Source organism: Xylocopa sonorina, unplaced genomic scaffold (assembly GCF_050948175.1).
Source record: "Xylocopa sonorina isolate GNS202 unplaced genomic scaffold, iyXylSono1_principal scaffold0035, whole genome shotgun sequence".
NCBI classification, from domain to species: domain Eukaryota; kingdom Metazoa; phylum Arthropoda; class Insecta; order Hymenoptera; family Apidae; genus Xylocopa; species Xylocopa sonorina.
In genome coordinates this window covers 1,954,468-2,026,556 of record NW_027490106.1, presented here as the reverse complement: position 1 = coordinate 2,026,556, position 72,089 = coordinate 1,954,468, and positions in this window count along the sequence as shown.

The following is a 72,089-nucleotide window of genomic DNA, read 5'->3' as shown; positions in this document are numbered from 1 at the left end:
CCGTCGTTTATATACGAATATTGGCTCTCGATGGGAATTTTTTGGTCGAACTACCGTCAATGTACGAATTTTATCTCTCGGTGGGCACTTTTTTCTTCAAACTACTGTCAATATTCAAATTTTAACTATTTGTTGAAATCTTTTTGTCAAACAATCGTCAATACACGAATTTTAACACTAGGTTGGAATTTTTCTCTCCAAACCATCGTCTATATACGAATGTTAACTCTCGATGGGAATTTTTTGATCAAACTACCGTCAATGTAGGAATTTTAACTCTCGGTGGGCACATTTTTCTTGAAACTACTGTGAATATTCAAATTTTAACTATATGTTGAAATCTTTTTGTCCAACAGTCGTCAATATACGAAGTTTAACTCTACGTTGGAGATCTTTTCTTCAAGCTATCGTCTATAAACGAAATTTATCTCTCGGTTGGAATTTTTTGGTCAAACTATCGCCAATGTACGAATTTTAACTCTCGGTGGGCACTTTTTTCTTCAAACTACTGTCAATATTCAAATTTTAACTATTTGTTGAAATCTTTTTGTCAAACAATCGTCAATACACGAATTTTAACACTAGGTTGGAATTTTTCTCTCCAAACCATCGTCTATATACGAATGTTAACTCTCGATGGGAATTTTTTGATCAAACTACCGTCAATGTAGGAATTCGTAACTCACGGTGGGCACTTTTTTCTTGAAACTACTGTGAATATTCAAATTTTAACTATATGTTGAAATCTTTTTGTCCAACAGTCGTCAATATACGAAGTTTAGCTCTACGTTGGAGATCTTTTCTTCAAGCTATCGTCTATAAACGAAATTTATCTCTCGGTTGGAATTTTTTGGTCAAACTATCGCCAATGTACGGACTTTAACTCTCGGTGGGCACTTTTTTCTTCAAACTACTGTCAATAGTCAAATTTTAACTATTTGTTGAAATCTTTTTGTCAAACAATCGTCAACACACGAATTTTTATACTAGGTTGGAATTTTTTTCTCCAAACCTTCGTCTGTATACGAATTTTAACTCTCGATGGGAATTTTTTGGTCAAACTACCGTCAATGTACGAATTTTAACTCTCGGTGGGCACTTTTTTCTTCAAACTACTGTCAATATTCAAATTTTAACTATTTGTTGAAATCTTTTTGTCAAACAATCGTCAACACACGAATTTTAATACTAGGTTGGAATTTTTATCTCCTAACCTTCGTCTGTATACGAATTTTAACTCTCGATGGGAATTTTTTGGTGAAACTACCGTCAATGTACGAATTTTAACTCTCGGTGGGCACTTTTTCCTTCAAACTACTGTCAATATTCAAATTTTAACTATTTGTTGAAATCTTTTTGTCGAACAGACGTCAATATACGAATTTTAACTCTAGGTTGGAAATTTTCTCCAAACCGTCGTCTATATACGAATTTTAACTCTCGATGGGAATTTTTTGATCAAACTACCGTCAATGTAGGAATTTTAACTCTCGGTGGGCACATTTTTCTTGATACTACTGTGAATATTCAAATTTTAACTATATGTTGAAATCTTTTTGTCAAACAATCGTCAATACACGAATTTTAACACTACGTTGGAATTTTTCTCTCCAAACCATCGTCTATATACGAATTTTAACTCTCGATGGGAATTTTTTGATCAAACTACCGTCAATGTAGGAATTTTAACTCTTCGTGGGCACTTTTTTCTTGAAACTACTGTGAATATGCAAATTTTAACTATATGTTGAAATCTTTTTGTCCAACAGTCGTTAATATACGAAGTTTAACTCTACGTTGGAGATCTTTATTCAAGCTATCGTCTATAGACGAAATTTATCTCTCGGTTGGAATTTATTGGTCAAACTATCGCCAATGTACGGATTCTAACTCTCGGTGGGCACTTTTTTCTTCAAACTACTGTCAATATTCAAATTTTAACTATTTGTTGAATTCTTTTTGTCAAACAATCGTCAATACACGAATTTTAATACTAGGTTGGAGTTTTTTTCTCCAAACCTTCGTCTGTATACGAATTTTAACTCTCGATGGGAATTTTTTGGCCAAACTACCGTTAATGTAGGAATTTTAACTCTCGGTGGGCACTTTTTTCTTCAAACTACTGTCAATAGTCAAATTTTAACTATTTGTTGAAATATTTTTGTCAAACAATCGTCAACACACGAATTTTTATACTAGGTTGGAATTTTTATCTCCAAACCTTCGTCTGTATACGAATTTTAACTCTCGATGGGAATTTTTTGGTGAAACTACCGTCAATGTACGAATTTTAAATCTCTGTGGGCACTTTTTTCTTCAAACTACTGTCAATATTCAAATTTTAACTATTTGTTGAAATCTTTTTGTCGAACAGTCGTCAATATACGAATTTTAACTCTAGGTAGAATTTTTTTCTCCAAACCGTCGTTTATATACGAATTTTAGCTCTCGATGGGAATTTTTTGGTCAAACTACAGTCAATGTACGAATTTTATCTCTCGGTGGGCACTTTTTTCTTCAAACTACTGTCAATATTCAAATTTTAACTATTTGTTGAAATCTTTTTGTCAAACAATCGTCAACACACGAATTTTAATACTAGGTTGGAATTTTTATCTCCAAACCTTCGTCTGTGTACGAATTTTAACTCTCGATGGGAATTTTTTGGTGAAACTACCGTTAATGTAGGAATTTTAACTCTCGGTGGGCACTTTTTTCTTCAAACTACTGTCAATATTCAAATTTTAACTATCTGTTGAAATCTTTTTGTCAAACAATCGTCAATACACGAATTTCAATACTAGGCTGGAGTTTTTTTCTCCAAACCTTCGTCTGTATACGAATTTTAACTCTCGATAGGAATTTTTTGGTCAAATTACCGTTAATGTAGGAATTTTAACTCTCGGTGGGCACATTTTTCTTCAAACTACTGTCAATATTCAAATTTTAACTATTTGTTGAAATCTTTTTGTCAAACAATCGTCAACACACGAATTTTAATACTAGGATGGAATTTCTTTCTCCAAACCTTCGTCTGTATACGAATTTTAACTCTCGGTGGGAATTTATTGGTGAAACTACCGTCAATGTACGAATTTTAACTCTCGGTGGGCACTTTTTTCTTCAAACTACTGTCAATATTCAAATTTTAACCATTTGTTGAAATCTTTTTGTCGAACAGTCGTCAATATACCAATTTTAACTCTAGGTAGAATTTTTTTCTCGAAACCGTCGTTTATATACGAATATTGGCTCTCGATGGGAATTTTTTGGTCAAACTACCGTTAATGTAGGAATTTTAACTCTCGGTGGGCACTTTTTTCTTCAAACTACAGTCAATATTCAAATTTTAACTATCTGTTGAAATCTTTCTGTCAAACAATCGTCAATACACGAATTTTAATACTAGGTTTTAGTTTTTTTCTCCAAACCTTCGTCTGTATACGAATTTTAACTCTCGATGGGAATTTTTTGGTCAAACTACCGTTAATGTAGGAATTTTAACTCTCGGTGGGCACTTTTTTCTTCAAACTACCGTGTATATTCAAATTTTAACTATTTGTTGAAATCTTTTTGTCAAACAATCGTCAACACACGAATTTTAGTACTAGGTTGGAATTTTTTTCTCCAAACCTTCGTCTGTATACGAATTTTAGCTCTCGATGGGAATTTTTTGGTCAAACTACCGTCAATGTACGAATTTTGTCTCTCGGTGGGCACTTTTTTCTTCAAACTACTGTCAATATTCAAATTTTAACTATTTGTTGAAATCTTTTTGTCAAACAATCGTCAATGCACGAATTTTAACTCTAGGTTGGAATTTTTCTCTCCAAACCATCGTCTATATACGAATTTTAACTCTCGATGGGAATTTTTTGGTCAAACTACCGTCAATGTAGGAATTTTAACTCTCGGTGGGCACTTTTTTCTTCAAACTACTGTCAATATTCAAATTTTAACTATTTGTTGAAATCTTTTTGTCAAACAATCGTCAAAACACGAATTTTAACACTAGGTTGGTATTTTTCTCTCCAAACCATCGTCTATATACGAATTTAACTCTCGATGGGAATTTTTTGATCAAACTACCGTCAATGTACGAATTTTAACTCCCGGTGGGCACTTTTTTCTTGATACTACTGTGAATATTCAAATTTTAACTATATGTTGAAATCTTTTTGTCCAACAGTCGTCAATATACGAAGTTTAACTCTACGTTGGAGATCTTTTCTTCAAGCTATCGTCTATAAACGAAATTTATCTCTCGGTTGGAATTTTTTGGTCAAACTATCGCCAATGTACGGATTTTAACTCTCGGTGTGCACTTTTTTCTTCAAACTACTGTCAATATTCAAATTTTAACTATCTGTTGAAATCTTTTTGTCAAACAATCGTCAATACACGAATTTTAATACTAGGTTTTAGTTTATTTCTCCAAACATTCGTCTGTATACGAATTTTAACTCTCGATGTAAATTTTTTGGTCAAACTACCGTCAATGTAGAAATTTTAACTCTCGGTGGGCACTTTTTTCATCAAACTACTGTCAATTTTCAAATTTTAACTATTTGTTGACATCTTTTTGTCAAACAATCGTCAACACACGAATTTTAGTACTAGGTTGGAATTTTTTTCTCGAAACCTTCGTCTGTATACGAATTTTAGCTCTCGATGGGAATTTTTTGGTCAAACTACCGTCAATGTACGAATCTTGTTTCTCGGTGGGCACTTTTTTCTTCAAACTACTGTCAATATTCAAATTTTAACTATTTGTTGAAATCTTTTTGTCAAACAATCGTCAATACACGAATTTTAACACTATCTTGGAATTTTTCTCTCCAAACCATCGTCTATATACGAATGTTAACTCTCGATGGGACTTTTTTGATCAAACTACCGTCAATGTACGAATTTTAACTCTCGGTGGGCACTTTTTTCTTGATACTACTGTGAATATTCAAATTTTAACTATATGTTGAAATCTTTTTGTCCAACAGTCGTCAATATACGAAGTTTAAATCTACGTTGGAGATCTTTTCTTCAAGCTATCGTCTATAAACGAAATTTATCTCTCGGTTGGAATTTTTTGTTCAAACTATCGCCAATGTACGGATTTTATCTCTCGGTGGGCACTTTTTTCTTCAAACTACTGTCAATATTCAAATTTTAACTATCTGTTGAAATCTTTTTGTCAAACAATCGTCAATACACGAATTTTAATACTAGGTTTTAGTTTTTTTCTCCAAACCTTCGTCTGTATACGAATTTTAACTCTCGATGGGAATTTTTTGGTCAAACTACCGTCAATGTAGAAATTTTAACTCTCGGTGGGCACTTTTTTCATCAAACTACTGTCAATTTTCAAATTTTAACTATTTGTTGAAATCTTTTTGTCAAACAATCGTCAACACACGAATTTTAGTACTAGGTTGGAATTTTTTTCTCCAAACCTTCGTCTGTATACGAATTTTAGCTCTCGATGGGAATTTTTTGGTCAAACTACCGTCAATGTACGAATTTTAACTCTCGGTGGGCACTTTTTTCTTGATACTACTGTGAATATTCAAATTTTAACTATATGTTGAAATCTTTTTGTCCAACAGTCGTCAATATACGAAGTTTAACTCTACGTTGGAGATCTTTTCTTCAAGCTATCGTCTATAAACGAAATTTATCTCTCGGTTGGAATTTTTTGGTCAAACTATCGCCAATGTACGGATTCTAACTCTCGGTGGGCACTTTTTTCTTCAAACTACTGTCAATATTCAAATTTTAACTATCTCTTGAAATCTTTTTGTCAAACAATCGTCAATACACGAATTTTAATACTAGGCTGGAGTTTTTTTCTCCAAACCTTCGTCTGTATACGAATTTTAACTCTCGATGGGAATTTTTTGGTCAAACTACCGTTAATGTAGGAATTTTAACTCTCGGTGGGCACTTTTTTCTTCAAACTACAGTCAATATTCAAATTTTAACTATCTGTTGAAATCTTTCTGTCAAACAATCGTCAATACACGAATTTTAATACTAGGTTTTAGTTTTTTTCTCCAAACCTTCGTCTGTATACGAATTTTAACTCTCGATGGGAATTTTTTGGTCAAACTACCGTTAATGTAGGAATTTTAACTCTCGGTGGGCACTTTTTTCTTCAAACTACCGTGTATATTCAAATTTTAACTATTTGTTGAAATCTTTTTGTCAAACAATCGTCAACACACGAATTTTAGTACTAGGTTGGAATTTTTTTCTCCAAACCGTCGTCTGTATACGAATTTTAGCTCTCGATGGGAATTTTTTGGTCAAACTACCGTCAATGTACGAATTTTGTCTCTCGGTGGGCACTTTTTTCTTCAAACTACTGTCAATATTCAAATTTTAACTATTTGTTGAAATCTTTTTGTCAAACAATCGTCAATACACGAATTTTAACACTAGGTTGGTATTTTTCTCTCCAAACCATCGTCTATATACGAATGTTAACTCTCGATGGGAATTTTTTGGTCAAACTACCGTTAATGTAGGAATTTTAACTCTCGGTGGGCACTTTTTTCTTCAAACTACAGTCAATATTCAAATTTTAACTATTTGTTGAAATCTTTTTGTCAAACAATCGTCAAAACACGAATTTTAACACTAGGTTGGTATTTTTCTCTCCAAACCATCGTCTATATACGAATTTTAACTCTCGATGGGAATTTTTTGATCAAACTACCGTCAATGTACGAATTTTAACTCTCGGTGGGCACTTTTTTCTTGATACTACTGTGAATATTCAAATTTTAACTATATGTTGAAATCTTTTTGTCCAACAGTCGTCAATATACGAAGTTTAACTCTACGTTGGAGATCTTTTCTTCAAGCTATCGTCTATAAACGAAATTTATCTCTCGGTTGGAATTTTTTGGTCAAACTATCGCCAATGTACGGATTTTAACTCTCGGTGGGCACTTTTTTCATCAAACTACTGTCAATTTTCAAATTTTAACTATTTGTTGAAATCTTTTTGTCAAACAATCGTCAACACACGAATTTTAGTACTAGGTTGGAATTTTTTTCTCCAATCCTTCGTCTGTATACGAATTTTAGCTCTCGATGGGAATTTTTTGGTCAAACTACCGTCAATGTACGAATCTTGTTTCTCGGTGGGCACTTTTTTCTTCAAACTACTGTCAATATTCAAATTTTAACTATTTGTTGAAATCTTTTTGTCAAACAATCGTCAATACACGAATTTTAACACTATCTTGGAATTTTTCTCTCCAAACCATCGTCTATATACGAATGTTAACTCTCGATGGGAATTTTTTGATCAAACTACCGTCAATGTACGAATTTTAACTCTCGGTGGGCACTTTTTTCTTGATACTACTGTGAATATTCAAATTTTAACTATATGTTGAAATCTTTTTGTCCAACAGTCGTCAATATACGAAGTTTAGCTCTACGTTGGAGATCTTTTCTTCAAGCTATCGTCTATAAACGAAATTTATCTCTCGGTTGGAATTTTTTGGTCAAACTATCGCCAATGTACGGATTCTAACTCTCGGTGGGCACTTTTTTCTTCAAACTACTGTCAATATTCAAATTTTAACTATCTGTTGAAATCCTTTTGTCGAACAACCGTCAATACACGAATTTTAATACTAGGCTGGAGTTTTTTTCTCCATACCTTCGTCTGTATACGAATTTTTACTCTCGATGGGAATTTTTTGGTCAAACTACCGTTAATGTAGGAATTTTAACTCTCGGTGGGCACTTTTTTCTTCAAACTACTGTGTATATTCAAATTTTAACTATTTGTTGAAATCTTTTTGTCAAACAATCGTCAACACACGAATTTTAGTACTAGGTTGGAATTTTTTTCTCCAAACCTTGGTCTGTATACGAATTTTAGCTCTCGATGGGAATTTTTTGGTCAAACTACCGTCAATGTACGAATTTTGTCTCTCGGTGGGCACTTTTTTCTTCAAACTACTGTCAATATTCAAATTTTAACTATTTGTTGAAATCTTTTTGTCAAACAATCGTCAATACACGAATTTTAACACTAGGTTGGTATTTTTCTCTCCAAACCATCGTCTATATACGAATGTTAACTCTCGATGGGAATTTTTTGATCAAACTACCGTCAATGTACGAATTTTAACTCTCGGTGGGCACTTTTTTCTTGATACTACTGTGAATATTCAAATTTTAACTATATGTTGGAATCTTTTTGTCCAATAGTCGTCAATATACGAAGTTTAACTCTACGCTGGAGATCTTTTCTTCAAGCTTTCGTCTATAAACGAAATTTATCTCTCGGTTGGAATTTATTGGTCAAACTATCGCCAATGTACGGATTCTAACTCTCGGTGGGCACTTTTTTCTTCAAACTACAGTCAATATTCAAATTTTAACTTTTTGTTGAAATCTTTTTGTCAAACAATCGTCAACACACGAATTTTAATACTAGGTTGGAATTTTTATCTCCAAACCTTCGTCTGTATACGAATTTTAACTCTCGATGGGAATTTTTTGGTGAAACTACCGTCAATGTACGAATTTTAACTCTCGGTGGGCACTTTTTTCTTCAAACTACTGTCAATATTCAAATTTTAACTATTTGTTGAATTCTTTTTGTCAAACAATCGTCAATACACGAATTTTAATACTAGGTTGGAGTTTTTTTCTCCAAACCTTCGTCTGTATACGAATTTTAACTCTCGATGGGAATTTTTTGGTCAAACTACCGTTAATGTAGGAACTTTAACTCTCGGTGGGCACTTTTTTCTTCAAACTACTGTCAATAGTCAAATTTTAACTATTTGTTGAAATCTTTTTGTCAAACAATCGTCAACACACGAATTTTTATACTAGGTTGGAATTTTTTTCTCCAAACCTTCGTCTGTATACGAATTTTAACTCTCGATGGGAATTTTTTGGTGAAACTACCGTCAATGTACGAATTTTAACTCTCGGTGGGCACTTTTTTCTTCAAACTACTGTCAATATTCAAATTTTAACTATTTGTTGAAATCTTTTTGTCAAACAATCGTCAACACACGAATTTTAATACTAGGTTGGAATTTTTATCTCCTAACCTTCGTCTGTATACGAATTTTAACTCTCGATGGGAATTTTTTGGTGAAACTACCGTCAATGTACGACTTTTAACTCTCGGTGGGCACTTTTTTCTTGAAACTACTGTGAATATTCAAATTTTAACTATTTGTTGAAATCTTTTTGTCCAACAGTCGTCAATATACGAAGTTTAAATCTACGTTGGAGATCTTTTCTTCAAGCTATCGTCTATAAACGAAATTTATCTCTCGGTTGGAATTTTTTGTTCAAACTATCGCCAATGTACGGATTTTAACTCTCGGTGGGCACTTTTTTCTTCAAACTACTGTCAATATTCAAATTTTAACTATCTGTTGAAATCTTTTTGTCAAACAATCGTCAATACACGAATTTTAATACTAGGTTTTAGTTTTTTTCTCCAAACCTTCGTCTGTATACGAATTTTAACTCTCGATGGGAATTTTTTGGTCAAACTACCGTCAATGTAGAAATTTTAACTCTCGGTGGGCACTTTTTTCATCAAACTACTGTCAATTTTCAAATTTTAACTATTTGTTGAAATCTTTTTGTCAAACAATCGTCAACACACGAATTTTAGTACTAGGTTGGAATTTTTTTCTCCAAACCTTCGTCTGTATACGAATTTTAGCTCTCGATGGGAATTTTTTGGTCAAACTACCGTCAATGTACGAATTTTAACTCTCGGTGGGCACTTTTTTCTTGATACTACTGTGAATATTCAAATTTTAACTATATGTTGAAATCTTTTTGTCCAACAGTCGTCAATATACGAAGTTTAACTCTACGTTGGATATCTTTTCTTCAAGCTATCGTCTATAAACGAAATTTATCTCTCGGTTGGAATTTTTTGGTCAAACTATCGCCAATGTACGGATTCCAACTCTCGGTGGGCACTTTTTTCTTCAAACTACTGTCAATATTCAAATTTTAACTATCTCTTGAAATCTTTTTGTCAAACAATCGTCAATACACGAATTTTAATACTAGGCTGGAGTTTTTTTCTCCAAACCTTCGTCTGTATACGAATTTTAACTCTCGATGGGAATTTTTTGGTCAAACTACCGTTAATGTAGGAATTTTAACTCTCGGTGGGCACTTTTTTCTTCAAACTACAGTCAATATTCAAATTTTAACTATCTGTTGAAATCTTTCTGTCAAACAATCGTCAATACACGAATTTTAATACTAGGTTTTAGTTTTTTTCTCCAAACCTTCGTCTGTATACGAATTTTAACTCTCGATGGGAATTTTTTGGTCAAACTACCGTTAATGTAGGAATTTTAACTCTCGGTGGGCACTTTTTTCTTCAAACTACCGTGTATATTCAAATTTTAACTATTTGTTGAAATCTTTTTGTCAAACAATCGTCAACACACGAATTTTAGTACTAGGTTGGAATTTTTTTCTCCAAACCTTCGTCTGTATACGAATTTTAGCTCTCGATGGGAATTTTTTGGTCAAACTACCGTCAATGTACGAATTTTGTCTCTCGGTGGGCACTTTTTTCTTCAAACTACTGTCAATATTCAAATTTTAACTATCTGTTGAAATCTTTTTGTCAAACAATCGTCAATACACGAATTTTAATACTAGGTTTTAGTTTTTTTCTCCAAACCTTCGTCTGTATACGAATTTTAACTCTCGATGGGAATTTTTTGGTCAAACTACCGTCAATGTAGAAATTTTAACTCTCGGTGGGCACTTTTTTCATCAAACTACTGTCAATTTTCAAATTTTAACTATTTGTTGAAATCTTTTTGTCAAACAATCGTCAACACACGAATTTTAGTACTAGGTTGGAATTTTTTTCTCCAAACCTTCGTCTGTATACGAATTTTAGCTCTCGATGGGAATTTTTTGGTCAAACTACCGTTAATGTAGGAATTTTAACTCTCGGTGGGCACTTTTTTCTTCAAACTACTGTGTATATTCAAATTCTAACTATTTGTTGAAATCTTTTTGTCAAACAATCGTCAACACACGAATTTTAGTACTAGGTTGGAATTTTTTTCTCCAAACCTTCGTCTGTATACGAATTTTAGCTCTCGATGGGAATTTTTTGGTCAAACTATCGCCAATGTACGGATTTTAACTCTCGGTGTGCACTTTTTTCTTCAAACTACTGTCAATATTCAAATTTTAACTATCTGTTGAAATCTTTTTGTCAAACAATCGTCAATGCACGAATTTTAACACTAGGTTGGAATTTTTCTCTCCAAACCTTCGTCTGTATACGAATTTTAACTCTCGATGGGAATTTTTTGATCAAACTACCGTCAATGTAGGAATTTTAACTCTCGGTGGGCACTTTTTTCTTCAAACTACTGTCAATTTTCAAATTTTAACTATTTGTTGAAATCTTTTTGTCAAACAATCGTCAACACACGAATTTTAGTACTAGGTTGGAATTTTTTTCTCCAATCCTTCGTCTGTATACGAATTTTAGCTCTCGATGGGAATTTTTTGGTCAAACTACCGTCAATGTACGAATCTTGTTTCTCAGTGGGCACTTTTTTCTTCAAACTACTGTCAATATTCAAATTTTAACTATTTGTTGAAATCTTTTTGTCAAACAATCGTCAATACACGAATTTTAACACTAGGTTGGAATTTTTCTCTCCAAACCATCGTCTATATACGAATTTTAACTCTCGATGGGAATTTTTTGATCAAACTACCGTCAATGTACGAATTTTAACTCTCGGTGGGCACTTTTTTCTTGATACTACTGTGAATATTCAAATTTTAACTATATGTTGAAATCTTTTTGTCCAACAGTCGTCAATATACGAAGTTTAACTCTACGTTGGAGATCTTTTCTTCAAGCTATCGTCTATAAACGGAATTTATCTCTCGGTTGGAATTTTTTGGTCAAACTATCGCCAATGTACGGATTCTAACTCTCGGTGGGCACTTTTTTCTTCAAACTACTGTCAATATTCAAATTTTAACTATCTGTTGAAATCCTTTTGTCGAACAATCGTCAATACACGAATTTTAATACTAGGCTGGAGTTTTTTTCTCCATACCTTCGTCTGTATACGAATTTTAACTCTCGATGGGAATTTTTTGGTCAAACTACCGTTAATGTAGGAATTTTAACTCTCGGTGGGCACTTTTTTCTTCAAACTACTGTGTATATTCAAATTTTAACTATTTGTTGAAATCTTTTTGTCAAACAATCGTCAACACACGAATTTTAGTACTAGGTTGGAATTTTTTTCTCCAAACCTTCGTCTGTATACGAATTTTAGCTCTCGATGGGAATTTTTTGGTCAAACTACCGTCAATGTACGAATTTTGACTCTCGGTGGGCACTTTTTTCTTCAAACTACTGTCAATATTCAAATTTTATCTATTTGTTGAAATCTTTTTGTCAAACAATCGTCAATGCACGAATTTTAACACTAGGTTAGAATTTTTCTCTCCAAACCATCGTCTATATACGAATTTTAACTCTCGATGGGAATTTTTTGATCAAACTACCGTCAATGTAGGAATTTTAACTCTCGGTGGGCACTTTTTTCATCAAACTACTGTCAATTTTCAAATTTTAACTATTTGTTGAAATCTTTTTGTCAAACAATCGTCAACACACGAATTTTAGTACTAGGTTGGAATTTTTTTCTCCAATCCTTCGTCTGTATACGAATTTTAGCTCTCGATGGGAATTTTTTGGTCAAACTACCGTCAATGTACGAATCTTGTTTCTCAGTGGGCACTTTTTTCTTCAAACTACTGTCAATATTCAAATTTTAACTATTTGTTGAAATCTTTTTGTCAAACAATCGTCAATACACGAATTTTAACACTATCTTGGAATTTTTCTCTCCAAACCATCGTCTATATACGAATGTTAACTCTCGATGGGAATTTTTTGATCAAACTACCGTCAATGTACGAATTTTAACTCTCGGTGGGCACTTTTTTCTTGATACTACTGTGAATATTCAAATTTTAACTATATGTTGAAATCTTTTTGTCCAACAGTCGTCAATATACGAAGTTTAACTCTACGTTGGAGATCTTTTCTTCAAGCTATCGTCTATAAACGAAATTTATCTCTCGGTTGGAATTTTTTGGTCAAACTATCGCCAATGTACGGATTCTAACTCTCGGTGGGCACTTTTTTCTTCAAACTACTGTCAATATTCAAATTTTAACTATCTGTTGAAATCCTTTTGTCGAACAATCGTCAATACACGAATTTTAATACTAGGCTGGAGTTTTTCTCTCCAAACCTTCGTCTGTATACGAATTTTAACTCTCGATGGGAATTTTTTGATCAAACTACCGTCAATGTAGGAATTTTAACTCTCGGTGGGCACTTTTTTCTTCAAACTACTGTCAATTTTCAAATTTTAACTATTTGTTGAAATCTTTTTGTCAAACAATCGTCAACACACGAATTTTAGTACTAGGTTGGAATTTTTTTCTCCAATCCTTCGTCTGTATACGAATTTTAGCTCTCGATGGGAATTTTTTGGTCAAACTACCGTCAATGTACGAATCTTGTTTCTCAGTGGGCACTTTTTTCTTCAAACTACTGTCAATATTCAAATTTTAACTATTTGTTGAAATCTTTTTGTCAAACAATCGTCAATACACGAATTTTAACACTAGGTTGGAATTTTTCTCTCCAAACCATCGTCTATATACGAATTTTAACTCTCGATGGGAATTTTTTGATCAAACTACCGTCAATGTACGAATTTTAACTCTCGGTGGGCACTTTTTTCTTGATACTACTGTGAATATTCAAATTTTAACTATATGTTGAAATCTTTTTGTCCAACAGTCGTCAATATACGAAGTTTAACTCTACGTTGGAGATCTTTTCTTCAAGCTATCGTCTATAAACGGAATTTATCTCTCGGTTGGAATTTTTTGGTCAAACTATCGCCAATGTACGGATTCTAACTCTCGGTGGGCACTTTTTTCTTCAAACTACTGTCAATATTCAAATTTTAACTATCTGTTGAAATCCTTTTGTCGAACAATCGTCAATACACGAATTTTAATACTAGGCTGGAGTTTTTTTCTCCATACCTTCGTCTGTATACGAATTTTAACTCTCGATGGGAATTTTTTGGTCAAACTACCGTTAATGTAGGAATTTTAACTCTCGGTGGGCACTTTTTTCTTCAAACTACTGTGTATATTCAAATTTTAACTATTTGTTGAAATCTTTTTGTCAAACAATCGTCAACACACGAATTTTAGTACTAGGTTGGAATTTTTTTCTCCAAACCTTCGTCTGTATACGAATTTTAGCTCTCGATGGGAATTTTTTGGTCAAACTACCGTCAATGTACGAATTTTGACTCTCGGTGGGCACTTTTTTCTTCAAACTACTGTCAATATTCAAATTTTATCTATTTGTTGAAATCTTTTTGTCAAACAATCGTCAATGCACGAATTTTAACACTAGGTTAGAATTTTTCTCTCCAAACCATCGTCTATATACGAATTTTAACTCTCGATGGGAATTTTTTGATCAAACTACCGTCAATGTAGGAATTTTAACTCTCGGTGGGCACTTTTTTCATCGAACTACTGTCAATTTTCAAATTTTAACTATTTGTTGAAATCTTTTTGTCAAACAATCGTCAACACACGAATTTTAGTACTAGGTTGGAATTTTTTTCTCCAATCCTTCGTCTGTATACGAATTTTAGCTCTCGATGGGAATTTTTTGGTCAAACTACCGTCAATGTACGAATCTTGTTTCTCAGTGGGCACTTTTTTCTTCAAACTACTGTCAATATTCAAATTTTAACTATTTGTTGAAATCTTTTTGTCAAACAATCGTCAATACACGAATTTTAACACTATCTTGGAATTTTTCTCTCCAAACCATCGTCTATATACGAATGTTAACTCTCGATGGGAATTTTTTGATCAAACTACCGTCAATGTACGAATTTTAACTCTCGGTGGGCACTTTTTTCTTGATACTACTGTGAATATTCAAATTTTAACTATATGTTGAAATCTTTTTGTCCAACAGTCGTCAATATACGAAGTTTAACTCTACGTTGGAGATCTTTTCTTCAAGCTATCGTCTATAAACGAAATTTATCTCTCGGTTGGAATTTTTTGGTCAAACTATCGCCAATGTACGGATTCTAACTCTCGGTGGGCACTTTTTTCTTCAAACTACTGTCAATATTCAAATTTTAACTATCTGTTGAAATCCTTTTGTCGAACAATCGTCAATACACGAATTTTAATACTAGGCTGGAGTTTTTTTCTCCATACCTTCGTCTGTATACGAATTTTAACTCTCGATGGGAATTTTTTGGTCAAACTACCGTTAATGTAGGAATTTTAACTCTCGGTGGGCACTTTTTTCTTCAAACTACTGTGTATATTCAAATTTTAACTATTTGTTGAAATCTTTTTGTCAAACAATCGTCAACACACGAATTTTAGTACTAGGTTGGAATTTTTTTCTCCAAACCTTCGTCTGTATACGAATTTTAGCTCTCGATGGGAATTTTTTGGTCAAACTACCGTCAATGTACGAATTTTGACTCTCGGTGGGCACTTTTTTCTTCAAACTACTGTCAATATTCAAATTTTAACTATTTGTTGAAATCTTTTTGTCAAACAATCGTCAATGCACGAATTTTAACACTAGGTTAGAATTTTTCTCTCCAAACCATCGTCTATATACGAATTTTAACTCTCGATGGGAATTTTTTGATCAAACTACCGTCAATGTAGGAATTTTAACTCTCGGTGGGCACTTTTTTCTTCAAACTACTGTCAATATTCAAATTTTAACTATTTGTTGAAATCTTTTTGTCAAACAATCGTCAATACACGAATTTTAACACTAGGTTGGTATTTTTCTCTCCAAACCATCGTCTATATACGAATTTTAACTCTCGATGGGAATTTTTTGATCAAACTACCGTCAATGTACGAATTTTAACTCTCGGTGGGCACTTTTTTCTTGATACTACTGTGAATATTCAAATTTTAACTATATGTTGAAATCTTTTTGTCCAACAGTCGTCAATATACGAAGTTTAACTCTACCTTGGAGATCTTTTCTTCAAGCTATCGTCTATAAACGAAATTTATCTCTCGGTTGGAATTTTTTGGTCAAACTATCGCCAATGTACGGATTTTAACTCTCGGTGGGCACTTTTTTCTTCAAACTACTGTCAATATTCAAATTTTAACTATTTGTTGAAATCTTTTTGTCAAACAATCGTCAACACACGAATTTTAGTACTAGGTTGGAATTTTTTTCTCCAAACCTTCGTCTGTATACGAATTTTAGCTCTCGATGGGAATTTTTTGGTCAAACTACCGTCAATGTACGAATCTTGTTTCTCAGTGGGCACTTTTTTCTTCAAACTACTCTCAATATTCAAATTTTAACTATTTGTTGAAATCTTTTTGTCAAACAATCGTCAATACACGAATTTTAACACTATCTTGGAATTTTTCTCTCCAAACCATCGTCTATATACGAATGTTAACTCTCGATGGGAATTTTTTGATCAAACTACCGTCAATGTACGAATTTTAACTCTCGGTGGGCACTTTTCTCTTGATACTACTGTGAATATTCAAATTTTAACTATATGTTGAAATCTTTTTGTCCAACAGTCGTCAATATACGAAGTTTAACTCTACGTTGGAGATCTTTTCTTCAAGCTATCGTCTATAAACGAAATTTATCTCTCGGTAGGAATTTTTTGGTCAAACTATCGCCAATGTACGGATTCTAACTCTCGGTGGGCACTTTTTTCTTCAAACTACTGTCAATATTCAAATTTTAACTATCTGTTGAAATCCTTTTGTCGAACAATCGTCAATACACGAATTTTAATACTAGGCTGGAGTTTTTTTCTCCATACCTTCGTCTGTATACGAATTTTAACTCTCGATGGGAATTTTTTGGTCAAACTACCGTTAATGTAGGAATTTTAACTCTCGGTGGGCACTATTTTCTTCAAACTACTGTGTATATTCAAATTTTAACTATTTGTTGAAATCTTTTTGTCAAACAATCGTCAACACACGAATTTTAGTACTAGGTTGGAATTTTTTTCTCCAAACCTTCGTCTGTATACGAATTTTAGCTCTCGATGGGAATTTTTTGGTCAAACTACCGTCAATGTACGAATTTTGTCTCTCGGTGGGCACTTTTTTCTTCAAACTACTGTCAATATTCAAATTTTAACTATGTTTCGCGTTAGTCGTTACGCGAAGCTCGTGATTCAACAGCGGCCAGAGAACTGGCCAGCAGAGGTTGTAAGGCTCTGCTCGGTGCCTCCGACTGTTTTGTCACGGGCGCTCCTACGTCTTTTTACGGAGATAGGAATGTTATGAGGGTTTCAGGCCTGAACCTGATGATGGATAGATGGTAGTAACTGGTGTTTTATTGAGGTTCAACAGCGGCCAGGTAAACTGGCCAACAGAGGTTGTAAGGCTCTGCTCGGTGCCTCCGACTGTTGAGACCGATGTGTAAATAAGCGATTGGATGAAAATTCTAGCCGGTCCACTGCAAGCGGTGCTCTTTGGCGCGGCTGAGGGGCTCAGGTCGTTGGTGGTGAAGGCAGGGCTTCCGACCGTACTTGCCACACGTCTCGTGAGGAGTAACTCCTGCTCTCACGGCATGGCGATAATGTCAGACGGCCGTATTCGAGAGACTAACGCTGACCCAGAGATTGTCCGCTGTGGGGATCAATTCTGGTTTTGGGGTGGGTTTTCAGGGATTGTATGCTGTAGCAAGACAATCAAGCTGAAAGAGCCCGACTCCTGGATAGTGCTTTCCTCCTCGACTAGGTTTTCTGCCGATCGCTAATGATAAGTTGGTGGATGGTTCGTTTGAAGGAAGGTTCGGTTCGAAGATGAACGTTCAGGCGCGATGCTGAAGTTCAACTGCTTTCATTTGGAAAATCTCGCAAGCTTCTAATCTTGGAGAGGGAAGATCTTTCTTCTAATTGGACTATGTGAGTCCTGTTAGGGGGTGGCTATTGCGGACAGTAACCTATAAGGAATGTCCGTGGTCTTTCGGGAGGTGTGCTCCAAGACGGAGAAAGTGGCCATGAATTCTACGTCCTGTCAGGCATGTGTCGACAAAATGACATTGTCAAGGGGCGCAGTCTGGTTTCTTCGGAGTTTGGAGTTTCTGTTTATAGTCCGAATGCGGACTAAGTGGGCCTTCGTCTGTTGCGGCCATAAATTCAAAGTCAGACAATGAATGTTAGCATAAATGAACTGCCTTTCGAAGGTAGTCATTGAGGTTTGTAGATGCCAGAACGCTAGTTGGCATTTCCAGATGGGGACTGAGGTCCCTGCCGAACTCTTGGGTAGAATTTATGCCCGTGGTCGACAATGGCAGATTGGAAACATGCATGACAGACGGAGCTGATGGGCCAGAGAAGAGGGGTCTGGAAAATAGCCTAAGACCCGTGGGTGTGCCACGGAACAAACTATTTGTTGAAATCTTTTTGTCAAACAATCGTCAATGCACGAATTTTAACACTAGGTTGGAATTTTTCTCTCCAAACCATCGTCTATATACGAATTTTAACTCTCGATGGGAATTTTTTGATCAAACTACCGTCAATGTAGGAATTTTAACTCTCGGTGGGCACTTTTTTCTTCAAACTACTGTCAATATTCAAATTTTAACTATCTGTTGAAATCTTTTTGTCAAACAATCGTCAATACACGAATTTTAATACTAGGTTTTAGTTTTTTTCTCCAAACCTTCGTCTGTATACGAATTTTAACTCTCGATGGGAATTTTTTGGTCAAACTACCGTCAATGTAGAAATTTTAACTCTCGGTGGGCACTTTTTTCATCAAACTACTGTCAATTTTCAAATTTTAACTATTTGTTGAAATCTTTTTGTCAAACAATCGTCAACACACGAATTTTAGTACTAGGTTGGAATTTTTTTCTCCAATCCTTCGTCTGTATACGAATTTTAGCTCTCGATGGGAATTTTTTGGTCAAACTACCGTCAATGTACGAATTTTGTCTCTCGGTGGGCACTTTTTTCTTCAAACTACTGTCAATATTCAAATTTTAACTATTTGTTGAAATCTTTTTGTCAAACAATCGTCAATGCACGAATTTTAACACTAGGTTGGAATTTTTCTCTCCAAACCATCGTCTATATACGAATTTTAACTCTCGATGGGAATTTTTTGATCAAACTACCGTCAATGTAGGAATTTTAACTCTCGGTGGGCACTTTTTTCTTCAAACTACTGTCAATATTCAAATTTTAACTATTTGTTGAAATCTTTTTGTCAAACAATCGTCAATACACGAATTTTAACACTAGGTTGGTATTTTTCTCTCCAAACCATCGTCTATATACGAATTTTAACTCTCGATGGGAATTTTTTGATCAAACTACCGTCAATGTACGAATTTTAACTCTCGGTGGGCACTTTTTTCTTGATACTACTGTGAATATTCAAATTTTAACTATATGTTGAAATCTTTTTGTCCAACAGTCGTCAATATACGAAGTTTAACTCTACCTTGGAGATCTTTTCTTCAAGCTATCGTCTATAAACGAAATTTATCTCTCGGTTGGAATTTTTTGGTCAAACTATCGCCAATGTACGGATTCTAACTCTCGGTGGGCACTTTTTTCTTCAAACTACTGTCAATATTCAAATTTTAACTATCTGTTGAAATCCTTTTGTCGAACAATCGTCAATACACGAATTTTAATACTAGGCTGGAGTTTTTTTCTCCATACCTTCGTCTGTATACGAATTTTAACTCTCGATGGGAATTTTTTGTTCAAACTACCGTTAATGTAGGAATTTTAACTCTCGGTGGGCACTTTTTTCTTCAAACTACTGTGTATATTCAAATTTTAACTATTTGTTGAAATCTTTTTGTCAAACAATCGTCAACACACGAATTTTAGTACTAGGTTGGAATTTTTTTCTCCAAACCTTCGTCTGTATACGAATTTTAGCTCTCGATGGTAATTTTTTGGTCAAACTACCGCCAATGTACGAATTTTGTCTCTCGGTGGGCGCTTTTTTCTTCAAACTACTGTCAATATTCAAATTTTAACTATTTGTTGAAATCTTTTTGTCAAACAATCGTCAATGCACGAATTTTAACACTAGGTTGGAATTTTTCTCTCCAAACCATCGTCTATATACGAATTTTAACTCTCGATGGGAATTTTTTGATCAAACTACCGTCAATGTAGGAATTTTAACTCTCGGTGGGCACTTTTTTCTTCAAACTACTGTCAATATTCAAATTTTAACTATCTGTTGAAATCTTTTTGTCAAACAATCGTCAATACACGAATTTTAATACTAGGTTTTAGTTTTTTTCTCCAAACCTTCGTCTGTATACGAATTTTAACTCTCGATGGGAATTTTTTGGTCAAACTACCGTCAATGTAGAAATTTTAACTCTCGGTGGGCACTTTTTTCATCAAACTACTGTCAATTTTCAAATTTTAACTATTTGTTGAAATCTTTTTGTCAAACAATCGTCAACACACGAATTTTAGTACTAGGTTGGAATTTTTTTCTCCAATCCTTCGTCTGTATACGAATTTTAGCTCTCGATGGGAATTTTTTGGTCAAACTACCGTCAATGTACGAATTTTGTCTCTCGGTGGGCACTTTTTTCTTCAAACTACTGTCAATATTCAAATTTTAACTATTTGTTGAAATCTTTTTGTCAAACAATCGTCAATGCACGAATTTTAACACTAGGTTGGAATTTTTCTCTCCAAACCATCGTCTATATACGAATTTTAACTCTCGATGGGAATTTTTTGATCAAACTACCGTCAATGTAGGAATTTTAACTCTCGGTGGGCACTTTTTTCTTCAAACTACTGTCAATATTCAAATTTTAACTATTTGTTGAAATCTTTTTGTCAAACAATCGTCAATACACGAATTTTAACACTAGGTTGGTATTTTTCTCTCCAAACCATCGTCTATATACGAATTTTAACTCTCGATGGGAATTTTTTGATCAAACTACCGTCAATGTACGAATTTTAACTCTCGGTGGGCACTTTTTTCTTGATACTACTGTGAATATTCAAATTTTAACTATATGTTGAAATCTTTTTGTCCAACAGTCGTCAATATACGAAGTTTAACTCTACCTTGGAGATCTTTTCTTCAAGCTATCGTCTATAAACGAAATTTATCTCTCGGTTGGAATTTTTTGGTCAAACTATCGCCAATGTACGGATTCTAACTCTCGGTGGGCACTTTTTTCTTCAAACTACTGTCAATATTCAAATTTTAACTATCTGTTGAAATCCTTTTGTCGAACAATCGTCAATACACGAATTTTAATACTAGGCTGGAGTTTTTTTCTCCATACCTTCGTCTGTATACGAATTTTAACTCTCGATGGGAATTTTTTGTTCAAACTACCGTTAATGTAGGAATTTTAACTCTCGGTGGGCACTTTTTTCTTCAAACTACTGTGTATATTCAAATTTTAACTATTTGTTGAAATCTTTTTGTCAAACAATCGTCAACACACGAATTTTAGTACTAGGTTGGAATTTTTTTCTCCAAACCTTCGTCTGTATACGAATTTTAGCTCTCGATGGGAATTTTTTGGTCAAACTACCGTCAATGTACGAATCTTGTTTCTCAGTGGGCACTTTTTTCTTCAAACTACTGTCAATATTCAAATTTTAACTATTTGTTGAAATCTTTTTGTCAAACAATCGTCAATACACGAATTTTAACACTATCTTGGAATTTTTCTCTCCAAACCATCGTCTATATACGAATGTTAACTCTCGATGGGAATTTTTTGATCAAACTACCGTCAATGTACGAATTTTAACTCTCGGTGGGCACTTTTCTCTTGATACTACTGTGAATATTCAAATTTTAACTATATGTTGAAATCTTTTTGTCCAACAGTCGTCAATATACGAAGTTTAACTCTACGTTGGAGATCTTTTCTTCAAGCTATCGTCTATAAACGAAATTTATCTCTCGGTTGGAATTTTTTGGTCAAACTATCGCCAATGTACGGATTCTAACTCTCGGTGGGCACTTTTTTCTTCAAACTACTGTCAATATTCAAATTTTAACTATCTGTTGAAATCCTTTTGTCGAACAATCGTCAATACACGAATTTTAATACTAGGCTGGAGTTTTTTTCTCCATACCTTCGTCTGTATACGAATTTTAACTCTCGATGGGAATTTTTTGGTCAAACTACCGTTAATGTAGGAATTTTAACTCTCGGTGGGCACTATTTTCTTCAAACTACTGTGTATATTCAAATTTTAACTATTTGTTGAAATCTTTTTGTCAAACAATCGTCAACACACGAATTTTAGTACTAGGTTGGAATTTTTTTCTCCAAACCTTCGTCTGTATACGAATTTTAGCTCTCGATGGGAATTTTTTGGTCAAACTATCGTCAATGTACGAATTTTGTCTCTCGGTGGGCACTTTTTTCTTCAAACTACTGTCAATATTCAAATTTTAACTATTTGTTGAAATCTTTTTGTCAAACAATCGTCAATGCACGAATTTTAACACTAGGTTGGAATTTTTCTCTCCAAACCATCGTCTATATACGAATTTTAACTCTCGATGGGAATTTTTTGATCAAACTACCGTCAATGTAGGAATTTTAACTCTCGGTGGGCACTTTTTTCTTCAAACTACTGTCAATATTCAAATTTTAACTATTTGTTGAAATCTTTTTGTCAAACAATCGTCAATACACGAATTTTAACACTAGGTTGGTATTTTTCTCTCCAAACCATCGTCTATATACGAATTTTAACTCTCGATGGGAATTTTTTGATCAAACTACCGTCAATGTACGAATTTTAACTCTCGGTGGGCACTTTTTTCTTGATACTACTGTGAATATTCAAATTTTAACTATATGTTGAAATCTTTTTGTCCAACAGTCGTCAATATACGAAGTTTAACTCTACCTTGGAGATCTTTTCTTCAAGCTATCGTCTATAAACGAAATTTATCTCTCGGTTGGAATTTTTTGGTCAAACTATCGCCAATGTACGGATTCTAACTCTCGGTGGGCACTTTTTTCTTCAAACTACTGTCAATATTCAAATTTTAACTATCTGTTGAAATCCTTTTGTCGAACAATCGTCAATACACGAATTTTAATACTAGGCTGGAGTTTTTTTCTCCATACCTTCGTCTGTATACGAATTTTAACTCTCGATGGGAATCTTTTGTTCAAACTACCGTTAATGTAGGAATTTTAACTCTCGGTGGGCACTTTTGAAGCGGCTGGTGCTGCTTCGGTTTTATGCTGTGCTGTAAAGATGGAGGAAGAAAGAAGGAAGGAAAAGAGAGGGGAAGAACGTTTCGTCCTGGGCCTGCTAGTGGACTCATCAGTAAGGCTACCTAGCAGGCCCTGCCTTAGACGCTGGGATATTAGGGACAGTTCAGAACTTCTATATATTGGAAACGATGGGTCATCGGGTACTTTCAGGAAAGTGTAAATGGTGCTGTCCCTCTAGTGGCGAGTGCCGCCACATCACCCCCTTGCCAGTGGTGAACGATATCCAGCTGTGCGTCTTTCGTTCTTCAAGGTGTTCCCTCAGATGCGACGACGTGTGTAGAACCTCGTATTGGTTGATTACCGGGTGTAGAAACCGCGATGCCATGTCTGCTGCTCCCTCGGAGCGCGGCGAATGCCGCGGTGCTCAAGCCTAGCCGGCGAGCGCGCTGTGAGAATACTAGCGCTGTGCAGTCGTATACTCTGCTGTCCTAGAATGGCCCGTGTGTAAACGACGAAATTCGTCGCGCGTTGTGGTAATTGCCGCGAGGTCCCAGTGATCCTTGCGTGGAGGTCCGGACTCCTTCGAGATCTTCGTGGGCTCGGCGTAGAGGCGTGGCCACCCTAGGAGAGGGGTTACGAAATCGGCGTGCTGCGGCGGTACCCAAGGCCCAACGATGAATACTTCATCCACCCAGATGTTCTGGGCGAGGTTGTCGTCGCAGGTGGTATGCTCGACGAGCTGCTTCCTTGTCTTCCTGTGTCGTAGTAGGCTGCGTGTCCATATCACGTCGGGGTCACCAATTGAAGCGGCTGGTGCTGCTTCGGTTTTATGCTGTGCTGTAAAGATGGAGGAAGAAAGAAGGAAGGAAAAGAGAGGGGAAGAACGTTTCGTCCTGGGCCTGCTAGTGGACTCATCAGTAAGGCTACCTAGCAGGCCCTGCCTTAGACGCTGGGATATTAGGGACAGTTCAGAACTTCTATATATTGGAAACGATGGGTCATCGGGTACTTTCAGGAAAGTGTAAATGGTGCTGTCCCTCTAGTGGCGAGTGCCGCCACACTTTTTTCTTCAAACTACTGTGTATATTCAAATTTTAACTATTTGTTGAAATCTTTTTGTCAAACAATCGTCAACACACGAATTTTAGTACTAGGTTGGAATTTTTTTCTCCAAACCTTCGTCTGTATACGAATTTTAGCTCTCGATGGTAATTTTTTGGTCAAACTACCGCCAATGTACGAATTTTGTCTCTCGGTAGGCGCTTTTTTCTTCAAACTACTGTCAATATTCAAATTTTAACTATTTGTTGAAATCTTTTTGTCAAACAATCGTCAATGCACGAATTTTAACACTAGGTTGGAATTTTTCTCTCCAAACCATCGTCTATATACGAATTTTAACTCTCGATGGGAATTTTTTGATCAAACTACCGTCAATGTAGGAATTTTAACTCTCGGTGGGCTCTTTTTTCTTCAAACTACTGTCAATATTCAAATTTTAACTATTTGTTGAAATCTTTTTGTCAAACAATCGTCAATACACGAATTTTAACACTAGGTTGGTATTTTTCTCTCCAAACCATCGTCTATATACGAATTTTAACTCTCGATGGGAATTTTTTGATCAAACTACTGTCAATGTACGAATTTTAACTCTCGGTGGGCACTTTTTTCTTCAAACTACTGTCAATATTCAAATTTTAACTATTTGTTGAAATCTTTTTGTCAAACAATCGCCAATACACGAATTTTAACACTATCTTGGAATTTTTCTCTCCAGACCATCGTCTATATACGAATGTTAACTCTCGGTTGGAATTTTTTGGTCAAACTATCGCCAATGTACGGATTTTAACTCTCGGTGGGCACTTTTTTCTTCAAACTACTGTCAATATTCAAATTTTAACTATCTGTTGAAATCTTTTTGTCAAACAATCGTCAATACACGAATTTTAATACTAGGTTTTAGTTTTTTTCTCCAAACCTTCGTCTGTATACGAATTTTAACTCTCGATGGGAATTTTTTGGTCAAACTACCGTCAATGTAGAAATTTTAACTCTCGGTGGGCACTTTTTCATCAAACTACTGTCAATTTTCAAATTTTAACTATTTGTTGAAATCTTTTTGTCAAACAATCGTCAACACACGAATTTTAGTACTAGGTTGGAATTTTTTTCTCCAATCCTTCGTCTGTATACGAATTTTAGCTCTCGATGGGAATTTTTTGGTCAAACTACCGTCAATGTACGAATCTTGTTTCTCAGTGGGCACTTTTTTCTTCAAACTACTGTCAATATTCAAATTTTAACTATTTGTTGAAATCTTTTTGTCAAACAATCGTCAATACACGAATTTTAACACTATCTTGGAACTTTTCTCTCCAAACCATCGTCTATATACGAATGTTAACTCTCGATGGGAATTTTTTGATCAAACTACCGTCAATGTACGAATTTTAACTCTCGGTGGGCACTTTTTTCTTGATACTACTGTGAATATTCAAATTTTAACTATATGTTGAAATCTTTTTGTCCAACAGTCGTCAATATACGAAGTTTAACTCTACGTTGGAGATCTTTTCTTCAAGCTATCGTCTATAAACGAAATTTATCTCTCGGTTGGAAGTTTTTGGTCAAACTATCGCCAATGTACGGATTCTAACTCTCGGTGGGCACTTTTTTCTTCAAACTACTGTCAATATTCAAATTTTAACTATCTGTTGAAATCCTTTTGTCGAACAATCGTCAATACACGAATTTTAATACTAGGCTGGAGTTTTTTTCTCCATACCTTCGTCTGTATACGAATTTTAACTCTCGATGGGAATTTTTTGGTCAAACTACCGTTAATGTAGGAATTTTAACTCTCGGTGGGCACTTTTTTCTTCAAACTACTGTGTATATTCAAATTTTAACTATTTGTTGAAATCTTTTTGTCAAACAATCGTCAACACACGAATTTTAGTACTAGGTTGGAATTTTTTTCTCCAAATCTTCGTCTGTATACGAATTTTAGCTCTCGATGGGAATTTTTTGGTCAAACTACCGTCAATGTACGAATTTTGTCTCTCGGTGGGCACTTTTTTCTTCAAACTACTGTCAATATTCAAATTTTAACTATTTGTTGAAATCTTTTTGTCAAACAATCGTCAATGCACGAATTTTAACACTAGGTTGGAATTTTTCTCTCCAAACCATCGTCTATATACGAATTTTAACTCTCGATGGGAATTTTTTGATCAAACTACCGTCAATGTAGGAATTTTAACTCTCGGTGGGCACTTTTTTCTTCAAACTACTGTCAATATTCAAATTTTAACTATCTGTTGAAATCTTTTTGTCAAACAATCGTCAATACACGAATTTTAAAACTAGGTTTTAGTTTTTTTCTCCAAACCTTCGTCTGTATACGAATTTTAACTCTCGATGGGAATTTTTTAGTCAAACTACCGTCAATGTAGAAATTTTAACTCTCGGTGGGCACTTTTTTCATCAAACTACTGTCAATTTTCAAATTTTAACTATTTGTTGAAATCTTTTTGTCAAACAATCGTCAACACACGAATTTTAGTACTAGGTTGGAATTTTTTTCTCCAAACCTTCGTCTGTATACGAATTTTAGCTCTCGATGAGAATTTTTTGGTCAAACTACCGTCAATGTACGAATCTTGTTTCCCAGTGGGCACTTTTTTCTTCAAACTACTGTCAATATTCAAATTTTAACTATTTGTTGAAATCTTTTTGTCAAACAATCGTCAATACACGAATTTTAACACTATCTTGGAATTTTTCTCTCCAAACCATCGTCTATATACGAATGTTAACTCTCGATGGGAATTTTTTGATCAAACTACCGTCAATGTACGAATTTTAACTCTCGGTGGGCACTTTTTTCTTGATACTACTGTGAATATTCAAATTTTAACTATTTGTTGAAATCTTTTTGTCAAACAATCGTCAACACACGAATTTTAGTACTAGGTTGGAATTTTTTTCTCCAAACCTTCGTCTGTATACGAATTTTAGCTCTCGATGGTAATTTTTTGGTCAAACTACCGCCAATGTACGAATTTTGTCTCTCGGTGGGCGCTTTTTTCTTCAAACTACTGTCAATATTCAAATTTTAACTATTTGTTGAAATCTTTTTGTCAAACAATCGTCAATGCACGAATTTTAACACTAGGTTGGAATTTTTCTCTCCAAACCATCGTCTATATACGAATTTTAACTCTCGATGGGAATTTTTTGATCAAACTACCGTCAATGTAGGAATTTTAACTCTCGGTGGGCACTTTTTTCTTCAAACTACTGTCAATATTCAAATTTTAACTATTTGTTGAAATCTTTTTGTCAAACAATCGTCAATACACGAATTTTAACACTAGGTTGGTATTTTTCTCTCCAAACCATCGTCTATATACGAATTTTAACTCTCGATGGGAATTTTTTGATCAAACTACCGTCAATGTACGAATTTTAACTCTCGGTGGGCACTTTTTTCTTCAAACTACTGTCAATATTCAAATTTTAACTATTTGTTGAAATCTTTTTGTCAAACAATCGCCAATACACGAATTTTAACACTATCTTGGAATTTTTCTCTCCAGACCATCGTCTATATACGAATGTTAACTCTCGGTTGGAATTTTTTGGTCAAACTATCGCCAATGTACGGATTTTAACTCTCGGTGGGCACTTTTTTCTTCAAACTACTGTCAATATTCAAATTTTAACTATCTGTTGAAATCTTTTTGTCAAACAATCGTCAATACACGAATTTTAAAACTAGGTTTTAGTTTTTTTCTCCAAACCTTCGTCTGTATACGAATTTTAACTCTCGATGGGAATTTTTTAGTCAAACTACCGTCAATGTAGAAATTTTAACTCTCGGTGGGCACTTTTTTCATCAAACTACTGTCAATTTTCAAGTTTTAACTATTTGTTGAAATCTTTTTGTCAAACAATCGTCAACACACGAATTTTAGTACTAGGTTGGAATTTTTTTCTCCAAACCTTCGTCTGTATACGAATTTTAGCTCTCGATGGGAATTTTTTGGTCAAACTACCGTCAATGTACGAATCTTGTTTCTCAGTGGGCACTTTTTTCTTCAAACTACTGTCAATATTCAAATTTTAACTATTTGTTGAAATCTTTTTGTCAAACAATCGTCAATACACGAATTTTAACACTATCTTGGAATTTTTCTCTCCAAACCATCGTCTATATACGAATGTTAACTCTCGATGGGAATTTTTTGATCAAACTACCGTCAATGTACGAATTTTAACTCTCGGTGGGCACTTTTTTCTTGATACTACTGTGAATATTCAAATTTTAACTATATGTTGAAATCTTTTTGTCCAACAGTCGTCAATATACGAAGTTTAACTCTACGTTGGAGATCTTTTCTTCAAGCTATCGTCTATAAACGAAATTTATCTCTCGGTTGGAATTTTTTGGTCAAACTATCGCCAATGTACGGATTCTAACTCTCGGTGGGCACTTTTTTCTTCAAACTACTGTCAATATTCAAATTTTAACTATCTGTTGAAATCCTTTTGTCGAACAATCGTCAATACACGAATTTTAGTACTAGGTTGGAATTTTTTTCTCCAAACCTTCGTCTGTATACGAATTTTAGCTCTCGATGGGAATTTTTTGGTCAAACTACCGCCAATGTACGAATTTTGTCTCTCGGTGGGCACTTTTTTCTTCAAACTACTGTCAATATTCAAATTTTAACTATTTGTTGAAATCTTTTTGTCAAACAATCGTCAATGCACGAATTTTAACACTAGGTTGGAATTTTTCTCTCCAAACCATCGTCTATATACGAATTTTAACTCTCGATGGGAATTTTTTGATCAAACTACCGTCAATGTAGGAATTTTAACTCTCGGTGGGCACTTTTTTCTTCAAACTACTGTCAATATTCAAATTTTAACTATTTGTTGAAATCTTTTTGTCAAACAATCGTCAATACACGAATTTTAACACTAGGTTGGTATTTTTCTCTCCAAACCATCGTCTATATACGAATTTTAACTCTCGATGGGAATTTTTTGATCAAACTACCGTCAATGTACGAATTTTAACTCTCGGTGGGCACTTTTTTCTTGATACTACTGTGAATATTCAAATTTTAACTATATGTTGAAATCTTTTTGTCCAACAGTCGTCAATATACGAAGTTTAACTCTACCTTGGAGATCTTTTCTACAAGCTATCGTCTATAAACGAAATTTATCTCTCGGTTGGAATTTTTTGGTCAAACTATCGCCAATGTACGGATTTTAACTCTCGGTGGGCACTTTTTTCTTCAAACTACTGTCAATATTCAAATTTTAACTATCTGTTGAAATCTTTTTGTCAAACAATCGTCAATACACGAATTTTAATACTAGGTTTTAGTTTTTTTCTCCAAACCTTCGTCTGTATACGAATTTTAACTCTCGATGGGAATTTTTTAGTCAAACTACCGTCAATGTAGAAATTTTAACTCTCGGTGGGCACTTTTTTCATCAAACTACTGTCAATTTTCAAATTTTAACTATTTGTTGAAATCTTTTTGTCAAACAATCGTCAACACACGAATTTTAGTACTAGGTTGGAATTTTTTTCTCCAAACCTTCGTCTGTATACGAATTTTAGCTCTCGATGGGAATTTTTTGGTCAAACTACCGTCAATGTACGAATTTTAACTCTCGGTGGGCACTTTTTTCTTGATACTACTGTGAATATTCAAATTTTAACTATATGTTGAAATCTTTTTGTCCAACAGTCGTCAATATACGAAGTTTAACTCTACGTTGGAGATCTTTTCTTCAAGCTATCGTCTATAAACGAAATTTATCTCTCGGTTGGAATTTTTTGGTCAAACTATCGCCAATGTACGGATTCTAACTCTCGGTGGGCACTTTTTTCTTCAAACTACTGTCAATATTCAAATTTTAACTATCTGTTGAAATCTTTTTGACGAACAATCGTCAATACACGAATTTTAATACTAGGCTGGAGTTTTTTTCTCCAAACCTTCGTCTGTATACGAATTTTAACTCTCGATGGGAATTTTTTGGTCAAACTACCGTTAATGTAGGAATTTTAACTCTCGGTGGGCACTTTTTTCTTCAAACTACAGTCAATATTAAAATTTTAACTATTTGTTAAATCTTTTTGTCGAACAGACGTCAATATACGAATTTTAACTCTAGGTTGGAATTTTTTTCTCCAAACCGTCGTCTATATACGAATTTTAACTCTCGATGGGAATTTTTTGATCAAACTACCGTCAATGTAGGAATTTTAACTCTCGGTGGGCACTTTTTTCTGGATACTACTGTGAATATTCAAATTTTAACTATATGTTGAAATCTTTTTGTCCAACAGTCGTCAATATACGAAGTTTGTCTCTACGTTGGAGATCTTTTCTTCAAGCTATCGTTTATAAACGAAATTTATCTCTCGGTTGGAATTTTTTGGTGAAACTACCGTCAATGTACGGATTTTAACTCTCGGTGGGCACTTTTTTCTTCAAACTACTGTCAATATTCAAATTTTAACTGTTTGTTGAATTCTTTTTGTCAAACAATCGTCAATACACGAATTTTAATACTAGGTTGGTATTTTTCTCTCCAAACCATCGTCTATATACGAATTTTAACTCTCGATGGGAATTTTTTGATCAAACTACCGTCAATGTACGAATTTTAACTCTCGGTGGGCACTTTTTTCTTCAAACTACTGTCAATATTCAAATTTTAACTATTTGTTGAAATCTTTTTGTCAAACAATCGCCAATACACGAATTTTAACACTATCTTGGAATTTTTCTCTCCAGACCATCGTCTATATACGAATGTTAACTCTCGGTTGGAATTTTTTGGTCAAACTATCGCCAATGTACGGATTTTAACTCTCGGTGGGCACTTTTTTCTTCAAACTACTGTCAATATTCAAATTTTAACTATCTGTTGAAATCTTTTTGTCAAACAATCGTCAATACACGAATTTTAAAACTAGGTTTTAGTTTTTTTCTCCAAACCTTCGTCTGTATACGAATTTTAACTCTCGATGGGAATTTTTTAGTCAAACTACCGTCAATGTAGAAATTTTAACTCTCGGTGGGCACTTTTTTCATCAAACTACTGTCAATTTTCAAGTTTTAACTATTTGTTGAAATCTTTTTGTCAAACAATCGTCAACACACGAATTTTAGTACTAGGTTGGAATTTTTTTCTCCAAACCTTCGTCTGTATACGAATTTTAGCTCTCGATGGGAATTTTTTGGTCAAACTACCGTCAATGTACGAATCTTGTTTCTCAGTGGGCACTTTTTTCTTCAAACTACTGTCAATATTCAAATTTTAACTATTTGTTGAAATCTTTTTGTCAAACAATCGTCAATACACGAATTTTAACACTATCTTGGAATTTTTCTCTCCAAACCATCGTCTATATACGAATGTTAACTCTCGATGGGAATTTTTTGATCAAACTACCGTCAATGTACGAATTTTAACTCTCGGTGGGCACTTTTTTCTTGATACTACTGTGAATATTCAAATTTTAACTATATGTTGAAATCTTTTTGTCCAACAGTCGTCAATATACGAAGTTTAACTCTACGTTGGAGATCTTTTCTTCAAGCTATCGTCTATAAACGAAATTTATCTCTCGGTTGGAATTTTTTGGTCAAACTATCGCCAATGTACGGATTCTAACTCTCGGTGGGCACTTTTTTCTTCAAACTACTGTCAATATTCAAATTTTAACTATCTGTTGAAATCCTTTTGTCGAACAATCGTCAATACACGAATTTTAGTACTAGGTTGGAATTTTTTTCTCCAAACCTTCGTCTGTATACGAATTTTAGCTCTCGATGGGAATTTTTTGGTCAAACTACCGCCAATGTACGAATTTTGTCTCTCGGTGGGCACTTTTTTCTTCAAACTACTGTCAATATTCAAATTTTAACTATTTGTTGAAATCTTTTTGTCAAACAATCGTCAATGCACGAATTTTAACACTAGGTTGGAATTTTTCTCTCCAAACCATCGTCTATATACGAATTTTAACTCTCGATGGGAATTTTTTGATCAAACTACCGTCAATGTAGGAATTTTAACTCTCGGTGGGCACTTTTTTCTTCAAACTACTGTCAATATTCAAATTTTAACTATTTGTTGAAATCTTTTTGTCAAACAATCGTCAATACACGAATTTTAACACTAGGTTGGTATTTTTCTCTCCAAACCATCGTCTATATACGAATTTTAACTCTCGATGGGAATTTTTTGATCAAACTACCGTCAATGTACGAATTTTAACTCTCGGTGGGCACTTTTTTCTTGATACTACTGTGAATATTCAAATTTTAACTATATGTTGAAATCTTTTTGTCCAACAGTCGTCAATATACGAAGTTTAACTCTACCTTGGAGATCTTTTCTTCAAGCTATCGTCTATAAACGAAATTTATCTCTCGGTTGGAATTTTTTGGTCAAACTATCGCCAATGTACGGATTTTAACTCTCGGTGGGCACTTTTTTCTTCAAACTACTGTCAATATTCAAATTTTAACTATCTGTTGAAATCTTTTTGTCAAACAATCGTCAATACACGAATTTTAATACTAGGTTTTAGTTTTTTTCTCCAAACCTTCGTCTGTATACGAATTTTAACTCTCGATGGGAATTTTTTAGTCAAACTACCGTCAATGTAGAAATTTTAACTCTCGGTGGGCACTTTTTTCATCAAACTACTGTCAATTTTCAAATTTTAACTATTTGTTGAAATCTTTTTGTCAAACAATCGTCAACACACGAATTTTAGTACTAGGTTGGAATTTTTTTCTCCAAACCTTCGTCTGTATACGAATTTTAGCTCTCGATGGGAATTTTTTGGTCAAACTACCGTCAATGTACGAATTTTAACTCTCGGTGGGCACTTTTTTCTTGATACTACTGTGAATATTCAAATTTTAACTATATGTTGAAATCTTTTTGTCCAACAGTCGTCAATATACGAAGTTTAACTCTACGTTGGAGATCTTTTCTTCAAGCTATCGTCTATAAACGAAATTTATCTCTCGGTTGGAATTTTTTGGTCAAACTATCGCCAATGTACGGATTCTAACTCTCGGTGGGCACTTTTTTCTTCAAACTACTGTCAATATTCAAATTTTAACTATCTGTTGAAATCTTTTTGACGAACAATCGTCAATACACGAATTTTAATACTAGGCTGGAGTTTTTTTCTCCAAACCTTCGTCTGTATACGAATTTTAACTCTCGATGGGAATTTTTTGGTCAAACTACCGTTAATGTAGGAATTTTAACTCTCGGTGGGCACTTTTTTCTTCAAACTACAGTCAATATTAAAATTTTAACTATTTGTTAAATCTTTTTGTCGAACAGACGTCAATATACGAATTTTAACTCTAGGTTGGAATTTTTTTCTCCAAACCGTCGTCTATATACGAATTTTAACTCTCGATGGGAATTTTTTGATCAAACTACCGTCAATGTAGGAATTTTAACTCTCGGTGGGCACTTTTTTCTGGATACTACTGTGAATATTCAAATTTTAACTATATGTTGAAATCTTTTTGTCCAACAGTCGTCAATATACGAAGTTTATCTCTACGTTGGAGATCTTTTCCTCAAGCTATCGTTTATAAACGAAATTTATCTCTCGGTTGGAATTTTTTGGTGAAACTACCGTCAATGTACGGATTTTAACTCTCGGTGGGCACTTTTTTCTTCAAACTACTGTCAATATTCAAATTTTAACTGTTTGTTGAATTCTTTTTGTCAAACAATCGTCAATACACGAATTTTAATACTAGGTTGGAGTTTTTTTCTCCAAACCTTCGTCTGTATACGAATTTTAACTCTCGATGGGAATTTTTTGATCAAACTACCGTTAATGTAGGAATTTTAACTCTCGGTGGGCACTTTTGAAGCGGCTGGTGCTGCTTCGGTTTTATGCTGTGCTGTAAAGATGGAGGAAGAAAGAAGGAAGGAAAAGAGAGGGGAAGAACGTTTCGTCCTGGGCCTGCTAGTGGACTCATCAGTAAGGCTACCTAGCAGGCCCTGCCTTAGACGCTGGGATATTAGGGACAGTTCAGAACTTCTATATATTGGAAACGATGGGTCATCGGGTACTTTCAGGAAAGTGTAAATGGTGCTGTCCCTCTAGTGGCGAGTGCCGCCACATCACCCCCTTGCCAGTGGTGAACGATATCCAGCTGTGCGTCTTTCGTTCTTCAAGGTGTTCCCTCAGATGCGACGACGTGTGTAGAACCTCGTATTGGTTGATTACCGGGTGTAGAAACCGCGATGCCATGTCTGCTGCTCCCTCGGAGCGCGGCGAATGCCGCGGTGCTCAAGCCTAGCCGGCGAGCGCGCTGTGAGAATACTAGCGCTGTGCAGTCGTATACTCTGCTGTCCTAGAATGGCCCGTGTGTAAACGACGAAATTCGTCGCGCGTTGTGGTAATTGCCGCGAGGTCCCAGTGATCCTTGCGTGGAGGTCCGGACTCCTTCGAGATCTTCGTGGGCTCGGCGTAGAGGCGTGGCCACCCTAGGAGAGGGGTTACGAAATCGGCGTGCTGCGGCGGTACCCAAGGCCCAACGATGAATACTTCATCCACCCAGATGTTCTGGGCGAGGTTGTCGTCGCAGGTGGTATGCTCGACGAGCTGCTTCCTTGTCTTCCTGTGTCGTAGTAGGCTGCGTGTCCATATCACGTCGGGGTCACCAATTGAAGCGGCTGGTGCTGCTTCGGTTTTATGCTGTGCTGTAAAGATGGAGGAAGAAAGAAGGAAGGAAAAGAGAGGGGAAGAACGTTTCGTCCTGGGCCTGCTAGTGGACTCATCAGTAAGGCTACCTAGCAGGCCCTGCCTTAGACGCTGGGATATTAGGGACAGTTCAGAACTTCTATATATTGGAAACGATGGGTCATCGGGTACTTTCAGGAAAGTGTAAATGGTGCTGTCCCTCTAGTGGCGAGTGCCGCCACACTTTTTTCTTCAAACTACTGTGTATATTCAAATTTTAACTATTTGTTGAAATCTTTTTGTCAAACAATCGTCAACACACGAATTTTAGTACTAGGTTGGAATTTTTTTCTCCAAACCTTCGTCTGTATACGAATTTTAGCTCTCGATGGTAATTTTTTGGTCAAACTACCGCCAATGTACGAATTTTGTCTCTCGGTAGGCGCTTTTTTCTTCAAACTACTGTCAATATTCAAATTTTAACTATTTGTTGAAATCTTTTTGTCAAACAATCGTCAATGCACGAATTTTAACACTAGGTTGGAATTTTTCTCTCCAAACCATCGTCTATATACGAATTTTAACTCTCGATGGGAATTTTTTGATCAAACTACCGTCAATGTAGGAATTTTAACTCTCGGTGGGCTCTTTTTTCTTCAAACTACTGTCAATATTCAAATTTTAACTATTTGTTGAAATCTTTTTGTCAAACAATCGTCAATACACGAATTTTAACACTAGGTTGGTATTTTTCTCTCCAAACCATCGTCTATATACGAATTTTAACTCTCGATGGGAATTTTTTGATCAAACTACTGTCAATGTACGAATTTTAACTCTCGGTGGGCACTTTTTTCTTCAAACTACTGTCAATATTCAAATTTTAACTATTTGTTGAAATCTTTTTGTCAAACAATCGCCAATACACGAATTTTAACACTATCTTGGAATTTTTCTCTCCAGACCATCGTCTATATACGAATGTTAACTCTCGGTTGGAATTTTTTGGTCAAACTATCGCCAATGTACGGATTTTAACTCTCGGTGGGCACTTTTTTCTTCAAACTACTGTCAATATTCAAATTTTAACTATCTGTTGAAATCTTTTTGTCAAACAATCGTCAATACACGAATTTTAATACTAGGTTTTAGTTTTTTTCTCCAAACCTTCGTCTGTATACGAATTTTAACTCTCGATGGGAATTTTTTAGTCAAACTACCGTCAATGTAGAAATTTTAACTCTCGGTGGGCACTTTTTTCATCAAACTACTGTCAATTTTCAAATTTTAACTATTTGTTGAAATCTTTTTGTCAAACAATCGTCAACACACGAATTTTAGTACTAGGTTGGAATTTTTTTCTCCAAACCTTCGTCTGTATACGAATTTTAGCTCTCGATGGGAATTTTTTGGTCAAACTACCGTCAATGTACGAATCTTGTTTCCCAGTGGGCACTTTTTTCTTCAAACTACTGTCAATATTCAAATTTTAACTATTTGTTGAAATCTTTTTGTCAAACAATCGTCAATACACGAATTTTAACACTATCTTGGAATTTTTCTCTCCAAACCATCGTCTATATACGAATGTTAACTCTCGATGGGAATTTTTTGATCAAACTACCGTCAATGTACGAATTTTAACTCACGGTGGGCACTTTTTTCTTGATACTACTGTGAATATTCAAATTTTAACTATTTGTTGAAATCTTTTTGTCAAACAATCGTCAACACACGAATTTTAGTACTAGGTTGGAATTTTTTTCTCCAAACCTTCGTCTGTATACGAATTTTAGCTCTCGATGGTAATTTTTTGGTCAAACTACCGCCAATGTACGAATTTTGTCTCTCGGTGGGCGCTTTTTTCTTCAAACTACTGTCAATATTCAAATTTTAACTATTTGTTGAAATCTTTTTGTCAAACAATCGTCAATGCACGAATTTTAACACTAGGTTGGAATTTTTCTCTCCAAACCATCGTCTATATACGAATTTTAACTCTCGATGGGAATTTTTTGATCAAACTACCGTCAATGTAGGAATTTTAACTCTCGGTGGGCACTTTTTTCTTCAAACTACTGTCAATATTCAAATTTTAACTATTTGTTGAAATCTTTTTGTCAAACAATCGTCAATACACGAATTTTAACACTAGGTTGGTATTTTTCTCTCCAAACCATCGTCTATATACGAATTTTAACTCTCGATGGGAATTTTTTGATCAAACTACCGTCAATGTACGAATTTTAACTCTCGGTGGGCACTTTTTTCTTCAAACTACTGTCAATATTCAAATTTTAACTATTTGTTGAAATCTTTTTGTCAAACAATCGCCAATACACGAATTTTAACACTATCTTGGAATTTTTCTCTCCAGACCATCGTCTATATACGAATGTTAACTCTCGGTTGGAATTTTTTGGTCAAACTATCGCCAATGTACGGATTTTAACTCTCGGTGGGCACTTTTTTCTTCAAACTACTGTCAATATTCAAATTTTAACTATCTGTTGAAATCTTTTTGTCAAACAATCGTCAATACACGAATTTTAAAACTAGGTTTTAGTTTTTTTCTCCAAACCTTCGTCTGTATACGAATTTTAACTCTCGATGGGAATTTTTTAGTCAAACTACCGTCAATGTAGAAATTTTAACTCTCGGTGGGCACTTTTTTCATCAAACTACTGTCAATTTTCAAGTTTTAACTATTTGTTGAAATCTTTTTGTCAAACAATCGTCAACACACGAATTTTAGTACTAGGTTGGAATTTTTTTCTCCAAACCTTCGTCTGTATACGAATTTTAGCTCTCGATGGGAATTTTTTGGTCAAACTACCGTCAATGTACGAATCTTGTTTCTCAGTGGGCACTTTTTTCTTCAAACTACTGTCAATATTCAAATTTTAACTATTTGTTGAAATCTTTTTGTCAAACAATCGTCAATACACGAATTTTAACACTATCTTGGAATTTTTCTCTCCAAACCATCGTCTATATACGAATGTTAACTCTCGATGGGAATTTTTTGATCAAACTACCGTCAATGTACGAATTTTAACTCTCGGTGGGCACTTTTTTCTTGATACTACTGTGAATATTCAAATTTTAACTATATGTTGAAATCTTTTTGTCCAACAGTCGTCAATATACGAAGTTTAACTCTACGTTGGAGATCTTTTCTTCAAGCTATCGTCTATAAACGAAATTTATCTCTCGGTTGGAATTTTTTGGTCAAACTATCGCCAATGTACGGATTCTAACTCTCGGTGGGCACTTTTTTCTTCAAACTACTGTCAATATTCAAATTTTAACTATCTGTTGAAATCCTTTTGTCGAACAATCGTCAATACACGAATTTTAGTACTAGGTTGGAATTTTTTTCTCCAAACCTTCGTCTGTATACGAATTTTAGCTCTCGATGGGAATTTTTTGGTCAAACTACCGCCAATGTACGAATTTTGTCTCTCGGTGGGCACTTTTTTCTTCAAACTACTGTCAATATTCAAATTTTAACTATTTGTTGAAATCTTTTTGTCAAACAATCGTCAATGCACGAATTTTAACACTAGGTTGGAATTTTTCTCTCCAAACCATCGTCTATATACGAATTTTAACTCTCGATGGGAATTTTTTGATCAAACTACCGTCAATGTAGGAATTTTAACTCTCGGTGGGCACTTTTTTCTTCAAACTACTGTCAATATTCAAATTTTAACTATTTGTTGAAATCTTTTTGTCAAACAATCGTCAATACACGAATTTTAACACTAGGTTGGTATTTTTCTCTCCAAACCATCGTCTATATACGAATTTTAACTCTCGATGGAAATTTTTTGATCAAACTACCGTCAATGTACGAATTTTAACTCTCGGTGGGCACTTTTTTCTTGATACTACTGTGAATATTCAAATTTTAACTATATGTTGAAATCTTTTTGTCCAACAGTCGTCAATATACGAAGTTTAACTCTACCTTGGAGATCTTTTCTTCAAGCTATCGTCTATAAACGAAATTTATCTCTCGGTTGGAATTTTTTGGTCAAACTATCGCCAATGTACGGATTTTAACTCTCGGTGGGCACTTTTTTCTTCAAACTACTGTCAATATTCAAATTTTAACTATCTGTTGAAATCTTTTTGTCAAACAATCGTCAATACACGAATTTTAATACTAGGTTTTAGTTTTTTTCTCCAAACCTTCGTCTGTATACGAATTTTAACTCTCGATGGGAATTTTTTAGTCAAACTACCGTCAATGTAGAAATTTTAACTCTCGGTGGGCACTTTTTTCATCAAACTACTGTCAATTTTCAAATTTTAACTATTTGTTGAAATCTTTTTGTCAAACAATCGTCAACACACGAATTTTAGTACTAGGTTGGAATTTTTTTCTCCAAACCTTCGTCTGTATACGAATTTTAGCTCTCGATGGGAATTTTTTGGTCAAACTACCGTCAATGTACGAATTTTAACTCTCGGTGGGCACTTTTTTCTTGATACTACTGTGAATATTCAAATTTTAACTATATGTTGAAATCTTTTTGTCCAACAGTCGTCAATATACGAAGTTTAACTCTACGTTGGAGATCTTTTCTTCAAGCTATCGTCTATAAACGAAATTTATCTCTCGGTTGGAATTTTTTGGTCAAACTATCGCCAATGTACGGATTTTAACTCTCGGTGGGCACTTTTTTCTTCAAACTACTGTCAATATTCAAATTTTAACTATCTGTTGAAATCTTTTTGTCAAACAATCGTCAATACACGAATTTTAATACTAGGTTTTAGTTTTTTTCTCCAAACCTTCGTCTGTATACGAATTTTAACTCTCGATGGGAATTTTTTAGTCAAACTACCGTCAATGTAGAAATTTTAACTCTCGGTGGGCACTTTTTTCATCAAACTACTGTCAATTTTCAAATTTTAACTATTTGTTGAAATCTTTTTGTCAAACAATCGTCAACACACGAATTTTAGTACTAGGTTGGAATTTTTTTCTCCAAACCTTCGTCTGTATACGAATTTTAGCTCTCGATGGGAATTTTTTGGTCAAACTACCGTCAATGTACGAATTTTAACTCTCGGTGGGCACTTTTTTCTTGATACTACTGTGAATATTCAAATTTTAACTATATGTTGAAATCTTTTTGTCCAACAGTCGTCAATATACGAAGTTTAACTCTACGTTGGAGATCTTTTCTTCAAGCTATCGTTTATAAACGAAATTTATCTCTCGGTTGGAATTTTTTGGTGAAACTACCGTCAATGTACGGATTTTAACTCTCGGTGGGCACTTTTTTCTTCAAACTACTGTCAATATTCAAATTTTAACTGTTTGTTGAATTCTTTTTGTCAAACAATCGTCAATACACGAATTTTAATACTAGGTTGGAGTTTTTTTCTCCAAACCTTCGTCTGTATACGAATTTTAACTCTCGATGGGAATTTTTTGATCAAACTACCGTTAATGTAGGAATTTTAACTCTCGGTGGGCACTTTTGAAGCGGCTGGTGCTGCTTCGGTTTTATGCTGTGCTGTAAAGATGGAGGAAGAAAGAAGGAAGGAAAAGAGAGGGGAAGAACGTTTCGTCCTGGGCCTGCTAGTGGACTCATCAGTAAGGCTACCTAGCAGGCCCTGCCTTAGACGCTGGGATATTAGGGACAGTTCAGAACTTCTATATATTGGAAACGATGGGTCATCGGGTACTTTCAGGAAAGTGTAAATGGTGCTGTCCCTCTAGTGGCGAGTGCCGCCACATCACCCCCTTGCCAGTGGTGAACGATATCCAGCTGTGCGTCTTTCGTTCTTCAAGGTGTTCCCTCAGATGCGACGACGTGTGTAGAACCTCGTATTGGTTGATTACCGGGTGTAGAAACCGCGATGCCATGTCTGCTGCTCCCTCGGAGCGCGGCGAATGCCGCGGTGCTCAAGCCTAGCCGGCGAGCGCGCTGTGAGAATACTAGCGCTGTGCAGTCGTATACTCTGCTGTCCTAGAATGGCCCGTGTGTAAACGACGAAATTCGTCGCGCGTTGTGGTAATTGCCGCGAGGTCCCAGTGATCCTTGCGTGGAGGTCCGGACTCCTTCGAGATCTTCGTGGGCTCGGCGTAGAGGCGTGGCCACCCTAGGAGAGGGGTTACGAAATCGGCGTGCTGCGGCGGTACCCAAGGCCCAACGATGAATACTTCATCCACCCAGATGTTCTGGGCGAGGTTGTCGTCGCAGGTGGTATGCTCGACGAGCTGCTTCCTTGTCTTCCTGTGTCGTAGTAGGCTGCGTGTCCATATCACGTCGGGGTCACCAATTGAGGCGGCTGGTGCTGCTTCGGTTTTATGCTGTGCTGTAAAGATGGAGGAAGAAAGAAGGAAGGAAAAGAGAGGGGAAGAACGTTTCGTCCTGGGCCTGCTAGTGGACTCATCAGTAAGGCTACCTAGCAGGCCCTGCCTTAGACGCTGGGATATTAGGGACAGTTCAGAACTTCTATATATTGGAAACGATGGGTCATCGGGTACTTTCAGGAAAGTGTAAATGGTGCTGTCCCTCTAGTGGCGAGTGCCGCCACACTTTTTTCTTCAAACTACTGTGTATATTCAAATTTTAACTATTTGTTGAAATCTTTTTGTCAAACAATCGTCAACACACGAATTTTAGTACTAGGTTGGAATTTTTTTCTCCAAACCTTCGTCTGTATACGAATTTTAGCTCTCGATGGTAATTTTTTGGTCAAACTACCGCCAATGTACGAATTTTGTCTCTCGGTAGGCGCTTTTTTCTTCAAACTACTGTCAATATTCAAATTTTAACTATTTGTTGAAATCTTTTTGTCAAACAATCGTCAATGCACGAATTTTAACACTAGGTTGGAATTTTTCTCTCCAAACCATCGTCTATATACGAATTTTAACTCTCGATGGGAATTTTTTGATCAAACTACCGTCAATGTAGGAATTTTAACTCTCGGTGGGCTCTTTTTTCTTCAAACTACTGTCAATATTCAAATTTTAACTATTTGTTGAAATCTTTTTGTCAAACAATCGTCAATACACGAATTTTAACACTAGGTTGGTATTTTTCTCTCCAAACCATCGTCTATATACGAATTTTAACTCTCGATGGGAATTTTTTGATCAAACTACTGTCAATGTACGAATTTTAACTCTCGGTGGGCACTTTTTTCTTCAAACTACTGTCAATATTCAAATTTTAACTATTTGTTGAAATCTTTTTGTCAAACAATCGCCAATACACGAATTTTAACACTATCTTGGAATTTTTCTCTCCAGACCATCGTCTATATACGAATGTTAACTCTCGGTTGGAATTTTTTGGTCAAACTATCGCCAATGTACGGATTTTAACTCTCGGTGGGCACTTTTTTCTTCAAACTACTGTCAATATTCAAATTTTAACTATCTGTTGAAATCTTTTTGTCAAACAATCGTCAATACACGAATTTTAATACTAGGTTTTAGTTTTTTTCTCCAAACCTTCGTCTGTATACGAATTTTAACTCTCGATGGGAATTTTTTGGTCAAACTACCGTCAATGTAGAAATTTTAACTCTCGGTGGGCACTTTTTCATCAAACTACTGTCAATTTTCAAATTTTAACTATTTGTTGAAATCTTTTTGTCAAACAATCGTCAACACACGAATTTTAGTACTAGGTTGGAATTTTTTTCTCCAATCCTTCGTCTGTATACGAATTTTAGCTCTCGATGGGAATTTTTTGGTCAAACTACCGTCAATGTACGAATCTTGTTTCTCAGTGGGCACTTTTTTCTTCAAACTACTGTCAATATTCAAATTTTAACTATTTGTTGAAATCTTTTTGTCAAACAATCGTCAATACACGAATTTTAACACTATCTTGGAACTTTTCTCTCCAAACCATCGTCTATATACGAATGTTAACTCTCGATGGGAATTTTTTGATCAAACTACCGTCAATGTACGAATTTTAACTCTCGGTGGGCACTTTTTTCTTGATACTACTGTGAATATTCAAATTTTAACTATATGTTGAAATCTTTTTGTCCAACAGTCGTCAATATACGAAGTTTAACTCTACGTTGGAGATCTTTTCTTCAAGCTATCGTCTATAAACGAAATTTATCTCTCGGTTGGAAGTTTTTGGTCAAACTATCGCCAATGTACGGATTCTAACTCTCGGTGGGCACTTTTTTCTTCAAACTACTGTCAATATTCAAATTTTAACTATCTGTTGAAATCCTTTTGTCGAACAATCGTCAATACACGAATTTTAATACTAGGCTGGAGTTTTTTTCTCCATACCTTCGTCTGTATACGAATTTTAACTCTCGATGGGAATTTTTTGGTCAAACTACCGTTAATGTAGGAATTTTAACTCTCGGTGGGCACTTTTTTCTTCAAACTACTGTGTATATTCAAATTTTAACTATTTGTTGAAATCTTTTTGTCAAACAATCGTCAACACACGAATTTTAGTACTAGGTTGGAATTTTTTTCTCCAAATCTTCGTCTGTATACGAATTTTAGCTCTCGATGGGAATTTTTTGGTCAAACTACCGTCAATGTACGAATTTTGTCTCTCGGTGGGCACTTTTTTCTTCAAACTACTGTCAATATTCAAATTTTAACTATTTGTTGAAATCTTTTTGTCAAACAATCGTCAATGCACGAATTTTAACACTAGGTTGGAATTTTTCTCTCCAAACCATCGTCTATATACGAATTTTAACTCTCGATGGGAATTTTTTGATCAAACTACCGTCAATGTAGGAATTTTAACTCTCGGTGGGCACTTTTTTCTTCAAACTACTGTCAATATTCAAATTTTAACTATCTGTTGAAATCTTTTTGTCAAACAATCGTCAATACACGAATTTTAAAACTAGGTTTTAGTTTTTTTCTCCAAACCTTCGTCTGTATACGAATTTTAACTCTCGATGGGAATTTTTTAGTCAAACTACCGTCAATGTAGAAATTTTAACTCTCGGTGGGCACTTTTTTCATCAAACTACTGTCAATTTTCAAATTTTAACTATTTGTTGAAATCTTTTTGTCAAACAATCGTCAACACACGAATTTTAGTACTAGGTTGGAATTTCTTTCTCCAAACCTTCGTCTGTATACGAATTTTAGCTCTCGATGGGAATTTTTTGGTCAAACTACCGTCAATGTACGAATCTTGTTTCCCAGTGGGCACTTTTTTCTTCAAACTACTGTCAATATTCAAATTTTAACTATTTGTTGAAATCTTTTTGTCAAACAATCGTCAATACACGAATTTTAACACTATCTTGGAATTTTTCTCTCCAAACCATCGTCTATATACGAATGTTAACTCTCGATGGGAATTTTTTGATCAAACTACCGTCAATGTACGAATTTTAACTCTCGGTGGGCACTTTTTTCTTGATACTACTGTGAATATTCAAATTTTAACTATTTGTTGAAATCTTTTTGTCAAACAATCGTCAACACACGAATTTTAGTACTAGGTTGGAATTTTTTTCTCCAAACCTTCGTCTGTATACGAATTTTAGCTCTCGATGGTAATTTTTTGGTCAAACTACCGCCAATGTACGAATTTTGTCTCTCGGTGGGCGCTTTTTTCTTCAAACTACTGTCAATATTCAAATTTTAACTATTTGTTGAAATCTTTTTGTCAAACAATCGTCAATGCACGAATTTTAACACTAGGTTGGAATTTTTCTCTCCAAACCATCGTCTATATACGAATTTTAACTCTCGATGGGAATTTTTTGATCAAACTACCGTCAATGTAGGAATTTTAACTCTCGGTGGGCACTTTTTTCTTCAAACTACTGTCAATATTCAAATTTTAACTATTTGTTGAAATCTTTTTGTCAAACAATCGTCAATACACGAATTTTAACACTAGGTTGGTATTTTTCTCTCCAAACCATCGTCTATATACGAATTTTAACTCTCGATGGGAATTTTTTGATCAAACTACCGTCAATGTACGAATTTTAACTCTCGGTGGGCACTTTTTTCTTCAAACTACTGTCAATATTCAAATTTTAACTATTTGTTGAAATCTTTTTGTCAAACAATCGCCAATACACGAATTTTAACACTATCTTGGAATTTTTCTCTCCAGACCATCGTCTATATACGAATGTTAACTCTCGGTTGGAATTTTTTGGTCAAACTATCGCCAATGTACGGATTTTAACTCTCGGTGGGCACTTTTTTCTTCAAACTACTGTCAATATTCAAATTTTAACTATCTGTTGAAATCCTTTTGTCAAACAATCGTCAATACACGAATTTTAAAACTAGGTTTTAGTTTTTTTCTCCAAACCTTCGTCTGTATACGAATTTTAACTCTCGATGGGAATTTTTTAGTCAAACTACCGTCAATGTAGAAATTTTAACTCTCGGTGGGCACTTTTTTCATCAAACTACTGTCAATTTTCAAGTTTTAACTATTTGTTGAAATCTTTTTGTCAAACAATCGTCAACACACGAATTTTAGTACTAGGTTGGAATTTTTTTCTCCAAACCTTCGTCTGTATACGAATTTTAGCTCTCGATGGGAATTTTTTGGTCAAACTACCGTCAATGTACGAATCTTGTTTCTCAGTGGGCACTTTTTTCTTCAAACTACTGTCAATATTCAAATTTTAACTATTTGTTGAAATCTTTTTGTCAAACAATCGTCAATACACGAATTTTAACACTATCTTGGAATTTTTCTCTCCAAACCATCGTCTATATACGAATGTTAACTCTCGATGGGAATTTTTTGATCAAACTACCGTCAATGTACGAATTTTAACTCTCGGTGGGCACTTTTTTCTTGATACTACTGTGAATATTCAAATTTTAACTATATGTTGAAATCTTTTTGTCCAACAGTCGTCAATATACGAAGTTTAACTCTACGTTGGAGATCTTTTCTTCAAGCTATCGTCTATAAACGAAATTTATCTCTCGGTTGGAATTTTTTGGTCAAACTATCGCCAATGTACGGATTCTAACTCTCGGTGGGCACTTTTTTCTTCAAACTACTGTCAATATTCAAATTTTAACTATCTGTTGAAATCCTTTTGTCGAACAATCGTCAATACACGAATTTTAGTACTAGGTTGGAATTTTTTTCTCCAAACCTTCGTCTGTATACGAATTTTAGCTCTCGATGGGAATTTTTTGGTCAAACTACCGCCAATGTACGAATTTTGTCTCTCGGTGGGCACTTTTTTCTTCAAACTATTGTCAATATTCAAATTTTAACTATTTGTTGAAATCTTTTTGTCAAACAATCGTCAATGCACGAATTTTAACACTAGGTTGGAATTTTTCTCTCCAAACCATCGTCTATATACGAATTTTAACTCTCGATGGGAATTTTTTGATCAAACTACCGTCAATGTAGGAATTTTAACTCTCGGTGGGCACTTTTTTCTTCAAACTACTGTCAATATTCAAATTTTAACTATTTGTTGAAATCTTTTTGTCAAACAATCGTCAATACACGAATTTTAACACTAGGTTGGTATTTTTCTCTCCAAACCATCGTCTATATACGAATTTTAACTCTCGATGGGAATTTTTTGATCAAACTACCGTCAATGTACGAATTTTAACTCTCGGTGGGCACTTTTTTCTTGATACTACTGTGAATATTCAAATTTTAACTATATGTTGAAATCTTTTTGTCCAACAGTCGTCAATATACGAAGTTTAACTCTACCTTGGAGATCTTTTCTTCAAGCTATCGTCTATAAACGAAATTTATCTCTCGGTTGGAATTTTTTGGTCAAACTATCGCCAATGTACGGATTTTAACTCTCGGTGGGCACTTTTTTCTTCAAACTACTGTCAATATTCAAATTTTAACTATCTGTTGAAATCTTTTTGTCAAACAATCGTCAATACACGAATTTTAATACTAGGTTTTAGTTTTTTTCTCCAAACCTTCGTCTGTATACGAATTTTAACTCTCGATGGGAATTTTTTGGTCAAACTACCGTTAATGTAGGAATTTTAACTCTCGGTGGGCACTTTTTTCTTCAAACTACAGTCAATATTAAAATTTTAACTATTTGTTAAATCTTTTTGTCGAACAGACGTCAATATACGAATTTTAACTCTAGGTTGGAATTTTTTTCTCCAAACCGTCGTCTATAACTAACTATCTGTTGAAATCTTTTTGTCAAACAATCGTCAATACACGAATTTTAACACTATCTTGGAATTTTTCTCTCCAAACCATCGTCTATATACGAATGTTAACTCTCGATGGGAATTTTTTGATCAAACTACCGTCAATGTACGAATTTTAACTCTCGGTGGGCACTTTTTTCTTGATACTACTGTGAATATTCAAATTTTAACTATTTGTTGAAATCTTTTTGTCAAACAATCGTCAACACACGAATTTTAGTACTAGGTTGGAATTTTTTTCTCCAAACCTTCGTCTGTATACGAATTTTAGCTCTCGATGGTAATTTTTTGGTCAAACTACCGCCAATGTACGAATTTTGTCTCTCGGTGGGCGCTTTTTTCTTCAAACTACTGTCAATATTCAAATTTTAACTATTTGTTGAAATCTTTTTGTCAAACAATCGTCAATGCACGAATTTTAACACTAGGTTGGAATTTTTCTCTCCAAACCATCGTCTATATACGAATTTTAACTCTCGATGGGAATTTTTTGATCAAACTACCGTCAATGTAGGAATTTTAACTCTCGGTGGGCACTTTTTTCTTCAAACTACTGTCAATATTCAAATTTTAACTATTTGTTGAAATCTTTTTGTCAAACAATCGTCAATACACGAATTTTAACACTAGGTTGGTATTTTTCTCTCCAAACCATCGTCTATATACGAATTTTAACTCTCGATGGGAATTTTTTGATCAAACTACCGTCAATGTACGAATTTTAACTCTCGGTGGGCACTTTTTTCTTCAAACTACTGTCAATATTCAAATTTTAACTATTTGTTGAAATCTTTTTGTCAAACAATCGCCAATACACGAATTTTAACACTATCTTGGAATTTTTCTCTCCAGACCATCGTCTATATACGAATGTTAACTCTCGGTTGGAATTTTTTGGTCAAACTATCGCCAATGTACGGATTTTAACTCTCGGTGGGCACTTTTTTCTTCAAACTACTGTCAATATTCAAATTTTAACTATCTGTTGAAATCTTTTTGTCAAACAATCGTCAATACACGAATTTTAAAACTAGGTTTTAGTTTTTTTCTCCAAACCTTCGTCTGTATACGAATTTTAACTCTCGATGGGAATTTTTTAGTCAAACTACCGTCAATGTAGAAATTTTAACTCTCGGTGGGCACTTTTTTCATCAAACTACTGTCAATTTTCAAGTTTTAACTATTTGTTGAAATCTTTTTGTCAAACAATCGTCAACACACGAATTTTAGTACTAGGTTGGAATTTTTTTCTCCAAACCTTCGTCTGTATACGAATTTTAGCTCTCGATGGGAATTTTTTGGTCAAACTACCGTCAATGTACGAATCTTGTTTCTCAGTGGGCACTTTTTTCTTCAAACTACTGTCAATATTCAAATTTTAACAATTTGTTGAAATCTTTTTGTCAAACAATCGTCAATACACGAATTTTAACACTATCTTGGAATTTTTCTCTCCAAACCATCGTCTATATACGAATGTTAACTCTCGATGGGAATTTTTTGATCAAACTACCGTCAATGTACGAATTTTAACTCTCGGTGGGCACTTTTTTCTTGATACTACTGTGAATATTCAAATTTTAACTATATGTTGAAATCTTTTTGTCCAACAGTCGTCAATATACGAAGTTTAACTCTACGTTGGAGATCTTTTCTTCAAGCTATCGTCTATAAACGAAATTTATCTCTCGGTTGGAATTTTTTGGTCAAACTATCGCCAATGTACGGATTCTAACTCTCGGTGGGCACTTTTTTCTTCAAACTACTGTCAATATTCAAATTTTAACTATCTGTTGAAATCCTTTTGTCGAACAATCGTCAATACACGAATTTTAGTACTAGGTTGGAATTTTTTTCTCCAAACCTTCGTCTGTATACGAATTTTAGCTCTCGATGGGAATTTTTTGGTCAAACTACCGCCAATGTACGAATTTTGTCTCTCGGTGGGCACTTTTTTCTTCAAACTACTGTCAATATTCAAATTTTAACTATTTGTTGAAATCTTTTTGTCAAACAATCGTCAATGCACGAATTTTAACACTAGGTTGGAATTTTTCTCTCCAAACCATCGTCTATATACGAATTTTAACTCTCGATGGGAATTTTTTGATCAAACTACCGTCAATGTAGGAATTTTAACTCTCGGTGGGCACTTTTTTCTTCAAACTACTGTCAATATTCAAATTTTAACTATTTGTTGAAATCTTTTTGTCAAACAATCGTCAATACACGAATTTTAACACTAGGTTGGTATTTTTCTCTCCAAACCATCGTCTATATACGAATTTTAACTCTCGATGGGAATTTTTTGATCAAACTACCGTCAATGTACGAATTTTAACTCTCGGTGGGCACTTTTTTCTTGATACTACTGTGAATATTCAAATTTTAACTATATGTTGAAATCTTTTTGTCCAACAGTCGTCAATATACGAAGTTTAACTCTACCTTGGAGATCTTTTCTTCAAGCTATCGTCTATAAACGAAATTTATCTCTCGGTTGGAATTTTTTGGTCAAACTATCGCCAATGTACGGATTTTAACTCTCGGTGGGCACTTTTTTCTTCAAACTACTGTCAATATTCAAATTTTAACTATCTGTTGAAATCTTTTTGTCAAACAATCGTCAATACACGAATTTTAATACTAGGTTTTAGTTTTTTTCTCCAAACCTTCGTCTGTATACGAATTTTAACTCTCGATGGGAATTTTTTGGTCAAACTACCGTTAATGTAGGAATTTTAACTCTCGGTGGGCACTTTTTTCTTCAAACTACTGTGTATATTCAAATTTTAACTATTTGTTGAAATCTTTTTGTCAAACAATCGTCAACACACGAATTTTAGTACTAGGTTGGAATTTTTTTCTCCAAATCTTCGTCTGTATACGAATTTTAGCTCTCGATGGGAATTTTTTGGTCAAACTACCGTCAATGTACGAATTTTGTCTCTCGGTGGGCACTTTTTTCTTCAAACTACTGTCAATATTCAAATTTTAACTATTTGTTGAAATCTTTTTGTCAAACAATCGTCAATGCACGAATTTTAACACTAGGTTGGAATTTTTCTCTCCAAACCATCGTCTATATACGAATTTTAACTCTCGATGGGAATTTTTTGATCAAACTACCGTCAATGTAGGAATTTTAACTCTCGGTGGGCACTTTTTTCTTCAAACTACTGTCAATATTCAAATTTTAACTATCTGTTGAAATCTTTTTGTCAAACAATCGTCAATACACGAATTTTAAAACTAGGTTTTAGTTTTTTTCTCCAAACCTTCGTCTGTATACGAATTTTAACTCTCGATGGGAATTTTTTAGTCAAACTACCGTCAATGTAGAAATTTTAACTCTCGGTGGGCACTTTTTTCATCAAACTACTGTCAATTTTCAAATTTTAACTATTTGTTGAAATCTTTTTGTCAAACAATCGTCAACACACGAATTTTAGTACTAGGTTGGAATTTCTTTCTCCAAACCTTCGTCTGTATACGAATTTTAGCTCTCGATGGGAATTTTTTGGTCAAACTACCGTCAATGTACGAATCTTGTTTCCCAGTGGGCACTTTTTTCTTCAAACTACTGTCAATATTCAAATTTTAACTATTTGTTGAAATCTTTTTGTCAAACAATCGTCAATACACGAATTTTAACACTATCTTGGAATTTTTCTCTCCAAACCATCGTCTATATACGAATGTTAACTCTCGATGGGAATTTTTTGATCAAACTACCGTCAATGTACGAATTTTAACTCTCGGTGGGCACTTTTTTCTTGATACTACTGTGAATATTCAAATTTTAACTATTTGTTGAAATCTTTTTGTCAAACAATCGTCAACACACGAATTTTAGTACTAGGTTGGAATTTTTTTCTCCAAACCTTCGTCTGTATACGAATTTTAGCTCTCGATGGTAATTTTTTGGTCAAACTACCGCCAATGTACGAATTTTGTCTCTCGGTGGGCGCTTTTTTCTTCAAACTACTGTCAATATTCAAATTTTAACTATTTGTTGAAATCTTTTTGTCAAACAATCGTCAATGCACGAATTTTAACACTAGGTTGGAATTTTTCTCTCCAAACCATCGTCTATATACGAATTTTAACTCTCGATGGGAATTTTTTGATCAAACTACCGTCAATGTAGGAATTTTAACTCTCGGTGGGCACTTTTTTCTTCAAACTACTGTCAATATTCAAATTTTAACTATTTGTTGAAATCTTTTTGTCAAACAATCGTCAATACACGAATTTTAACACTAGGTTGGTATTTTTCTCTCCAAACCATCGTCTATATACGAATTTTAACTCTCGATGGGAATTTTTTGATCAAACTACCGTCAATGTACGAATTTTAACTCTCGGTGGGCACTTTTTTCTTCAAACTACTGTCAATATTCAAATTTTAACTATTTGTTGAAATCTTTTTGTCAAACAATCGCCAATACACGAATTTTAACACTATCTTGGAATTTTTCTCTCCAGACCATCGTCTATATACGAATGTTAACTCTCGGTTGGAATTTTTTGGTCAAACTATCGCCAATGTACGGATTTTAACTCTCGGTGGGCACTTTTTTCTTCAAACTACTGTCAATATTCAAATTTTAACTATCTGTTGAAATCCTTTTGTCAAACAATCGTCAATACACGAATTTTAAAACTAGGTTTTAGTTTTTTTCTCCAAACCTTCGTCTGTATACGAATTTTAACTCTCGATGGGAATTTTTTAGTCAAACTACCGTCAATGTAGAAATTTTAACTCTCGGTGGGCACTTTTTTCATCAAACTACTGTCAATTTTCAAGTTTTAACTATTTGTTGAAATCTTTTTGTCAAACAATCGTCAACACACGAATTTTAGTACTAGGTTGGAATTTTTTTCTCCAAACCTTCGTCTGTATACGAATTTTAGCTCTCGATGGGAATTTTTTGGTCAAACTACCGTCAATGTACGAATCTTGTTTCTCAGTGGGCACTTTTTTCTTCAAACTACTGTCAATATTCAAATTTTAACTATTTGTTGAAATCTTTTTGTCAAACAATCGTCAATACACGAATTTTAACACTATCTTGGAATTTTTCTCTCCAAACCATCGTCTATATACGAATGTTAACTCTCGATGGGAATTTTTTGATCAAACTACCGTCAATGTACGAATTTTAACTCTCGGTGGGCACTTTTTTCTTGATACTACTGTGAATATTCAAATTTTAACTATATGTTGAAATCTTTTTGTCCAACAGTCGTCAATATACGAAGTTTAACTCTACGTTGGAGATCTTTTCTTCAAGCTATCGTCTATAAACGAAATTTATCTCTCGGTTGGAATTTTTTGGTCAAACTATCGCCAATGTACGGATTCTAACTCTCGGTGGGCACTTTTTTCTTCAAACTACTGTCAATATTCAAATTTTAACTATCTGTTGAAATCCTTTTGTCGAACAATCGTCAATACACGAATTTTAGTACTAGGTTGGAATTTTTTTCTCCAAACCTTCGTCTGTATACGAATTTTAGCTCTCGATGGGAATTTTTTGGTCAAACTACCGCCAATGTACGAATTTTGTCTCTCGGTGGGCACTTTTTTCTTCAAACTATTGTCAATATTCAAATTTTAACTATTTGTTGAAATCTTTTTGTCAAACAATCGTCAATGCACGAATTTTAACACTAGGTTGGAATTTTTCTCTCCAAACCATCGTCTATATACGAATTTTAACTCTCGATGGGAATTTTTTGATCAAACTACCGTCAATGTAGGAATTTTAACTCTCGGTGGGCACTTTTTTCTTCAAACTACTGTCAATATTCAAATTTTAACTATTTGTTGAAATCTTTTTGTCAAACAATCGTCAATACACGAATTTTAACACTAGGTTGGTATTTTTCTCTCCAAACCATCGTCTATATACGAATTTTAACTCTCGATGGGAATTTTTTGATCAAACTACCGTCAATGTACGAATTTTAACTCTCGGTGGGCACTTTTTTCTTGATACTACTGTGAATATTCAAATTTTAACTATATGTTGAAATCTTTTTGTCCAACAGTCGTCAATATACGAAGTTTAACTCTACCTTGGAGATCTTTTCTTCAAGCTATCGTCTATAAACGAAATTTATCTCTCGGTTGGAATTTTTTGGTCAAACTATCGCCAATGTACGGATTTTAACTCTCGGTGGGCACTTTTTTCTTCAAACTACTGTCAATATTCAAATTTTAACTATCTGTTGAAATCTTTTTGTCAAACAATCGTCAATACACGAATTTTAATACTAGGTTTTAGTTTTTTTCTCCAAACCTTCGTCTGTATACGAATTTTAACTCTCGATGGGAATTTTTTGGTCAAACTACCGTTAATGTAGGAATTTTAACTCTCGGTGGGCACTTTTTTCTTCAAACTACAGTCAATATTAAAATTTTAACTATTTGTTAAATCTTTTTGTCGAACAGACGTCAATATACGAATTTTAACTCTAGGTTGGAATTTTTTTCTCCAAACCGTCGTCTATAACTAACTATCTGTTGAAATCTTTTTGTCAAACAATCGTCAATACACGAATTTTAACACTATCTTGGAATTTTTCTCTCCAAACCATCGTCTATATACGAATGTTAACTCTCGATGGGAATTTTTTGATCAAACTACCGTCAATGTACGAATTTTAACTCTCGGTGGGCACTTTTTTCTTGATACTACTGTGAATATTCAAATTTTAACTATTTGTTGAAATCTTTTTGTCAAACAATCGTCAACACACGAATTTTAGTACTAGGTTGGAATTTTTTTCTCCAAACCTTCGTCTGTATACGAATTTTAGCTCTCGATGGTAATTTTTTGGTCAAACTACCGCCAATGTACGAATTTTGTCTCTCGGTGGGCGCTTTTTTCTTCAAACTACTGTCAATATTCAAATTTTAACTATTTGTTGAAATCTTTTTGTCAAACAATCGTCAATGCACGAATTTTAACACTAGGTTGGAATTTTTCTCTCCAAACCATCGTCTATATACGAATTTTAACTCTCGATGGGAATTTTTTGATCAAACTACCGTCAATGTAGGAATTTTAACTCTCGGTGGGCACTTTTTTCTTCAAACTACTGTCAATATTCAAATTTTAACTATTTGTTGAAATCTTTTTGTCAAACAATCGTCAAAACACGAATTTTAACACTAGGTTGGTATTTTTCTCTCCAAACCATCGTCTATATACGAATTTTAACTCTCGATGGGAATTTTTTGATCAAACTACCGTCAATGTACGAATTTTAACTCTCGGTGGGCACTTTTTTCTTCAAACTACTGTCAATATTCAAATTTTAACTATTTGTTGAAATCTTTTTGTCAAACAATCGCCAATACACGAATTTTAACACTATCTTGGAATTTTTCTCTCCAGACCATCGTCTATATACGAATGTTAACTCTCGGTTGGAATTTTTTGGTCAAACTATCGCCAATGTACGGATTTTAACTCTCGGTGGGCACTTTTTTCTTCAAACTACTGTCAATATTCAAATTTTAACTATCTGTTGAAATCTTTTTGTCAAACAATCGTCAATACACGAATTTTAAAACTAGGTTTTAGTTTTTTTCTCCAAACCTTCGTCTGTATACGAATTTTAACTCTCGATGGGAATTTTTTAGTCAAACTACCGTCAATGTAGAAATTTTAACTCTCGGTGGGCACTTTTTTCATCAAACTACTGTCAATTTTCAAGTTTTAACTATTTGTTGAAATCTTTTTGTCAAACAATCGTCAACACACGAATTTTAGTACTAGGTTGGAATTTTTTTCTCCAAACCTTCGTCTGTATACGAATTTTAGCTCTCGATGGGAATTTTTTGGTCAAACTACCGTCAATGTACGAATCTTGTTTCTCAGTGGGCACTTTTTTCTTCAAACTACTGTCAATATTCAAATTTTAACTATTTGTTGAAATCTTTTTGTCAAACAATCGTCAATACACGAATTTTAACACTATCTTGGAATTTTTCTCTCCAAACCATCGTCTATATACGAATGTTAACTCTCGATGGGAATTTTTTGATCAAACTACCGTCAATGTACGAATTTTAACTCTCGGTGGGCACTTTTTTCTTGATACTACTGTGAATATTCAAATTTTAACTATATGTTGAAATCTTTTTGTCCAACAGTCGTCAATATACGAAGTTTAACTCTACGTTGGAGATCTTTTCTTCAAGCTATCGTCTATAAACGAAATTTATCTCTCGGTTGGAATTTTTTGGTCAAACTATCGCCAATGTACGGATTCTAACTCTCGGTGGGCACTTTTTTCTTCAAACTACTGTCAATATTCAAATTTTAACTATCTGTTGAAATCCTTTTGTCGAACAATCGTCAATACACGAATTTTAGTACTAGGTTGGAATTTTTTTCTCCAAACCTTCGTCTGTATACGAATTTTAGCTCTCGATGGGAATTTTTTGGTCAAACTACCGCCAATGTACGAATTTTGTCTCTCGGTGGGCACTTTTTTCTTCAAACTACTGTCAATATTCAAATTTTAACTATTTGTTGAAATCTTTTTGTCAAACAATCGTCAATGCACGAATTTTAACACTAGGTTGGAATTTTTCTCTCCAAACCATCGTCTATATACGAATTTTAACTCTCGATGGGAATTTTTTGATCAAACTACCGTCAATGTAGGAATTTTAACTCTCGGTGGGCACTTTTTTCTTCAAACTACTGTCAATATTCAAATTTTAACTATTTGTTGAAATCTTTTTGTCAAACAATCGTCAATACACGAATTTTAACACTAGGTTGGTATTTTTCTCTCCAAACCATCGTCTATATACGAATTTTAACTCTCGATGGGAATTTTTTGATCAAACTACCGTCAATGTACGAATTTTAACTCTCGGTGGGCACTTTTTTCTTGATACTACTGTGAATATTCAAATTTTAACTATATGTTGAAATCTTTTTGTCCAACAGTCGTCAATATACGAAGTTTAACTCTACCTTGGAGATCTTTTCTTCAAGCTATCGTCTATAAACGAAATTTATCTCTCGGTTGGAATTTTTTGGTCAAACTATCGCCAATGTACGGATTTTAACTCTCGGTGGGCACTTTTTTCTTCAAACTACTGTCAATATTCAAATTTTAACTATCTGTTGAAATCTTTTTGTCAAACAATCGTCAATACACGAATTTTAATACTAGGTTTTAGTTTTTTTCTCCAAACCTTCGTCTGTATACGAATTTTAACTCTCGATGGGAATTTTTTGGTCAAACTACCGTTAATGTAGGAATTTTAACTCTCGGTGGGCACTTTTTTCTTCAAACTACAGTCAATATTAAAATTTTAACTATTTGTTAAATCTTTTTGTCGAACAGACGTCAATATACGAATTTTAACTCTAGGTTGGAATTTTTTTCTCCAAACCGTCGTCTATATACGAATTTTAACTCTCGATGGGAATTTTTTGATCAAACTACCGTCAATGTAGGAATTTTAACTCTCGGTGGGCACTTTTTTCTGGATACTACTGTGAATATTCAAATTTTAACTATATGTTGAAATCTTTTTGTCCAACAGTCGTCAATATACGAAGTTTATCTCTACGTTGGAGATCTTTTCCTCAAGCTATCGTTTATAAACGAAATTTATCTCTCGGTTGGAATTTTTTGGTGAAACTACCGTCAATGTACGGATTTTAACTCTCGGTGGGCACTTTTTTCTTCAAACTACTGTCAATATTCAAATTTTAACTATCTGTTGAAATCTTTTTGTCAAACAATCGTCAATACACGAATTTTAATACTAGGTTTTAGTTTTTTTCTCCAAACCTTCGTCTGTATACGAATTTTAACTCTCGATGGGAATTTTTTGGTCAAACTACCGTCAATGTAGAAATTCTAACTCTCGGTGGGCACTTTTTTCATCAAACTACTGTCAATTTTCAAATTTTAACTATTTGTTGAAATCTTTTTATCAAACAATCGTCAACACACGAATTTTAGTACTAGGTTGGAATTTTTTTCTCCAAACCTTCGTCTGTATACGAATTTTAGCTCTCGATGGGAATTTTTTGGTCAAACTACCGTCAATGTACTAATTTTGTCTCTCGGTGGGCACTTTTTTCTTCAAACTACTGTCAATATTCAAATTTTAACTATTTGTTGAAATCTTTTTGTCAAACAATCGTCAATACACGAATTTTAACACTATCTTGGAATTTTTCTCTCCAAACCATCGTCTATATACGAATGTTAACTCTCGATGGGAATTTTTTGATCAAACTACCGTCAATGTACGAATTTTAACTCTCGGTGGGCACTTTTTTCTTGATACTACTGTGAATATTCAAATTTTAACTATATGTTGAAATCTTTTTGTCCAACAGTCGTCAATATACGAAGTTTAACTCTACCTTGGAGATCTTTTCTTCAAGCTATCGTCTATAAACGAAATTTATCTCTCGGTTGGAATTTTTTGGTCAAACTATCGCCAATGTACGGATTTTAACTCTCGGTGGGCACTTTTTTCTTCAAACTACTGTCAATATTCAAATTTTAACTATCTGTTGAAATCTTTTTGTCAAACAATCGTCAATACACGAATTTTAATACTAGGTTTTAGTTTTTTTCTCCAAACCTTCGTCTGTATACGAATTTTAACTCTCGATGGGAATTTTTTGGTCAAACTACCGTTAATGTAGGAATTTTAACTCTCGGTGGGCACTTTTTTCTTCAAACTACAGTCAATATTAAAATTTTAACTATTTGTTAAATCTTTTTGTCGAACAGACGTCAATATACGAATTTTAACTCTAGGTTGGAATTTTTTTCTCCAAACCGTCGTCTATAACTAACTATCTGTTGAAATCTTTTTGTCAAACAATCGTCAATACACGAATTTTAACACTATCTTGGAATTTTTCTCTCCAAACCATCGTCTATATACGAATGTTAACTCTCGATGGGAATTTTTTGATCAAACTACCGTCAATGTACGAATTTTAACTCTCGGTGGGCACTTTTTTCTTGATACTACTGTGAATATTCAAATTTTAACTATTTGTTGAAATCTTTTTGTCAAACAATCGTCAACACACGAATTTTAGTACTAGGTTGGAATTTTTTTCTCCAAACCTTCGTCTGTATACGAATTTTAGCTCTCGATGGTAATTTTTTGGTCAAACTACCGCCAATGTACGAATTTTGTCTCTCGGTGGGCGCTTTTTTCTTCAAACTACTGTCAATATTCAAATTTTAACTATTTGTTGAAATCTTTTTGTCAAACAATCGTCAATGCACGAATTTTAACACTAGGTTGGAATTTTTCTCTCCAAACCATCGTCTATATACGAATTTTAACTCTCGATGGGAATTTTTTGATCAAACTACCGTCAATGTAGGAATTTTAACTCTCGGTGGGCACTTTTTTCTTCAAACTACTGTCAATATTCAAATTTTAACTATTTGTTGAAATCTTTTTGTCAAACAATCGTCAATACACGAATTTTAACACTAGGTTGGTATTTTTCTCTCCAAACCATCGTCTATATACGAATTTTAACTCTCGATGGGAATTTTTTGATCAAACTACCGTCAATGTACGAATTTTAACTCTCGGTGGGCACTTTTTTCTTCAAACTACTGTCAATATTCAAATTTTAACTATTTGTTGAAATCTTTTTGTCAAACAATCGCCAATACACGAATTTTAACACTATCTTGGAATTTTTCTCTCCAGACCATCGTCTATATACGAATGTTAACTCTCGGTTGGAATTTTTTGGTCAAACTATCGCCAATGTACGGATTTTAACTCTCGGTGGGCACTTTTTTCTTCAAACTACTGTCAATATTCAAATTTTAACTATCTGTTGAAATCTTTTTGTCAAACAATCGTCAATACACGAATTTTAAAACTAGGTTTTAGTTTTTTTCTCCAAACCTTCGTCTGTATACGAATTTTAACTCTCGATGGGAATTTTTTAGTCAAACTACCGTCAATGTAGAAATTTTAACTCTCGGTGGGCACTTTTTTCATCAAATTACTGTCAATTTTCAAGTTTTAACTATTTGTTGAAATCTTTTTGTCAAACAATCGTCAACACACGAATTTTAGTACTAGGTTGGAATTTTTTTCTCCAAACCTTCGTCTGTATACGAATTTTAGCTCTCGATGGGAATTTTTTGGTCAAACTACCGTCAATGTACGAATCTTGTTTCTCAGTGGGCACTTTTTTCTTCAAACTACTGTCAATATTCAAATTTTAACTATTTGTTGAAATCTTTTTGTCAAACAATCGTCAATACACGAATTTTAACACTATCTTGGAATTTTTCTCTCCAAACCATCGTCTATATACGAATGTTAACTCTCGATGGGAATTTTTTGATCAAACTACCGTCAATGTACGAATTTTAACTCTCGGTGGGCACTTTTTTCTTGATACTACTGTGAATATTCAAATTTTAACTATATGTTGAAATCTTTTTGTCCAACAGTCGTCAATATACGAAGTTTAACTCTACGTTGGAGATCTTTTCTTCAAGCTATCGTCTATAAACGAAATTTATCTCTCGGTTGGAATTTTTTGGTCAAACTATCGCCAATGTACGGATTCTAACTCTCGGTGGGCACTTTTTTCTTCAAACTACTGTCAATATTCAAATTTTAACTATCTGTTGAAATCCTTTTGTCGAACAATCGTCAATACACGAATTTTAGTACTAGGTTGGAATTTTTTTCTCCAAACCTTCGTCTGTATACGAATTTTAGCTCTCGATGGGAATTTTTTGGTCAAACTACCGCCAATGTACGAATTTTGTCTCTCGGTGGGCACTTTTTTCTTCAAACTACTGTCAATATTCAAATTTTAACTATTTGTTGAAATCTTTTTGTCAAACAATCGTCAATGCACGAATTTTAACACTAGGTTGGAATTTTTCTCTCCAAACCATCGTCTATATACGAATTTTAACTCTCGATGGGAATTTTTTGATCAAACTACCGTCAATGTAGGAATTTTAACTCTCGGTGGGCACTTTTTTCTTCAAACTACTGTCAATATTCAAATTTTAACTATTTGTTGAAATCTTTTTGTCAAACAATCGTCAATACACGAATTTTAACACTAGGTTGGTATTTTTCTCTCCAAACCATCGTCTATATACGAATTTTAACTCTCGATGGGAATTTTTTGATCAAACTACCGTCAATGTACGAATTTTAACTCTCGGTGGGCACTTTTTTCTTGATACTACTGTGAATATTCAAATTTTAACTATATGTTGAAATCTTTTTGTCCAACAGTCGTCAATATACGAAGTTTAACTCTACCTTGGAGATCTTTTCTTCAAGCTATCGTCTATAAACGAAATTTATCTCTCGGTTGGAATTTTTTGGTCAAACTATCGCCAATGTACGGATTTTAACTCTCGGTGGGCACTTTTTTCTTCAAACTACTGTCAATATTCAAATTTTAACTATCTGTTGAAATCTTTTTGTCAAACAATCGTCAATACACGAATTTTAATACTAGGTTTTAGTTTTTTTCTCCAAACCTTCGTCTGTATACGAATTTTAACTCTCGATGGGAATTTTTTGGTCAAACTACCGTTAATGTAGGAATTTTAACTCTCGGTGGGCACTTTTTTCTTCAAACTACAGTCAATATTAAAATTTTAACTATTTGTTAAATCTTTTTGTCGAACAGACGTCAATATACGAATTTTAACTCTAGGTTGGAATTTTTTTCTCCAAACCGTCGTCTATATACGAATTTTAACTCTCGATGGGAATTTTTTGATCAAACTACCGTCAATGTAGGAATTTTAACTCTCGGTGGGCACTTTTTTCTGGATACTACTGTGAATATTCAAATTTTAACTATATGTTGAAATCTTTTTGTCCAACAGTCGTCAATATACGAAGTTTATCTCTACGTTGGAGATCTTTTCCTCAAGCTATCGTTTATAAACGAAATTTATCTCTCGGTTGGAATTTTTTGGTGAAACTACCGTCAATGTACGGATTTTAACTCTCGGTGGGCACTTTTTTCTTCAAACTACTGTCAATATTCAAATTTTAACTATCTGTTGAAATCTTTTTGTCAAACAATCGTCAATACACGAATTTTAATACTAGGTTTTAGTTTTTTTCTCCAAACCTTCGTCTGTATACGAATTTTAACTCTCGATGGGAATTTTTTGGTCAAACTACCGTCAATGTAGAAATTCTAACTCTCGGTGGGCACTTTTTTCATCAAACTACTGTCAATTTTCAAATTTTAACTATTTGTTGAAATCTTTTTATCAAACAATCGTCAACACACGAATTTTAGTACTAGGTTGGAATTTTTTTCTCCAAACCTTCGTCTGTATACGAATTTTAGCTCTCGATGGGAATTTTTTGGTCAAACTACCGTCAATGTACTAATTTTGTCTCTCGGTGGGCACTTTTTTCTTCAAACTACTGTCAATATTCAAATTTTAACTATTTGTTGAAATCTTTTTGTCAAACAATCGTCAATACACGAATTTTAACACTATCTTGGAATTTTTCTCTCCAAACCATCGTCTATATACGAATGTTAACTCTCGATGGGAATTTTTTGATCAAACTATCGTCAATGTACGAATTTTAACTCTCGGTGGGCACTTTTTTCTTGATACTACTGTGAATATTCAAATTTTAACTATATGTTGAAATCTTTTTGTCCAACAGTCGTCAATATACGAAGTTTAACTCTACGTTGGAGATCTTTTCTTCAAGCTATCGTCTATAAACGAAATTTATCTCTCGGTTGGAATTTTTTGGTCAAACTATCGCCAATGTACGGATTCTAACTCTCGGTGGGAACTTTTTTCTTCAAACTACTGTCAATATTCAAATTTTAACTATTTGTTGAAATCTTTTTGTCAAACAATCGTCAACACACGAATTTTAATACTAGGTTTTAGTATTTTTCTCCAAACCTTCGTCTGTATACGAATTTTAACTCTCGATGGGAATTTTTTGGTCAAACTACCGTTAATGTAGGAATTTTAACTCTCGGTGGGCACTTTTTTCTTCAAACTACAGTCAATATTAAAATTTTAACTATTTGTTGAAATCTTTTTGTCGAACAGTCGTCAATATACGAATTTTAACTCTAGGTTGGAATTTTTTTCTCCAAACCGTCGTCTATATACGAATTTTAACTCTCGATGGGAATTTTTTGATCAAACTACCGTCAATGTAGGAATTTTAACTCTCGGTGGGCACTTTTTTCTGGATACTACTGTGAATATTCAAATTTTAACTATATGTTGAAATCTTTTTGTCCAACAGTCGTCAATATACGAAGTTTATCTCTACGTTGGAGATCTTTTCCTCAAGCTATCGTTTATAAACGAAATTTATCTCTCGGTTGGAATTTTTTGGTGCAACTACCGTCAATGTACGGATTTTAACTCTCGGTGGGCACTTTTTTCTTCAAACTACTGTCAATATTCAAATTTTAACTATCTGTTGAAATCTTTTTGTCAAACAATCGTCAATACACGAATTTTAATACTAGGTTTTAGTTTTTTTCTCCAAACCTTCGTCTGTATACGAATTTTAACTCTCGATGGGAATTTTTTGGTCAACCTACCGTCAATGTAGAAATTCTAACTCTCGGTGGGCACTTTTTTCATCAAACTACTGTCAATTTTCAAATTTTAACTATTTGTTGAAATCTTTTTATCAAACAATCGTCAACACACGAATTTTAGTACTAGGTTGGAATTTTTTTCTCCAAACCTTCGTCTGTATACGAATTTTAGCTCTCGATGGGAATTTTTTGGTCAAACTACCGCCAATGTACGAATTTTGTCTCTCGGTGGGCACTTTTTTCTTCAAACTACTGTCAATATTCAAATTTTAACTATTTGTTGAAATCTTTTTGTCAAACAATCGTCAATGCACGAATTTTAACACTAGGTTGGAATTTTTCTCTCCAAACCATCGTCTATATACGAATTTTAACTCTCGATGGGAATTTTTTGATCAAACTACCGTCAATGTAGGAATTTTAACTCTCGGTGGGCACTTTTTTCTCCAAACTACTGTCAATATTCAAATTTTAACTATTTGTTGAAATCTTTTTGTCAAACAATCGTCAATACACGAATTTTAACACTAGGTTGGTATTTTTCTCTCCAAACCATCGTCTATATACGAATTTTAACTCTCGATGGGAATTTTTTGATCAAACTACCGTCAATGTACGAATTTTAACTCTCGGTGGGCACTTTTTTCTTGATACTACTGTGAATATTCAAATTTTAACTATATGTTGAAATCTTTTTGTCCAACAGTCGTCAATATACGAAGTTTAACTCTACCTTGGAGATCTTTTCTTCAAGCTATCGTCTATAAACGAAATTTATCTCTCGGTTGGAATTTTTTGGTCAAACTATCGCCAATGTACGGATTTTAACTCTCGGTGGGCACTTTTTTCTTCAAACTACTGTCAATATTCAAATTTTAACTATCTGTTGAAATCTTTTTGTCAAACAATCGTCAATACACGAATTTTAATACTAGGTTTTAGTTTTTTTCTCCAAACCTTCGTCTGTATACGAATTTTAACTCTCGATGGGAATTTTTTGGTCAAACTACCGTTAATGTAGGAATTTTAACTCTCGGTGGGCACTTTTTTCTTCAAACTACAGTCAATATTAAAATTTTAACTATTTGTTAAATCTTTTTGTCGAACAGACGTCAATATACGAATTTTAACTCTAGGTTGGAATTTTTTTCTCCAAACCGTCGTCTATATACGAATTTTAACTCTCGATGGGAATTTTTTGATCAAACTACCGTCAATGTAGGAATTTTAACTCTCGGTGGGCACTTTTTTCTGGATACTACTGTGAATATTCAAATTTTAACTATATGTTGAAATCTTTTTGTCCAACAGTCGTCAATATACGAAGTTTATCTCTACGTTGGAGATCTTTTCCTCAAGCTATCGTTTATAAACGAAATTTATCTCTCGGTTGGAATTTTTTGGTGAAACTACCGTCAATGTACGGATTTTAACTCTCGGTGGGCACTTTTTTCTTCAAACTACTGTCAATATTCAAATTTTAACTATCTGTTGAAATCTTTTTGTCAAACAATCGTCAATACACGAATTTTAATACTAGGTTTTAGTTTTTTTCTCCAAACCTTCGTCTGTATACGAATTTTAACTCTCGATGGGAATTTTTTGGTCAAACTACCGTCAATGTAGAAATTCTAACTCTCGGTGGGCACTTTTTTCATCAAACTACTGTCAATTTTCAAATTTTAACTATTTGTTGAAATCTTTTTATCAAACAATCGTCAACACACGAATTTTAGTACTAGGTTGGAATTTTTTTCTCCAAACCTTCGTCTGTATACGAATTTTAGCTCTCGATGGGAATTTTTTGGTCAAACTACCGTCAATGTACTAATTTTGTCTCTCGGTGGGCACTTTTTTCTTCAAACTACTGTCAATATTCAAATTTTAACTATTTGTTGAAATCTTTTTGTCAAACAATCGTCAATACACGAATTTTAACACTATCTTGGAATTTTTCTCTCCAAACCATCGTCTATATACGAATGTTAACTCTCGATGGGAATTTTTTGATCAAACTATCGTCAATGTACGAATTTTAACTCTCGGTGGGCACTTTTTTCTTGATACTACTGTGAATATTCAAATTTTAACTATATGTTGAAATCTTTTTGTCCAACAGTCGTCAATATACGAAGTTTAACTCTACGTTGGAGATCTTTTCTTCAAGCTATCGTCTATAAACGAAATTTATCTCTCGGTTGGAATTTTTTGGTCAAACTATCGCCAATGTACGGATTCTAACTCTCGGTGGGAACTTTTTTCTTCAAACTACTGTCAATATTCAAATTTTAACTATTTGTTGAAATCTTTTTGTCAAACAATCGTCAACACACGAATTTTAATACTAGGTTTTAGTATTTTTCTCCAAACCTTCGTCTGTATACGAATTTTAACTCTCGATGGGAATTTTTTGGTCAAACTACCGTTAATGTAGGAATTTTAACTCTCGGTGGGCACTTTTTTCTTCAAACTACAGTCAATATTAAAATTTTAACTATTTGTTGAAATCTTTTTGTCGAACAGTCGTCAATATACGAATTTTAACTCTAGGTTGGAATTTTTTTCTCCAAACCGTCGTCTATATACGAATTTTAACTCTCGATGGGAATTTTTTGATCAAACTACCGTCAATGTAGGAATTTTAACTCTCGGTGGGCACTTTTTTCTGGATACTACTGTGAATATTCAAATTTTAACTATATGTTGAAATCTTTTTGTCCAACAGTCGTCAATATACGAAGTTTATCTCTACGTTGGAGATCTTTTCCTCAAGCTATCGTTTATAAACGAAATTTATCTCTCGGTTGGAATTTTTTGGTGCAACTACCGTCAATGTACGGATTTTAACTCTCGGTGGGCACTTTTTTCTTCAAACTACTGTCAATATTCAAATTTTAACTATCTGTTGAAATCTTTTTGTCAAACAATCGTCAATACACGAATTTTAATACTAGGTTTTAGTTTTTTTCTCCAAACCTTCGTCTGTATACGAATTTTAACTCTCGATGGGAATTTTTTGGTCAACCTACCGTCAATGTAGAAATTCTAACTCTCGGTGGGCACTTTTTTCATCAAACTACTGTCAATTTTCAAATTTTAACTATTTGTTGAAATCTTTTTATCAAACAATCGTCAACACACGAATTTTAGTACTAGGTTGGAATTTTTTTCTCCAAACCTTCGTCTGTATACGAATTTTAGCTCTCGATGGGAATTTTTTGGTCAAACTACCGCCAATGTACGAATTTTGTCTCTCGGTGGGCACTTTTTTCTTCAAACTACTGTCAATATTCAAATTTTAACTATTTGTTGAAATCTTTTTGTCAAACAATCGTCAATGCACGAATTTTAACACTAGGTTGGAATTTTTCTCTCCAAACCATCGTCTATATACGAATTTTAACTCTCGATGGGAATTTTTTGATCAAACTACCGTCAATGTAGGAATTTTAACTCTCGGTGGGCACTTTTTTCTTCAAACTACTGTCAATATTCAAATTTTAACTATTTGTTGAAATCTTTTTGTCAAACAATCGTCAATACACGAATTTTAACACTAGGTTGGTATTTTTCTCTCCAAACCATCGTCTATATACGAATTTTAACTCTCGATGGGAATTTTTTGATCAAACTACCGTCAATGTACGAATTTTAACTCTCGGTGGGCACTTTTTTCTTGATACTACTGTGAATATTCAAATTTTAACTATATGTTGAAATCTTTTTGTCCAACAGTCGTCAATATACGAAGTTTAACTCTACCTTGGAGATCTTTTCTTCAAGCTATCGTCTATAAACGAAATTTATCTCTCGGTTGGAATTTTTTGGTCAAACTATCGCCAATGTACGGATTTTAACTCTCGGTGGGCACTTTTTTCTTCAAACTACTGTCAATATTCAAATTTTAACTATCTGTTGAAATCTTTTTGTCAAACAATCGTCAATACACGAATTTTAAAACTAGGTTTTAGTTTTTTTCTCCAAACCTTCGTCTGTATACGAATTTTAACTCTCGATGGGAATTTTTTAGTCAAACTACCGTCAATGTAGAAATTTTAACTCTCGGTGGGCACTTTTTTCATCAAACTACTGTCAATTTTCAAATTTTAACTATTTGTTGAAATCTTTTTGTCAAACAATCGTCAACACACGAATTTTAGTACTAGGTTGGAATTTTTTTCTCCAAACCTTCGTCTGTATACGAATTTTAGCTCTCGATGGGAATTTTTTGGTCAAACTACAGTCAATGTACGAATCTTGTTTCTCAGTGGGCACTTTTTTCTTCAAACTACTGTCAATATTCAAATTTTAACTATTTGTTGAAATCTTTTTGTCAAACAATCGTCAATACACGAATTTTAACACTAGGTTGGTATTTTTCTCTCCAAACCATCGTCTATATACGAATTTTAACTCTCGATGGGAATTTTTTGATCAAATTACCGTCAATGTACGAATTTTAACTCTCGGTGGGCACTTTTTTCTTGATACTACTGTGAATATTCAAATTTTAACTATATGTTGAAATCTTTTTGTCCAACAGTCGTCAATATACGAAGTTTATCTCTACGTTGGAGATCTTTTCTTCAAGCTATCGTTTATAAACGAAATTTATCTCTCGGTTGGAATTTTTTGGTGAAACTACCGTCAATGTACGGATTTTAACTCTCGGTGGGCACTTTTTTCTTCAAACTACTGTCAATCTTCAAATTTTAACTATCTGTTGAAATCTTTTTGTCAAACAATCGTCAATACACGAATTTTAATACTAGGTTTTAGTTTTTTTCTCCAAACCTGCGTCTGTATACGAATTTTAACTCTCGATGGGAATTTTTTGGTCAAACTACCGTCAATGTAGAAATTCTAACTCTCGGTGGGCACTTTTTTCATCAAACTACTGTCAATTTTCAAATTTTAACTATTTGTTGAAATCTTTTTATCAAACAATCGTCAACACACGAATTTTAGTACTAGGTTGGAATTTTTTTCTCCAAACCTTCGTCTGTATACGAATTTTAGCTCTCGATGGGAATTTTTTGGTCAAACTACCGTCAATGTACTAATTTTGTCTCTCGGTGGGCACTTTTTTCTTCAAACTACTGTCAATATTCAAATTTTAACTATTTGTTGAAATCTTTTTGTCAAACAATCGTCAATACACGAATTTTAACACTATCTTGGAATTTTTCTCTCCAAACCATCGTCTATATACGAATGTTAACTCTCGATGGGAATTTTTTGATCAAACTATCGTCAATGTACGAATTTTAACTCTCGGTGGGCACTTTTTTCTTGATACTACTGTGAATATTCAAATTTTAACTATATGTTGAAATCTTTTTGTCCAACAGTCGTCAATATACGAAGTTTAACTCTACGTTGGAGATCTTTTCTTCAAGCTATCGTCTATAAACGAAATTTATCTCTCGGTTGGAATTTTTTGGTCAAACTATCGCCAATGTACGGATTCTAACTCTCGGTGGGAACTTTTTTCTTCAAACTACTGTCAATATTCAAATTTTAACTATTTGTTGAAATCTTTTTGTCAAACAATCGTCAACAGACGAATTTTAATACTAGGTTTTAGTATTTTTCTCCAAACCTTCGTCTGTATACGAATTTTAACTCTCGATGGGAATTTTTTGGTCAAACTACCGTTAATGTAGGAATTTTAACTCTCGGTGGGCACTTTTTTCTTCAAACTACAGTCAATATTCAAATTTTAACTATTTGTTGAAATCTTTTTGTCAAACAATCGTCAACACACGAATTTTAATACTAGGTTGGAATTTTTATCTCCAAACCTTCGTCTGTATACGAATTTTAACACTCGATGGGAATTTTTTGGTGAAACTACCGTCAATGTACGAATTTTAATTCTCGGTGGGCACTTTTTTCTTCAAACTACTGTCAATATTCAAATTTTAACTATTTGTTGAAATCTTTTTGTCGAACAGTCGTCAATATACGAATTTTAACTCTAGGTTGGAATTTTTTTCTCCAAACCGTCGTCTATATACGAATTTTAACTCTCGATGGGAATTTTTTGATCAAACTACCGTCAATGTAGGAATTTTAACTCTCGGTGGGCACTTTTTTCTTGATACTACTGTGAATATTCAAATTTTAACTATATGTTGAAATCTTTTTGTCCAACAGTCGTCAATATACGAAGTTTAACTCTACGTTGGAGATCTTTTCTTCAAGCTATCGTCTATAAACGAAATTTATCTCTCGGTTGGAATTTTTTGGTCAAACTATCGCCAATGTATGGATTCTAACTCTCGGTGGGAACTTTTTTCTTCAAACTACTGTCAATATTCAAATTTTAACTATTTGTTGAAATCTTTTTGTCAAACAATCGTCAACACACGAATTTTAATACTAGGTTTTAGTATTTTTCTCCAAACCTTCGTCTGTATACGAATTTTAACTCTCGATGGGAATTTTTTGGTCAAACTACCGTTAATGTAGGAATTTTAACTCTCGGTGGGCACTTTTTTCTTCAAACTACAGTCAATATTCAAATTTTAACTATTTGTTGAAATCTTTTTGTCAAACAATCGTCAACACACGAATTTTAATACTAGGTTGGAATTTTTATCTCCAAACCTTCGTCTGTATACGAATTTTAACACTCGATGGGAATTTTTTGGTGAAACTACCGTCAATGTACGAATTTTAATTCTCGGTGGGCACTTTTTTCTTCAAACTACTGTCAATATTCAAATTTTAACTATTTGTTGAAATCTTTTTGTCGAACAGTCGTCAATATACGAATTTTAACTCTAGGTTGGAATTTTTTTCTCCAAACCGTCGTCTATATACGAATTTTAACTCTCGATGGGAATTTTTCGATCAAACTACCGTCAATGTAGGAGTTTTAACTCTCCGTGGGCACTTTTTTCTTGAAACTACTGTGAATATTCAAATTTTAACTATATGTTGAAATCTTTTTGTCCAACAGTCGTCAATATACGAAGTTTAACTCTACGTTGGAGATCTTTTCTTCAAGCTATCGTCTATAAACGAAATTTATCTCTCGGTTGGAATTTTTTGGTCAAACTATCGCCAATGTACGGATTCTAACTCTCGGTGGGAACTTTTTTCTTCAAACTACTGTCAATATTCAAATTTTAACTATTTGTTGAAATCTTTTTGTCAAACAATCGTCAACACACGAATTTTAATACTAGGTTGGAATTTTTATCTCCAAACCTTCGTCTGTATACGAATTTTAACACTCGATGGGAATTTTTTGGTGAAACTACCGTCAATGTAGAAATTCTAACTCTCGGTGGGCACTTTTTTCATCAAACTACTGTCAATTTTCAAATTTTAACTATTTGTTGAAATCTTTTTATCAAACAATCGTCAACACACGAATTTTAGTACTAGGTTGGAATTTTTTTCTCCAAACCTTCGTCTGTATACGAATTTTAGCTCTCGATGGGAATTTTTTGGTCAAACTACCGCCAATGTACGAATTTTGTCTCTCGGTGGGCACTTTTTTCTTCAAACTACTGTCAATATTCAAATTTTAACTATTTGTTGAAATCTTTTTGTCAAACAATCGTCAATGCACGAATTTTAACACTAGGTTGGAATTTTTCTCTCCAAACCATCGTCTATATACGAATTTTAACTCTCGATGGGAATTTTTTGATCAAACTACCGTCAATGTAGGAATTTTAACTCTCGGTGGGCACTTTTTTCTTCAAACTACTGTCAATATTCAAATTTTAACTATTTGTTGAAATCTTTTTGTCAAACAATCGTCAATACACGAATTTTAACACTAGGTTGGTATTTTTCTCTCCAAACCATCGTCTATATACGAATTTTAACTCTCGATGGGAATTTTTTGATCAAACTACCGTCAATGTACGAATTTTAACTCTCGGTGGGCACTTTTTTCTTGATACTACTGTGAATATTCAAATTTTAACTATATGTTGAAATCTTTTTGTCCAACAGTCGTCAATATACGAAGTTTAACTCTACCTTGGAGATCTTTTCTTCAAGCTATCGTCTATAAACGAAATTTATCTCTCGGTTGGAATTTTTTGGTCAAACTATCGCCAATGTACGGATTTTAACTCTCGGTGGGCACTTTTTTCTTCAAACTACTGTCAATATTCAAATTTTAACTATCTGTTGAAATCTTTTTGTCAAACAATCGTCAATACACGAATTTTAAAACTAGGTTTTAGTTTTTTTCTCCAAACCTTCGTCTGTATACGAATTTTAACTCTCGATGGGAATTTTTTAGTCAAACTACCGTCAATGTAGAAATTTTAACTCTCGGTGGGCACTTTTTTCATCAAACTACTGTCAATTTTCAAATTTTAACTATTTGTTGAAATCTTTTTGTCAAACAATCGTCAACACACGAATTTTAGTACTAGGTTGGAATTTTTTTCTCCAAACCTTCGTCTGTATACGAATTTTAGCTCTCGATGGGAATTTTTTGGTCAAACTACAGTCAATGTACGAATCTTGTTTCTCAGTGGGCACTTTTTCCTTCAAACTACTGTCAATATTCAAATTTTAACTATTTGTTGAAATCTTTTTGTCAAACAATCGTCAATACACGAATTTTAACACTAGGTTGGTATTTTTCTCTCCAAACCATCGTCTATATACGAATTTTAACTCTCGATGGGAATTTTTTGATCAAATTACCGTCAATGTACGAATTTTAACTCTCGGTGGGCACTTTTTTCTTGATACTACTGTGAATATTCAAATTTTAACTATATGTTGAAATCTTTTTGTCCAACAGTCGTCAATATACGAAGTTTATCTCTACGTTGGAGATCTTTTCTTCAAGCTATCGTTTATAAACGAAATTTATCTCTCGGTTGGAATTTTTTGGTGAAACTACCGTCAATGTACGGATTTTAACTCTCGGTGGGCACTTTTTTCTTCAAACTACTGTCAATCTTCAAATTTTAACTATCTGTTGAAATCTTTTTGTCAAACAATCGTCAATACACGAATTTTAATACTAGGTTTTAGTTTTTTTCTCCAAACCTGCGTCTGTATACGAATTTTAACTCTCGATGGGAATTTTTTGGTCAAACTACCGTCAATGTAGAAATTCTAACTCTCGGTGGGCACTTTTTTCATCAA